At 37.0% G+C, this 72,089-nt stretch overlaps 2 protein-coding genes, 1 long non-coding RNA gene and 1 pseudogene across 3 annotated transcripts in view; 3 read left to right on the top strand and 1 right to left on the bottom strand.

Annotated features, from left to right (window-relative positions):
• Positions 1-3,203, top strand: part of LOC128025333 (2-oxoglutarate and iron-dependent oxygenase domain-containing protein 3) — a gene marked incomplete at its 5' end in the record, with an annotated part of 16,421 nt that extends 13,218 nt beyond the window's left edge. The window contains 1 exon segment of the mRNA XM_052611582.1: positions 1,005-3,203. Coding sequence (XP_052467542.1) covers positions 1,005-1,141 — 137 coding nt within the window.
• A 3,892-nt stretch (positions 3,204-7,095) lies between these two features.
• On the bottom strand, positions 7,096-8,364 carry LOC128025779 (urotensin-2 receptor-like). The gene has a single exon (XM_052612306.1). It carries the CDS (start codon positions 8,239-8,241, stop codon positions 7,159-7,161), a length of 1,083 nt encoding a protein of 360 aa, XP_052468266.1. The 5' UTR covers positions 8,242-8,364; the 3' UTR covers positions 7,096-7,158.
• Positions 8,365-23,740: 15,376 nt separating this feature from the next.
• Positions 23,741-32,338, top strand: LOC128025332 (uncharacterized). Its single transcript, XR_008186133.1, has 2 exons — positions 23,741-24,383; positions 24,760-32,338. It is a non-coding gene; the product is annotated as an uncharacterized LOC128025332 (long non-coding RNA).
• Positions 32,339-70,977: 38,639 nt separating this feature from the next.
• Positions 70,978-71,728, top strand: LOC128024900 (uncharacterized; annotated as a pseudogene).
• The last annotated feature ends 361 nt before the right edge of the window (positions 71,729-72,089 follow it).

Genomic DNA, 72,089 nt, shown 5'->3' with positions numbered 1-72,089 from the left:
CATTATTAATAATTTTCTCCTCCATAACCAACCACTAACATGTTCTTCCATGTTTCCTGTTCAAATTGGGATTTTGGGATGTTGCAAACAGTGTTAAAATGTGAGATGTAAATTATTATCTTAATAGGAGGAGCTTTGTAAACCATACTTTATAGTTTCCCCATAATGTTTTTATAAACAACACGTTGAGAAAACTTATTTGCTCTTCTGTGGCACTGCTGTGTTAAATAGTGCATTACAAAGTCAAACACTTAAATTACAGAGCATGTTTTTAGTAGCCATTTTCTCTGCTTTAACATGTGTGGCGTTATCACTTCCATCTTTTTACTTACACCGTTCCACTTGCATTGCCTAACACTTTTGATTTTCACAAGCTGTCATTCAGCTTGAAGGATATATGTTGCATTATTGATATTCCACCAGCAGTGCAGTCCAACATACAGCATTTATTTCTAGAATTTTACACATACATTTCCACTTCTAAAAGTCAACTTTTCAAAGAAACATGAACATTTAATGAGATTCAATACAACTTCCGTGATCAAGAATGGTCTAAAAAGGTCAGTACTGGGCAGACATAATGGTGGTAATTTACATAAATATCAAATTTAGCAAAACCCTTGCTGCTTAAAATGAAATCAACAGTTCAACAAAGTAAAAAAATAGGACATTTAAGCAATTATCCCAGCACCAACTTGTATTTAGAGATGCCTTGGAACCACTTTCCATCAGCCCTCAGATTTACCGCGTTCTGGTCATCATTAAATATGACAACTGTAAACACAAACTTTTAACTTAAGATACAGCTTAAAACTATTTTATACTGCCAGTCGTGGAAAAAAAATAAAAATACATTTAAAGTATTCGTACAGTCTGCATGTTGTTGATTGACATTAGGCTGACGTTAGCATACTCATACTTCATATGCTTGTTTTTCAGCATATCACATGTCACCTTTCTTCTGTTTCTCTCTGTCATTGTTCATCTTCTTTCATCTCCTGCAGGTCGGGTGTCTTTCTTCTCATCCGGTTCTGAGAACCTCCATCGTGTGGAGAAGGTCACTTGGGGTACTCGATATGCCATTACAGTGTCCTTCACATGTGACCCCGATTATGCCATTGATAACCCCTCCCTGCCGTAGGGTCCACCCGGCTCAAAGGGACTGATCAGTGACAGGAACCCTATGGAAAACACACAGGAAAATTTTGAAACAACTGTTGTGTTCATGGCATAAAAAACTCTTATTTTCCCATTATAAAAATGTTTGGGATTTTCTGTGCTCAAATGGGGTTTGTCTCCTTTGTTTAATTTAAGATGTGTTATGTATTTTCAGGAGAATTACTTGAAGACACACGCATCTTGCGGTTTGTCTTGCATTCCGAAGGTGCTTCTTTACAATTGAATTCTGTCTTTCCTGGCTGTGCTTCATTCTTTAAAATCTTTTATGTTATTATAGTTAAATCGCTGTCTAGACCGGAGGTGCAAGTAGGATGAGAAAACAGGTCTATCTAATGAAAACCAAAAACTGGAAAACCGGTTGTCAAATATCTCTATTTATGTCACAACCTGAAAAATACTCTTTATAGGATTGCTTTCAAAAACTACTTAAACTGCTAGTGAAACATCAGTGTACCAGATGCCAAACCTTGTTTTTAGATGTTACAGCTAATTGGCTTCTCTGCTTACAGACCCACAACCCAAAACTAAGTGCTGTTGTGTGTGTTGAAGTGATATTCAGAACAGAAGGATGTTACTTCTCTCACCTAATGCATGGGTAACCATCAACATCATCTCAGTAGTTTGTTTTTAAACCTTAGGCTATATATTTGTCAAAACCTGTGTTGACATTTAGGAAACACTAACCTTGAATTTGTTTGCCTTTTTAGACACATTCTGAATCTGCTTATACATGCAATGCTTGTTATTCAAATGCATGCATCAGCTTTATTATAATAGGTCAAAAAGTTTGTTTTCTCTCTACCCGTATGTGATGATTCATGAATTTTGGCTGATGCCTAATTTGCTGCTCCTGTTGCATCACCAGTAGCTTAATTGGAAATCTCTCTTGGTCTGTAATGTTCCTTTCTTTAGCTGCTAATCCCTTCATGTTTCAGGAAATCTAAATGTATCGTTTCAGGTTTATGCAAATCAAGTCGGTTTTGCCAACAGCAATCAGAGTCTTGTGTCTCAGGGTAGACCACCTCAGTGACACGTTGATTTACTACCACTGTATACAATAGACTGAAATACAATGCGTCCATATTTTGTGGAATTGCTTATTTATCTGTGAGGAGCTGCATTTGCTTGAGATGATGGGGTTGGATATTGTTGCTCATGCGTCATGTGCGTAAGTGTACGTGTTTGTTTTGAAAAATGAGAAGGATGTTCGCTCCCTTTCAAAAGTATGGAGTCAGTAAGATTTTGTTTTTTGAAAGTATCTCTTATGCTTAAGGCTGTATTTATTTAAAATACTGTAAAAACAGTCATATTTTGAAATATTATTACAACATAAAATGACAGTTTTTCTTTTTTAATTAAATGTCATTTATTATATGATGCCAAAGCAAAATTTTCAGCAGCCTTTATTCTAGTCTTCAGTGTCACAGGATCCTTCCAAAATCTGATTTAGTATGCTGATTTTTGTGCTCAGGAAACATTCATTGTTATTATGATGAAAACAGCTGTGCTCCTGAATACTTCCGTGGAAACCTTGAATAAGAAAGTGCAAAGTAACAGTACTTTTTTTTTTTTTTTTTTTTTACAATTAATATTTCTACAATTTTCACTTTTGATCAATTTCATGCATCCTTGCTGAATAAAATTATTATTTCCTTAAAAAAATATATCTAAAGTCATACTGACACCACATTTTTGAATGGTATAAGTAAACATTTTGGCTATATACTGTACATTTACATAAGAGAAGGAGTGTTGAAGTATGCGCTAGTTTGATGTGCATTAGTCTTATGATATTGTTATCTGTTTAAAGCCTTACCAGATCTTTCTTAATCTCATTACATTCTTATTATCTAGTCCTAAAGATTACAATTTGCCTGATTGTTGGCAGCTGCTTCAATGTTAAGACCGCTTTTAAACTGGAATGAAAGTCCACAGCTGATATGTACGGCTTTTGGCAGAGGTTTTTCCAATGAGTGCTGTTTTGAAGAACAGATGTTGTCAATTAAATGATACTACAAAACAAATGATGGACACATTCGCTGTTCTAGATTGACCACGACCAATTTGCTAGAAATTCTGGATTGATGGCTACAGTGACACAAGATTCCCTCTGGCGATACGGTTTACTCTTACGTCATGCAATTTCCTATGACTACTCATTTGCAGAGCCCAACAATAACATGCATGACCTGTATTGATATTTATTTAATTTCTTGAAGAGACTGAAAAATAAGAAAGGACTGTTTGACTGGCGCCTTCAATCTGCAGTTGTGCAATTAGTTATTAAAGGGGCTTTGTTTAATATGAGTGCTTTCTCTACAGTGTCATTAAGTAAAGTGATACACTCTCTCTTGACATCAGACTCAACTATTTCATTTTTTAGCTAATCTTTCCATGATAAATGATGCTTTGGTGTTTTGCCAGCATGAGCCTGGGCACTTAAATCTACTTTAGAAATCACATATCACTTTTGACCCTGGGCTAAGCAGCAACAACCTTCCCTTGAGTTTGATGACTGGATGAAGATGTCAGAGCACAGTTGTATGGCTTCTGCACTTTTGTCTCTAGAGAAATGGAGACCGTAAGATGGAGTGAGTGAATCTGTTTTTTCCCCTCACTTTACACACCTGAGAGACCGTTGATTCCTTTCTGACATTGAGAACCAAAATAGAACACCGCAGGGATTTGTTCTCTTAGCCTTCCTAATGTATTATCTAAGCAACTGGTTTATTGTATATTCCATCTTGATATTACTGATCTGTGATGCCATTATGGATTTCCTTTTTATCAATTTAAAAACAAAAACAAACATGAAGACCACAGACAGTCATACCACCCTATTGGTAATTTCTCTAATTTTTCTGGCAAGTTTGCACAATTTCTATTTTGTGCAAAGGATACTGAGCGTAAAGCATCACTTTAGCCACCTGCGACTCTTTTCTGTATCAGTGTTTCCTAGAAATATGTGTTTGAGGAACAGAGTTCAAATGCATGAATATGCATAGGCCAGTTTAGCAGTTAATTGTGTGATGCGAACGATGAGTGTCTGGTGATGCATGTCAAGGTTTATTTCTTGGCTCTGGTCAGCAAACAGCTGAATGGACTAGGTATGACTGAGCACAGCATTAGGGCACTAATGTCTCAGATTAGTAGACCATTTGTTGTTCTCTTTTGTAGGTGTGGAATCTCACAGTGAGCTGACACCATTGTAAACTAATTTTTCAGTGTGTATTATTACCAGTGTTGGGCTAGTTACTCAAAGAATGTAATTTATTACTAATTATTAGTTACCTCTTCAAAAGTAACATTGTTAGTTTACTTACTATTATCTTGCAACAGTAATAAGTTACTCTACTAGTTACATTAGTTTTTCTTCACGCCCCACAGAAGCTATAACTGTATATCTTCACAAAGAATTCTTCTATAATGTTATTAACAACCTATTTTTGCCTCATCATTAGACCAAAATCCACACTGGATCACAGCCAGAAGTTATTACAAACACTCAATAGTGATTGATAGTGGCAAGATGTGTTGTATTAATCTCATTAATTGTCATTAAGATTGTTTCATTATGTATTTAACCAAATCACTTTAGTTTTTAAAAAACGGTTTAATTTTCCAAAAATATTTTTTGTAACGCTTTGATAACATTCAGTTGTAAGGCATTTATAAGTCACAAGTTAATGATGAGCTAATCATTTACAAAACATAACTCTCTTTATAAGTGATGAATAAATGATATCTCTGTTTTGTAGATTGAGTAATAAAATTTACAAGTTTACAAAAATGTACAAGTGATTAGATGATTTACTAATCATTTACAAAACATGACTAAACATTCACAAATGATTAAGTAATATGCTAAAAATGTACCAATCTGTCATAAGTTATCTTAAGAAATAGCATATCATAAAATAATAAAACATATCCTTAGTAGATGATTAATAAGTTACTAGTTAATATATTATTAATCACTTATAAATCATTGAAATGTTAACATGATTTTGAATACTTTGTAGTGTGTACTGCAATGTAAGGTCTGACTGGTGAGGAGGTGTAGACTGATGTCTTTTCTGATACATGGATTATTTATAATGCTGTGAGATAATAGTACAATGTTAACATTCCAATGATTTATAAGTGATTAATATTGTATAAACTAGTAAGTATACTGAAAACAATGATTTATTGAATTTACAATTTTTTTTTAAATAAGTGGTTGCAATCATTTTATTTTAGCTACATTTAAATAAAATGAGTTGACTACATTGTTTTATTGACTACATTGTATTTAAATGTAGCTAAAATATATAGACCTTTCTTCAGTGTATTTACAAAGGATCTGTCTGATTATTTCATGATGCTATTTTTTTAAGATTATTTGTAAATCGTTAGCATATTACTTAATAATAATTTATGAATGCAGTCATTTTTTTGTAAATTATTAGTTAATAATTAACTAATAATTTGTAATTGAATGAATTAACAAAACAAATTAATTGCTTATGAATGTTTTGTAAATGATTAGTTCATCATTAACTAGTCACTTATAAATGACTTACAACTGAATGTTATTATAAAGTGTTATCAGATTATTAATTATAGTAATATAATGTACCACATGCTGTTTAGAGGGATGTGGGTGGAATGTAACTCCAGTGTAAAGTAAAGAAACAACTTACACAACAGTGTTCAGGTCGTCTTTTTTTTTCCCCTGACAAAATCAATATAATGCAATTTTTCTATATGCTGAATGTACTGTACATATAATGCAGTTTTTCTTTATGCTGAATGTACTGTAAGCTTTTTCATATTCCAAGCTTGCTAAGTCTGTGGAAAATAACATTTCTGTGATAAGACAGCATCATGACTTGCTAGACATAGAAATATGTGGGGAAAGTTACTCTTGGCACAAAATATATTAATAGTTCTGATTACATAGTGAATGCAGCAAAAAAAAAAAAAAAAAAAAAAATGATAATAATGTGTGATTTATGCCAGTGAAGTAGTGGGCTGGATGTATCATTGGTAGGCTACAGTATTCATTATGTTTTTTTTACATATCAAAGGATCTAACTTTCCACTTAATTACTGCAGTTGTAATTACAAATGTGTGGCATTCAAGTATAAGAAGTTCTGCATATTATTTATGAAAATGTCTGGGTTTATCAGTTAATCTCAACAGAGGTATCAAGGCCTTGATATACTGAGAATCCTTGCATTTCAACTTTTATGAAAATGTTTCCTTCTACACTGAAAAATAGCTGTAGATCAATTTTCACTAAGAAATTTCAGACAATTTTAAGAAGACTTAAAAAGTATATATTTTTTTATTTTTTTGTAAAATGCACTCCAATAATCGGTTTCATCTACACTTTTTTTTTTTTTAATCATTCAAAGTCAACTGAAGGACATGACATTAGGTGCATTGTTTAAATTGGGTTCCAGCTAGTCTGGAAAATATAAAAAGAGTGAGTTGTTTGAAAATGGAGGCAAGTGTGTTTGTGAGCAATTCTTGCAATGGGATATTTAAACTTAAAGAAAAAATATATACTTAGTTTGCTCTGTTACAGCATTTATCTCATGTTTTGGAATAATGGTTAGCCTATGTCATGACCTGGATCAGCCCTCAAATAGATATTAATATAATGCGTGGTGAAGTTTAATATTATGTGTGATGGTAAAGAGTTTTGGTAAAAAAGTTTGATAATCTTAAATTTTTACTATAGTTAGCAAATATTTAATGCTTAAAAATAAAGAAATTGATGGATTAAATTGATAACTGTCATTATTGAGGACAGTGATTTGCGAAATATAGATTTTTTTTTTTTTTGTAATTAAAAAGACATAAAAAAGTCTTAATCTATTTAATGCTAGAATGGCTGTTTGTGAAAGTCGCCGCTGGGCACGGTAAAGTCCCACTAACTGAAGAGCCGTGCTTACCTTTACACGAACGGGTTAAGCGTTCCAATCTCTTCACTGCATCACCTTTAACTGCGCCATGACGAGCGTCTCAGAGTTGAACTCAAACTGATTACTGGATGACGCAGATTTCCCCCAAGAGTACAAGCTTGGTGGACGCCTTTTAAACGATGAAGTGTAGCGGTAAAAACTCTTGTGGCGGTTTTTAAGATACTCCCGATAATTCTTTGTCAGGAGCGTGTACAAAAACGGGTTAATGCAGCTGTTGCTGTAGGTCAGACTCGCCACGAGGTAATTGATGCTCGTGTGCGTGTGTGAGGCGAGACTGAAGGGCTTGTGGTACAAGGGCACAAGTTGCCATATCCAAAAAGGCAGAAAGCAAGCCCAGAACACGAGCACAATGGTGAAAATCATTATCAAAACTTTCTGTTTTGGCGAGCGTTTGCTGCCTTGATTAATAGCTGACGTTTTTTGAGACTCTAGGTACGTCCTGGCTAGTTTTGTGTACAAGTAGCCAATGACAAGCCCTGGCGCCATTATACTCGTGCAGAACAGGACAGTCAGGTACAGTTTATACGCCTGGGGTGCCCAGGTGGGCGCGCACATCCTTTTCACCCCTCCATCTGCTGTTGTTTTAGTAGTCTGGTTTACCATGACCATCATGGGGACAGTAAGTACGAGGGACAAAATCCAAACTCCCCACGCCAAAGCTTTTCGGTAGCTCTTGGAGCGTTTCACGGTATCCAGCGGTTTAGTCACTGCCAGGTAGCGCTCCATGCACATCACTGTCAGAGTAAAGATACTCGCGTGCATGGTTAACAGGTCCAGACTCAACAGTATCCTGCAGCCCACGTCCCCGAAGTACCAGTCCTTCAGAAAGTACGTGCACACCACGAAAGGAATCGTGGAGAGGTAAAGAAGATCCGCGAGCGCCAGGTTGATGATGGAGATGTACATAGAAGTGGCGAGGCGTATGGAATGACACATGACTACCAGCGTGTAGACGTTTCCCGAAACTCCAACGATGTAAACCACCGACAGCAGCGTGCCGAAAGTCGATGTTATCACAAGCTCGTCCACCGATCCGGAGTTGCTTCGGGACGGACCGCTGACACCGCCAGACTTGTTGTAATTCATTGCGCTAGTGGTGAATGTGGAGCTCTGCACGGGAACTTTAAACCAGGTGCGCCATGCCCCATATAGGCTACTGTTTGGGTGTTTGACTGATGTGTCTGAGCGCACTCGCCGGGGTCCTCAGCTCCTGACGTCAAACCGATGCTCCGCATTTGCCTTTTCGCAACTAAATGTGTTTGGAGAAAGTTTAGAGAGAAAACACTTGCATTCTATTTACAGTTTTACTATTAGCTACATATTTAAGGGAACAAACATCTGGTAAAAACGAATGCGTAATGCAGAAATGTCACAAAATAAAAACACAAAAGCCACATCTGTCTATTCACTAAATTAAGGTTATGAATTCGCATTTTACTTTTTTACGCACAGAAACGTTTTGAAACAAGTATTATTATTATTAATGGTACCTACTTTATATTGATATTCTTGTTTGAAATATAGGCTACATTTATGAATATTTTTCGCCTCTGCATTTGCGTGTGGCCAATGACGTTAAACGCATCACCACAGTGCGCTTGACCTTGGGTTATTCCCACAGATCTGCAACGTTCTCATAAACCTCTCCTGTGAAATGCGGGTCTTCAAAATAAATATGACTAGAAAGGCATTGTTTGCTTAAAATATCTAAGAGACAAATTGCTGCTTCACTCCAAACCCCAAACAGATCGTAAGTGCACAGTCTATACCTTTTTAGTCACTGATGAGACATTTTAGTTTAGACTAATGACATACTTTACATAGCGTATATAAACTAAGACGTTTTTTTCTAGTTGTATATAGCAACAGTAAATGTGCTCCAATTGAACACTGTCACTATATTAATCTCGTGAGTCTCTGTGCTATTTAAAGAGGTTATGAATGTGAAATCAAAATTCCCCTGATCTTTTGCCATATGAGAGGTCATTGTGCTATAAAAAACATCTTGTAAGTTTCAGAAACAAAACTTTCTCGTTGTTTATGTTGAAGCCAATCCACGGAAATTAAAGGTTGTGGAATGTGCTACATTATAAAGTAGCTAATAGTGTGGCTAAACACTGCCTCTGCAGAAGATCAACAGGGAAAAAAATTAAGAAGGTAAAAAATAATAACTACAGAGGATTTCAAACATTTTTATTTCAATAAATTTTAAGGCTTCAATGTAACGCTTAAGTTCAATTCCAAAAAGGTTTGCATTTAGGTAATGATGTGGTTCTTCATTTTTTTTTTTTTTTTTTTTTTGTGAATTAAAATAAGTACATTTATATTAATCTTTAATTTTCATACCATTAATACTTCACTGATTAGTATATAAAGGTATAGGCTTATAACCACAATAGGCTTATAATAATTTAGGAATTCACAGTAATTATAGAGATGTCCATTATTCTTGAATAACTGCAAGATTACACCATTTTTGTGCCAGTTTCTGTCAAATAAGGACATATATTTAAATGTAGGCCTAGTATATGTGTTGTGCCACATACTGTATGTTTGTTATGTGGAGAAAAGTTATGTTTAAAAATGAGCATCCATATTAAACAAACCTGTTTATGAAAAGAAGAAAGCTTTGTCAGAACCTTGTTAGCATAAAAATTACACACACAAAAAAATAAAATAATAAAAATAATATTTTTTATTTAAATAAAATTCTAAACCCCCAACATATCAAAAATGAACTCAGGGATGATATTCAAAATGTTCCCTTTATATGTCAGGTGTTTTTTGATCCATTTGTTCTAAAATACAGTAAGAACTTGGTCCTTTGTTCATTTAATTAATTCTCTGATTCTTTTACAAACAAGGCACAATTCGACAGGATTTTCAGAAAGATTTAAACTAAAAGGCAATGCTGTGCCAACTGACATTATATTAGATCCAACAGTAATGTCACACCACAAAAGTGTGAGGGACTTTTTATTATGTGGTCACTATTTCTGTGTTTGTTATTACAGATCGTTTGATATTTAGCCTACTTAGTATTTATGTGTTTTTAACCTAAATCAAATCAACGTCCATATATGAAGGATGTAGACTGTCAAACATACACAACTGTTAGCCAATCAAATCAGTGGGCATTTACTTCAGAGTCTACAATCAGCTACGCCTACTCAAACAGAGCATTCCAATGAGGAGGGGGTCAAAACAGGACAGAAAATAGCCTATTACTTCTAAATTATGATGTTGACAGTAAAAGTCTTGATAACGTTATAAGTGGACCTCAGAGAGCAAAATAATAAAAAAGGCAGTTCATGACCCCTTTAAAAGTCTGTATTGAATATTTCTGTAGGCCATCCACCTTAGAGTCCTAAAGTTGATAAAAGTAATTTGTTTCTAATCGGACATCACAGCTTTGTTTGTTGCGCGTACTAGGGTTTCAGTTATGTGCTATTGTACAAATTAATCAGGATTAAAGCATGTTTGTAACTCAAAATTACAAATTAATTTATAAATTTGCTTAATTGACTTTTTAAACATAGCTAAATTGAATGTAAATAATGTCAGTCATTTGCTTCAAACAAAGGTCAACAAAGGAAATGAACAGTTTTTGACCACACGGCTGGTCAGAATTCCTAGAATTAACCTGGTTGAATTTTAAGGTCTTGATGGAATTGTTGTAATCTACCTAATATGAAATTGATTTTGTTTCTTGATTTGCATATAAAACAAGAAGCAACCTCCCTCCCCTTAACTACCAAGATAAAATTTTAATTTCAGTTTATGAAATGCTCAAAAGACTGTGTGATGCACTACAGTTATTTCCCTAGTGGTTTGGAGGCGTTCTTGTTTCTTCGTATTTTGATTTATGTTTTGGTGGTCCCCATGCATTAAATGTCATTTTGATATTGCAGTGTAGAACTTTGGTCAACACCTGTTGTTTTTGATACGGCATATGAATTAATTTCGCTTATACTATATATAAAGAAATCAAATATTGGAAGATATCTCAAGAGGCTATGAAGTAGATTTCAAAGGTTAGTGATTTATATTAGAGCATTCCACCACATTTCTGCAATATAACCATGTTTTATGTTGGTGAACAGAGTCGTCATTGATCCAAGTAGATCCTTGCAGAAGGATGAAAGACAGCACCACATGAAGTAGAGAATGTTTTTATATACTGTACAGTAAGTAAAACACTGTGTGCATGAAATTGAAAGCTCTTTGGGTAATTGAGACACGATTGTCAGGGCAGATCTGTAGCATAACATGAATACTGATGATGCTTTATGAAAGCTGCTGAAGAGGAACTCGCAGACAAGTGGGCCAATTCAAGTACACAAGGCACAGGGAGTTGTTTGTGTGTAAGCAATAACACTGTAACAATTATTGATGTTTTGATTAGTTGCATGAGACTTGTCTTCTCCTGTTGGGAAAAACATTCTTCTCAGGTGTGTTAATATGGAGCTGTCCATGGTCCTGTAGGGAACAGATTTGTAAAGAGCTTGAAGTTACAAGGCAGACTGAAAGATGGATTTAGCTTTTATTGCATTATCACTCTTCACAAATACAGAAAGCATTAGAAATCTTTGTTTAGTGTCTGTCTCATCTGTCAAGTTCAGGTGAGATCATTTTTAATGATTATTTAGACTCTTAAAGGAACAGTTCACCTAAAAATGAAAATGTGCTGAAAATTCACCCAATGTGTAGATGAATTTGTTTCTTCATCAGAACAGATTTTGAGAAAATTAGCATTACTTCACTTGCAGACCAATGGATTCTCTGCAGTGAATGGGTGCCAGAATAAGACTGCAAACAGGCAATAAGAACATCACAATAATGCACAAGTAAATCACACAACTCCTGTCCATCAATTACTGTCTTGTGAAGTAAAAAGATGTGTTTCTAAGAAAGAGATCAGTCATTAAGGAATTTTAACTTTAAACTTTAAACAGTTGCTTCTGGACAAAATATGTGTCCATCATTACTCCTCTTCCAGTGACGCTTCCAAAGACTATCCACTGTTGTCCTCTCACATATTTGTTTAGAACTGTTTTCGTTAGTAAACGTTGCTTGATCTCAGAGTCCGAATCCGCTTTAATTGCCAAGTGTGTGCAAACACACAAAGCAATTTGTTGTGTTTTTTTTTAGGAGTTCTTGGTACAAACATTTATACATACATACATACATACATAGTCAAAATTATTCAGACACCTTCAACATTTCCACATTATCACAGTTTATTTGCTATAGTTTAGAAAATGGTAATAAAACAAAAAACGTTGTAAGAACAAATTCATTTTGATAATGTTACTTAACACTTAAGCAAAACATGCTCAGGTCAAAGTGTCTGAATAATTTTTGGTCCCAAAATTTTAGCAATTTTACTGGTAGTCCACTGTATAATTAATTTTTGGGTGTAATTTGTAACCATTTACTTTATTTTGATATTTATTTAAATTTATCCTCACTTAAATGAACTATAGTGTCCTGCACCCACTAGTTATATATATATATATATATATATATATATATATATATATATATATATATATATATATATATATAAACATTTTGTGTGTGGTTTGACTTTATATGATATTGAGAAAAGAAAGAACATTTAAATAAGTAAAACTAAATCAAATAAATGTGGTATGCTTCTGGAACTGAAGATTTATGTACAGATTTGTGCATTATTTACTGTATATACAGCTTTATAAATAAAAATATGTATATGTGTTTAGGCCACATACTTAAGAGAGAGGCAATAATTAGTTATTAAGAAATGAATTACAGAAGACAAGTCATTTCTGTGTTAGCTGTTTAAGCTGGAGATGGCATGGTGGAAAAACTGTTTTTATGCAGAGATCTGTAACGTCTCCCTGTGGGGAGAAGTGCAAACAGGTTGTGGCCTGGGTGACAGGGGTCTGTGATGATGTTACTTGCTCATTTCTTGTACAGTACAAGTCCTGAAGGTTGGGCAAGTGCAGAAGAATCATCCTTTCGGCTGTCCTAACTTTCCAATGCAGTCTTCTTATATCTGATTTGTTGGCTGACCCAAACCAGGCTTATAGGTTATAGAAGTGCACAGAAATAAAACTGTGTCATCTGCACCGGTGACAGGTTGAAATTTTTCTCTGCTAGGCCTTTTTCTCTATGGAGTCAATGTGATTTTCCCACTTTAGGTCCTGTGAGAGGGTAGAGTCCAGGATTCTGAATGACTCCACTACTGCCACAGTGCTGTTCATGACGGTGAGAGGGGGGAATGCAGGGGGTTTCTCCTTAAACCCACAATCATCGCCATAGTTTTGAGTGTGTTCAGCTCTAGGTTTTTGTGACTGCACCAGGCAGCCAGCTGCTCAACCTCTTGTCTGTAATCAGATGCGTAGCCATCCTGGATGAGACCAATGATGTGGTGTCACTTGTAAACTTCAGGAGTTTGTCAGAGAGGTCTTTAGAGGTCAGTCATTTGTGTAGAGGAAGAAGAGCTGTGGAGAGAGCACGCACCTTTGAGGAGCTTCAGTGCTGATGGTGCAGGAGTTGGATGTGAGTTTTTCCTGCCTCACTAGCTGCTGTCTGTCTGACAGGAAGCTGATAATCCACTCACAGATGGAGGTGGGTACAGAGAGCTGCGTCAAATTAATCAGGAGGGTATCTGGAATGATGGTGTTAAAAGCAGCGCTCAAGTCCACAAACAGGATCCTTGCATAAGTCCCTGGTTTGTCCAGATGTTGGAAGATGTAGTGCCGTCCCATGCTGACTGCATCTTCCACAGACCAGTTTGTAAGCAAACTGCAGGGGTCCAGCAAGGGACACGTAGTGTTCTTCAAGTAGGCCAACACCAGTCTCTCAAATGACTTCATGACCACAGACGTTGAAGCAACAGGTCTGTAGTCATTTAGTCCTGTGATTTTTGGTTTCTTGGGTACATGGATGATGATGGAGCGTTTGAAGCATGAGGGGACTTCATACAGCTCCAGTGATCTTATGAAGAGCAGTGTGAAGATGGATGACAGCTGGACAGTGCCGAATGAAGAGACTGTCTGGACTTTTGGTTTTCGTGATCTTCTGGAAAAGACATTTTGTACATCATCTTCACAGATCTTAATTGCAGGCTGAGAAGCAGTAGGGGGAAGGGTATTGATGGCTGTGTTGTGAGAAGGTCAGAGTGGGTGTGGGATGTGAGACCAGGCTTTTCAAACCTGCAGTAAAATTCATTCAAACCCTCGGCTAAAAGTTGATTCTTCACAGTGCTGGGGAATGGGGTCTTGTAGTTGGTGATGGCTTTTAGGCCCTTCCACAATAATGTTGGGTCGTTGCTTGAAAAACTTTTTTTTCTTTTTTTCAGGTTTTCAGAGTAGCTTCTCTTAGCTACACATATCTCACTATTCTTTGTGTATTTGGCCTGTTTGTACAGGCTTTGGGTGAGATTAGCTTTATTAAAATCACAGAGAATGAAATAATGAAAGACTCTGTGTCTGTGATCTGATCAGCCAGCAGTCCTCACATGCGCATCAGGAGGAATGTATGCACTCACCAGAATAAATGAGGAAAACTCCCATGGTGAATAAAAAGACTCACAGTTAATTAAGAAAGCTTTCATATTTGGGCAGCACATCTTCTTAAAAACTGTCACATCTGTGCACCAGACTCCAGTGATATAAAAATATAATCCACCGCCTCTCGTTTTACCTGACAACTCTGAACACCTGGAGGCCCGTTAGATGAAGCGCGCTGTTCGGGATGGCTCCATTCAACCAGGTTTCTGTGAAGCAAAGCACAGCAGAGTGTAAAAGGTCCTTGTTTGTGCATTCGAGGAGTAGTAGTCAGTTTTATTTGCTAGGTGGTAGAGTAACAATTTCTCAAAATCTGCTCTGATGAAGAAATAAACTCATCTACTGCTCATTTTGGATGGCATGTGTTAATTTTCAGCAAATTCTCTTTTTCAGGTCAACTTTCCCTTTAACAAAACTTGTCACTATACCGCATGTACCGTTAGGATTTAATGTAAGTGTGCATTGTGATGTCAAAGTAACGGACACTCAAGGCATAGTGAAATTGAACGAGGAAAAAAAGCTGCAAGGAACTGTTTCTTCTCTTCATGCTGTGTAGCCAGCAATGATCAAATCAAGCAGCTACAACCAGTGTACAACCATCTACTTACCCTCTCTCTTCACACAAATGGACACTTGCTGTAGGGCTAGAAACACTTCATCAGTGCAAAGATCTCCTTATCACCATTCAAACTGTGGAATGATTGTTTTGAACAGTCAAAGCCAAGAAAAACACTGTTTACAGCTGCTTGTGGTCTTATCTTTTCAGCATGTAGTGCTAGACTATACATACTTTTTTATGAGTTCCACAATGTAAAATCTGATTTTTTTGTCTACTGTTTTCATCTATGTTTATCATTTTTACTTTGTGTGTGTTTATTTTATATCTTATTTTATGCTTTGCATTATTGCATCTTTTTTAATAAAAACGTGAATATATTAAAAAAATTGATAAGGTAAAAATGTTCTTATGTTTTTGTTCTCTGTAGAGTTCAAAAAGGCTTGTGACCTCATTAAATATACATTCACTGTCAACACGGTGCGATTGTACAAAACAAGAGTCTTTGACTCTTAGAGAGAATCCGTGCTGCTTTTTGATTAGGTGTTAGCAGTTGACCTTGTGAATGCATCAGTTGATCAATCTATGGCTGCCTGTATAGAAAACATAAGATTTTAATCTATATTAATGACTATGTCAAGCTCATTACCATGTGTTAATGTGTGAACAGGGAGACTAGACTGATTTATAGTAGCATTATAGATACAAAAAAAAAAAAACTCACTATGTCGTTTAAGATAGATCGTCACATCAATTATAATTGGGCATTAATCATGAGAAAAGTATGATGTCGTAACAAGGTCTCCACAGAAATCCTTAAAACTTACAAAATTATTCCATTTTAAGGTTTCTCCTTGGTTTTCAGTTCTGCATGAACACTGAACCTAATAATGTGTCCAAGGAGAAACTAAGGTCAGAATTCATCATTTATGTATTTGCATATACAATTGAGCTCTTTGCAGCCGATATCTCCTGGACTTCTGTGGAATTTTCCACTGTTTCGTACAGTCAAATAATTTCCATGTATCCTCAGGTGCCTTTTGTGTAGCGCTGTCTTGGTGCTGGAGTGTTCTCATCTTCTCAAGGAGTCATTTCAGACCTTGCTTTTTGATGTGACTGCCCTGTAATCCTGCTTTGTAATAGATGTTATGATTGAGTCCTGGGGGTGTAAGGGGGATAAGAAATGCAGCTGAGGTCTCAGGGATTGCACAGACACTCAAGGATTTCTCTAGATGGACACCAAGAATCACCTTTTAAAATTAAACATAAAAAAAATAAAATAATAATAATACCTGGGAGCTAAGTTATTAATCATGTGTGTGCGTTTGTGTGTGGTATAAATATATTATATATATATTAAATATTTATGTACATTTATACATATTTATACATGCAGTGTGGAATGATTCAAATATTTATTTTACATATACTTGTCATTTTACTGTCATCATTTATTTGGCTTATAATTAAATAAATCAAAAAATTAATTTGATTTGCACCTCTAATTCGTAAATGAAATAAAACAAATCCAAATATTAGCCATCCTAATGTTTCTAGTGTTACATCACAGCTCATTGAGACAGTTTCTCCAGTGTCTATGTTCCATAAAGATATTCCATAAATTGATGTTTGAGCTTAAAAAAAAAAAAAAAAAAAGTATATTCTATACTGTGAACTTTTTTCTTTTTTTTTCTAGTACCGCCCCTAACAGAATACACCTCAGCTAACATTGATCCTATGGCAGTCCCTGTGCTTAAAATGACTTATTACTAGTATAACAAATAACTGTAGTAAAACTAGGTGATAAAGTCATCAGATTTTCTAGTTCTAGGAGGATTCTGACATTACATTGCCCCAATGTAATACCGCTATTTGGCAGCTTAATTACAGATGTAGTGCAAATTGCAAGTCTGAAATGTGTTTAGCAATCCTGCTTCTGGGAGGAAGCAGAATGACTTCATTATGGCATTTTGTGTGTAACTCCCTCTCCGTATGAGTCAGTGTGTTAATATAATCCTATATTTAAAAAAATATTTCCAAGAAATAAAATAAAAAAACCTTATCAAAACAGACATTGCTACTACAGGCAATTAAATAAATTGGCTGGAAGTGATTTCAAAGAGGTCATTTAATTTCCGTTCAGTTAATATGCAGAGCAGTGTAATCACAAGTTTTCAAAAACTGATGCTATGTCTAGAATGCCTATGTCTAGAATCTAGAATGCTCTTTATCATGTAATTTATTCTCTGAAAAAAAAAACCCTTTTTCCTGTCCTCTGCTTTGATTGGACAAGTTCCTTTCAGAAGTGCTAATAATGATTACTTTTCTCTGTTTGTCTGTTCACAACTATCAGACAGTCTTTGTGTTGCTCAACGACACGAGTGCTTTGGCATTTTCAGAACACATGGTGTTAAAATAAAGTTAAAAGCAGCACCCTGGTCAAATAACAAACAGATGTCTTTAAACAAATGACCTTCATGCTGTTCATAATTAGATAAGCAAACTGTGCACTTCAGCCTTCTGTCAAGATTGCAGGGTTTCATACTGTGGTAATAACTCAAAAGAGCACTCAGAGCCAGTTTGATGAATGCAAGGGGTTAGAAATGCTATTCCAGTCTCCCATGATGCATCTGCATGCTCTAATCAATGGTGAAATTATTTACACATTGTATGTCTGTTAAATTTGATTTTAAAATTATGGCTCTATAATGAATGATTAATTTTGTGTTTGAGCTGTGGAAGAAATTGCTGTTCATTAAAAGAACCAGAGGACAGTTGTACACACACACACACAAACACACAAATATATATATACACCAATGTGCAAAAGTTTTGCTGTAGTGTGTCAGTAGTAAATATCAGTTTACAATTCTTAACCATATTTTTTGCCATTAAATGTAATAATCCAGTGAGATTTTTTGTTTACACAAGGAGTCTGACAGCAGCCAGTGCTTCACACAGAGATCTGATCTCACCATCGTCCAGTCTTTCTGGAATAACATGAAGAAACTGAACAAACTGAGACAGATTAAATCCATAAGAACTGTGGCAATGTCTCCAAAACGCTTCAAGAAACCTGCAAAGCTACAATACTGTGCAAAGTTTTAGGCAGTTGTGTAAAAAATGTAAAAGTGAGGATGCTGTCAAAATAATCCCGTAAATAGATTTTATTAATTAACTTTTATTAAATTAACTAAATTAAATCAACATTTGGTGTGAGCACACTATGCGTTAAAAAAAGCTTTTATCCTAGGAGCACTACCTGTTTATCAGGTAGTTTTGCAGGTAGGTTTCTTGAATCAGAGAACATTTCTTCAGATATTCCTAAGTTTATATGGGTGATTTTAATAACTGTAACGCTAAGAAGAGTTTGTGCACATAGTATTATCAATATATTGACTGACATTGCATATGTGCAATGGAACTGTCAAAATGCTTATATTTTGTCAGTTCTCCTGCAATTGGGGGTGTCTGAACACAGTGTGGTCTATCTCCGCCCTGAGGCTATACTTGAAAGGGAGAAGCCTGAGGAAAAGTCTAGTTAAGTATGAGACAATGACACTAAAATGGCTTCGCAGGAGTGTTTTGAATGTACCCAGTGGGTGGTCTTTAGTAGAGTTGACATTAATGAACAGGTTGAAACAGTTACCTATACATTTCTGAATGGATACTGTCATTTCTACTAAGACTTTTAAGTTCTACCTAATGACAAACCCTGAGTGTCTAAAGAATTAAAGACCCTCAAGAGAAGGGCATACAGAAATCAGGATGAGGTAGCTGTTAGCCACACACGGAGGCAGATTAAAAGACAAATACAAATAGATAAACACACATACAAACAAAAAATAGAGGCTTCTCTGACACATGGTAAATGTCTATATGCCTGGCAGGAGATTAAGAATATTACAAATATACCTGATAAGGGAAGAGACAAACCATCTCCAGTGCTACAATTTGCATATCAATTCTGCAAAGGGGGTTGAGGATGCAATTTTAACTGTATTGTATCTGTTGTTTTCACATTTAGAGAAACCAAAAAACCAAAAACCCAATTGAAAAATTGTATTTGTAGATTTCTCATCAGCCTTTAACTGTATTTCCCCCATTACATTAGCCTGTTACCCTGGCAAAATCATTTTCATTAGACAGCAGGACACGTATCTGGGTAACTAATTTTCTTAGTTTTAGAATCCAGCAGATTAAAGTAGGAGGGTCTATATCGGATAAAATGATTACTTCAATCAGAGCACCCCAGCGATGTATTTTATCTCTGTTAACATTTATTTTATATACTAATTATTTTGTGAGTTCTTTTAAAAAACAGACATATCATAAACTATGTAGATGATACTGCTTTAGTGAGCCTTTTACATGATGGGGAGGAAGAACATGGGCCTGTTTTAGACCTCTTTTTAAAATTGAAAATTCAAATCCCCTCTTAAATATCTCCAAAACTAAGGAGATGGTTATTGATTTAAGAGAGAGAAAGCAAAATGTAACCCATCCTACATTAATTACTAGGGAACAAATATAATTAGTAGAAAATTTGAAATACCTCTGTACAGTGCTGTACAATAAACTTAGGTGGGATGCATGGACTGATTATGTAAGCAAGAAGCTCCAACAGAGAATGTGTTTCTTAAAGAAATTGCTTTCTTTTAATGTCCCTAGCGAAAAATGCTTTTGATGTTTTATGGGGCTTTTATTGAAAGCATTATGACATTTAGTGTGATTTGTTGGTGTTGTAATGCTTCCGAGGCTCAGAGGAGGTCACTGGGGAAGGTGGTAACAATAGCAGGTAAATTATTAGGGACACTGATTTCTGCTGTGATTTGTAGTTTTCTGATTGCTTGTTTTTGTTCTCTACCTATATATGTTTAGGCCTATGTTGGTGTTTATTTTTTTTTTCTTTTTGTAAAGGGTTGTTCATTGATTGTCTGCAAATGTGATTGCCTGACATGTTGCCTGTGCAGTTAAATGAGACACCATAGAGTACATGCAAACTCTTGTTATTGCTAAAAATAGAAACCCTCTAAAAGCATGATTATATTCAATGTTCCCAAGGTCTGAGTGTTATGTGTATTTTAAGAGATGTTTAAAATAAGCCAACAATAATCAGCTGATTGGCCAATGCAGTTTCTGTTGGAACAATATCTTCATGGACTGTATAACACCACAAACTGAAGGTGCTATATGGATATTCACACCGAGTTTGTTTTTATATCCCATGTGTTAAAGTATGTGCCCTACAGGCAGGACGTGCATAATAAACCGATAACATCAGCTGTGACGTGTTTGCCTTTATCCCTACATTGCCACAATTATGCCATCATTGTCATTTTCCGTAGGCCGTTTTTTGAGTGATGTCAAATGTGGGTTTTAATCACATCCTGTATCAGCCGCACAAAACATTCACCCTTGACTTTTTCTCACACAACAACTAACAAGTGTTACTCATTGTTCTACCACATCTATCAACAGGGTTCCAGAAGAAAGAAAAATTGCAACAATAGTCTTAGTAATCCAGTCGGGAAACACCCCGGTTTGTGTCCACATTCGGTTTGTCATTAGTTCATTATATAGTTAGAGTGCAAGTGAAATGTATTTAAATAGAACAACTAGAAAACACTCTAGATTATTTAACTTAGACTCAAACACATTAGATTATTTGTTAATGAGATTGAATCAAAAGGTTTAGGGTTTAAGGTTTAGTTTATATTAATAGTTTATATAATAGGGGCTTAGTCCAGATTTGTTCTTATGCCATGCTTTATTGGACTATTATTGGACTATTAGCTATATACCAGTAGAGATTAAATGTAAAAGTTCTGGATATTTGTCCCTTTTGGCTTACTGTAGTCCGATGTCCAGGTAGTGCAGTATTTCATTTTTGACAGGAATGAAAATGGCTGAGAGAGACAAAAGTGCATTCAATGCACTCCATAAAACAGTTTTTCAAGTGATGAGTTGTACAAATTACATGCTCTAAGACCTTTATACAGTGTGTTAAATTTTAAAGACTGTACAGTAAGTCTATTCATCATAGCCTCATTTTTATTCATGTTAAATTCAATATGGTGTCTAACCTGAGTAAGGTTTATAAGGGGATGGTAGTGACTCATAAGTATTATAACTTTTGCTGATAAGGCAGCAGACTGTCTAGCTGACTGTTACTGAGAATAAATGGTTCCTAGAATAATTGTTTATATTTTGATATGTGTGTGAAATATTTGATGCTCAAACATGGATGGAGCATGTCTGACCTAAAAGTCAGGGTTTTGTGCAAATTTAAAGGCTCCACGATCATAAATGAGCACTTTTTGCCATGAAATAAAATATGGTTTGCAGCTAATTTGATGCCTTATAAGCATATTAACATTAAGAGCAGAATGTTGCTTTTAATAATTTGAATTGTGACAAAATTACCAGACATGGAAACTTGAGAAATAAAAGAAAAGAAAAGGAAAAAAATCCCCCTTCATATAATCTGTAACATTATTGGATTTATGAAATGCACATAGAAATTCTTGAATGGCATGGTTGATTTTATATATAAATAATGTAACTTGGATTGGAAGGATTTAGAGGGCTACTCTGTGAAATTGATTTGTGTTTCTGGCGTTTATGACTGAAAGTGTGTGAAAATAGCTCTGGTGGGTGATTCATTTCATGGTCTCTTCCAGTCCACATCAAATATTCATTTCAACTTTTCACATTTGAGAGTACCTTTGATCTTTGTGATTCTTGCACATAAAATCGGGAGAAAATTGTACTGGTCACAAATGAGACAATTATACAGTACTTCTCAAAGGACTTCTCGGCTCACTTCAGATAATAATGCAAGGTGAGAATACAAATGCCATGAAACAGCATTTCAAATATTAGAATATCACAACCAATTCCACAGTGTTTGGGCATTTTTAAAGAGGTAAAACAGAATATTGTGTTTATCATCACAAAATGCTGGTCTTGTCACATATCACCTGTTATGTCCTGTAAATGTCCATCCACCCACATACTGTATGCACATATATTTCTCCATGAATGATTTTCTAAAGGCACATTTTTCTACATCCATTTGCATCTTTTCCCCATGTGCAGCTCTGAATTATATAAATAATTCTAGACCAAAGCTCGCCTGACACAGTAATTAGCGATGTGGGCAATGTCTCACCTTTTAAACTTCTATTCATTCAGCTTCATGCTTCTGCCAAGAGTACTTTTCCAGCAAATAAACGTATGAGAATCTGTACTTTATAAGACTGGAAAACTCATTTGTTATTAAGACCAAGGGGAATATCCTTGTAAATGTCTGTGAGTCATCTTTGGAAAAACAAAAACCTCCTACTAAATGACATCTTTCTATGACTGTAATAATAATTTCAGCTCTAATCCAGTTATGACATGATGATGCAAACTGAACAGACATTTCAAAATAATCGCATATAAAAAGGTATGTTACCTGATGTTCCAGTAAACAATATTCACATTTGTACAACTTTGTATTTCTCTTTATTTATCCCATCCCTTTCTATCTTGTACTTATTTGAACAATGCCTAAAACTTGATGTTACAAGCACTTCCTGTGTCTGTTTACCTCTTTAAAAAGAATCGCTTTATGTATTGCCCAATTGTCAGTTGCTTTGTGACATGCATGGATTTTAAACAGAATGGAGGAGTCGAGACACTGCAGTGTGCTGCGCACCCCCACAGCAAGAAGCCTCACTCCAAACTTTAAATTACTTCCAAAATGGCCAGTCAATTCAAGCCCATGTTTGATAGTTGTTCACCACTTGATTTTTTAGAGTCTTTCACTGGCTCATAGAAAAACTGTGATATTGCAGTACAGATGCTCAACACTCAACTCTGCAATGCACCTTTTGTGAGAGACAATCCTCCGCTGACAGACCTTATTTATGGGGCCTTTTGATCATAGAGAGGTTGGTTTTGTGACAGTCATTAGTTTGTAGTGCTGACTGCTGGGACCAAGCTGTGTCTGCCATGTTGCGCTCCCCCTTTATCAAAAAGAATGAGTGGTTGGAGGGAGTAAAGGATTCGCTTAGAAGCTACAGCAGCTCTGAGATGTGGTCAAATAATGATGCCCCCAAAGAGAGTCAAACGGCAGAAGAAAAAACAAATGTGATGTTTCATTAAAACACTGCAATAGATGATTTGAATGTTGCATAAACATTGAACATTTAATCCCAGTTGCTAGGAACTGCATGATGTAAATTAAGGTTAAGATATTTTAATTAGCCTCTTAATTGTGTTGACAATGACCTCAGTTTAGGTATCAAGTCTAATTTACTTACAGTCTATTAATATGAGCAGCCTAATGTTTCTAAATTGGATTTTTGTGTCTCGCAAGGTTGCCCATTAAACCAAATTTCAAGGCTTTCAGGAAAATTCCCTCAAGGTTAATATTTTTCCAATTAAACTATCAAAATAATGCTGGTGTTTGAATGAAACTGATGTAACCCAAATTCTGACTTCTGTCATGTGTGCATTTGCTACGTGCTTAAAAGTACAGGACAGTCTGTTCCGAAGGCCTCAGCTGAACTTTAGACTTTAGAAGACTTCTGTATTAATATAGAAATAGAAAAACAAAAAGATGTAGATTTCCATCTAGTCTCACAGAACGTTTATGTTTTGCGCTTATGACGCTGTTTGTCTGAGTTTTGGCTTCACACGTCTGTATTTTGAGTTATTTTTGATCCTTGTGGGTTTTTGATAAGGGAGACAATACAGCCTGAGGTCTATACAATACAATATCTCCTGAGGTCTTTGCAACCCTGCATTTAGCTGAGCAACACCCAAAGGCAACAACTATCTGTTGATCTTCTAAAATGTGGAAGTTAAACTGGACTGCAAGGCTCATCTGGTATCTTTATATGGACCAGAGGCATATGACCAATGTCTTTCTATCTATTTGAGACATGACTTCATTTCTGGATCACGAGACTCTTTGCTTGAAGAGACTACATAAGGAGGTGCAAACCCCTCCTCTCGCTCTCTCAGACTGAGTTCAGCATAGACCCTTCTAGCTGGACTTAGTCTTTTCTCACCTTCTTTATCTTTGATTCCGGGCTCACTTGAATACTTTGAACTTCTCTCAGGTTTTATTCATCTCAGATATGATTATTATTATATTATTTGTTATTATATGAATACTATTATAACTTTTGACTTTTGATATACAGGGTATTGTTGTATACTTTGTATTATTATTTTTAACATCTTGATTACTTTTGAATATTGTAATGCATTTTGTATTACTTTTAATTGGGCAACATCCATCATACATGGATTGCTTTTAAAACTATATTAATTTTGGGATTCGTATTTTCTATATTTGAAGCTGATTTTAATACTTACTAATCTGTCTGCAAGTAATGAGTTGTATTCTCATTTCCTATATTCTTTGAATAAATTTGCATACTAAAATACCACCCCACCGTCTGACCAGAATTGAAGTCTCATTTTTTGCATCAGTTTTGGAGGCACCCGCTGGAGATCGTTGAAGTTTTCATTTCATTAAGTTTTGATGCAACGCAAGACAAAATAAAGAGAGGTGAGTAGCTCATCTTTTTCTCTTTATGGGCTTCTGTGGTGTTGCCTGCCGGGTCTAGGAGATATATCTGTGGACCCACCTCGTTCACTAATCTTGACTGCAGCAAGAGAACGAGTTTGGGTCATAGCCGGTGGTATAACCGTAGACGGTGGTTTAACCGTATTTGAAAAATCAGCGCGCGCTGGGGGACGAGACGGCGATCCGCGGCATTAAATGTGTTGTTCACTATTGAGGGTTACTGGTAGTGTGGATAAATATCTGCGCTTTACATCCTGCGGGGTTACCGGGGGTGTATTGCGAGCACTTTTGGGTTAAACCGAAAATGCAACAGTATTTTGAGACACGCGCTGTGAGGGTTTACTTACAGCGTGCTGGTCGGGTCTGAATGCCGTCTCTTGTTTTTGGATATAGTCTCTGGGATTAGACTTGGCAGTTTACGACACAAACAGAACCCCACCTTGCGACTAAATTTAGATCAATAAATTGTCAGACGGTGCATTAAGTAAAAATAAGTAGAAATTAAGTAAAAATGGGTGGAAATTAAGTAGAATGAGTAAAGGAATTAAGTAAAATAAGTAAAGATAAGTAAAAATAAGTTAAGATAAATAATTAATTTTAATTAAGTGTATCTGAATTGAATAAACCTTTTCCTTGTTGGATTTGTCAGCACATGAGATAATGGCACCTGTTCAAATAAAAGAAACTCCAAATGAATATGTGATGTAGAAGAAATAAGACAGAAAATGGTTAAAGATGGATTTAGAGAGATTTCGGTTCCACGCAGACAGAGTGAATGGGTGTTGACCCCTTAACGGTCACTCACGTTTTTGAAGATAGACTTGAATTTGCATAATACAAACCTAAAATTTTACAATTCATGACCAAAAATATTTTGTAACATGATTTTGATGTGCCATTTACATGGTAATGTAATTGTCTGATTTTAAAATGGGATTTAAGGGATGAATTTTGAGATTTTATGTTTTCAAGTGATATATCACTTCTGATGATTTATGAAATGTGATAGAGAAAAAGGCAACGAGGAAGTCTTCTTTTGTAATGTAGATTTCTGAGTGTGTACTCTTGTCATAAATGAATTTTATTACTTTTCCTACATAGTCTTTTAACAAGAATATTGGTAAAATATATATTTGAGAGTCTTGGACTTTTCCAATGGTATATAGTTTGTCAGGATTGGATTTGATTTGATTGTGGTGTGGTGTAGTCGGCGCAGGCGTCCCGTATTCGGGACGGGGTGACAGTTAACAGGTTGAAGGAAATTACTGATCACAAAGAACAGAAGAAATAGGCACGTGTTTTATGTTGTTTATGGATAAGGAAAGTCAAAGGGCTTTTGACAGACAGAAATGGTAGAATTGTACAGGTTTATAATTTAGCGCAAGCAGCTAGAGAGGCTATAAGATATGTGGGATTTATTAAAAATCTTGTAACAAAGGAGCCGAGAGCCGAAAGCCGATGTAGGCAAAGCTCCTAAGATTGATGACATTTATAACTGGCAGAAATGTAACAGATTTCTGAGAATTGTGAATATAGTTTGTTGTTTCTCCTGGCAATTTGGAAGAGCTGAGGCTGAGTGGGGCAAATATGTGAAATTATATTCCAGGTTACCATGCTATAAGCAGGTGGCCAAGTGGGGGTCTATCGAACTATTGGTGTGCGTGATTTACCTAGCATTGTAAACACGCTGCCATTATGAAATCTAACTGTACTAATTATAACCGCAAATGATTTTGCTACTTAATTCAACGAACTGCGTATTGAAGTACAGCATGTGATTGGATCAGGAATCCAAATTTTTAGTAATGTAACATTGATCAGACAGGGCACTAACAAGCCCTTTGTTGAATATACTGAGCATTTCACACGAGCTTTGAAAGAGTTTGTTGCTACAAAAGAAGCTGTTGATTTGAAAACTCATATACTGTTACACACTGCACACGTGGGGAACCAGAGCTCAAGATATTGTTGACCAAACGAAAAGAGCAGATGATGCGATTGGATCGCCCTCTGTCTCTGTAATTACCTGTTATAATTGTCAGGAAACAGGCCACTACGTAAATAGGTGCCCTGAGCGAGATGGAGAGCGAGGGTTTTAAAAATGTTTAAAAAGGTTCCTCTTTTCAGCAACAGCGAAGGCTACCAAAGTAGCCCCCCCCCCCCCTCCTTCGGCCTCACTCTCAAAATAGAGGTGATGCAGAGAAAAGGAAGTCGACATGCAGGCACAGCTTAAGCTGCTGATGCCACAGGCTGACCAAAGCACTTGAGATCAGGATAGCTACATATTTATTTAGCTACTCTAATTTACATTTTACAAATAAACACATGACTCTTCGAGGATTATCTGATGACAGTCTTTTCACACAGTCTCAATTAATTCCCTTAATAATTTATTCACTTAAGCAAACCCTTTCGGGTGCAATTCTGGGTTGGAGAAAGTCAAGTTGGCACTGTAGTGGGAATGATTATATTGGAGAAATTGGAAGCAGATATTTTATTAACCAAATCAAATAGTTAGTCAAATTTTGCCAGGTCCCATTCCAGTCGTCAGAAAAATTGAACTCCTAAATTTAACATTGGAGCTGTTACAGCAAATGAGAAAGAGTCTACTGACTCTCCAATGATACAATTTTTTTTTTTTCTGAGAAATTTTCAGATTTGTGGTCAACTTCTAAACCTGATGTTGGTCTTTGCAGAATTAAACCTCTAAATGTTTCAGGTCCTGCACCTCCTCCAGTATTCCAGTATCCTCTTCGGAGAGAAAGAGAGAGCGGCACAGGCAAATTGTGACCCAGCTCGAGAAAGGGATTGTGGTAAGATGTGCCTCTCAATGTGATTCACATGTGGCCTGTAAGAAAGCCAGACGATAACTATAGGCTTACTATAGACTATACCGCATTGAATGCTGTGACCACCAAAGCAACCCCATTGTTGCCAATCATTCAACCATTTTAAAAGAATCGTGCGTGCCGTCTGTTATAATTCAATATTGTGATGAAATTTTTCTTACATCTAGAAAAAAGGTGCAGCATCTGAGTGTACTCACTCTCTTGTTGAGAGCACTTCAAGAGGCTGGCTTCCTCCTGAACAAACGGGAAGTACAGCTGTTTCAACCATTATTACATTTTTAGGTCAGAGTGTTGGTCGTGAGGGAGAAAGACCTCTTCCAGATCGGGTCATAACAATTACTAAATTAAAGAAGCCAACCACAGTCACTGGTTTAAGATCATTAATGGGGCTATTTAATTTTAATCGGGTTTATATTCCTGATTTTTCTGATTTGGCAGAACCTCTAACCGAGGCTCTTAAGGGAGGCCTTCCGGGTGCTTCCCCTCTAGAGTGGACAGCAGACATGGCTGAGCCTTTCACTCTTCTCAAATCCGCACTAGCCTCTCTCCTGTTAAATGACCAAAACCGCTCCACATTTGGACACATGTAGGCCAGAATGCTTACAACTGCGTGCTGGGACAGCATAAAGGTGACAAAAGTTTTGGAACTGTTGGATATTATTCAATTGTGATTCCTTCTTCTATGAAAGGACAGATGCCATGCTTGATGGCGATGGACTGTGCCTGTGCAGAGTGGACACTGAAGTTCACCGAGCACATCGTCGGCTACAACCAGACTATTTAACATACCCCACATCGCTTTTTACATTTGCTACCTGAAACAAAGGTGAAATCGATCTCAAATCAGCGACCTGCTAAGTGGGAAACTGCTCTAATGAGTCCTCAGCTTACTGTTGTTACAGATAACCGGACGAACCCTGCCTCCCTGATGGAGAACGAAGGGAGTGCACATGACTGTGCTGTGGTGGTTATTTGTGACAGAGGACATTTCGTCAGAAATTAGACATTTGCAAATGTCATGGACATGTTCGTGGATGGCAGCAGCTTTTATAAGGGGGAAACACGCTACACAGGTTGGGCGGTAGTAGAGGGGAGGATGGGCGAAGTCTGTGCTGAAGGGTCGCTACGGGGAGGAAGTGCTCAGATCGCTGAACTGCATGCTTTGAAAGCTGCTTTAAATTTTACACTTAAATTAACTGCAAGCGAAAATAGCTCCATTTATGTGAATATTTTTACTGACAGTGCCTACAGTTATCATGTAGTGCGGAGTTATGGCCCTGTCTGGAAACGTTGCGGCTATCTGACCACCGCCGGTACGCCAATAAGTCATCAAACCATTATTAAAGAAATTCTTGAAACTTGCAAGAACATTTCACCTAACTGTGTTGCGGTTTGCAAGGTTACAGGTCACAGTAGTTTCAATGATTGGTGGGCAAAAGGAAACTCGCTAGCTGATAAGGCTGTGAGAGAGGCGGCCAGGGGTGCATCACTTGGAGAGGTAACTGCAATTTTCCCTGTTCATCCAAATTGTGCAGGATCAGAAACCCTATCTAAATTGTACACAAATGAAGATAATGAAATATGTCAAAAAGGTTAGGAGCTATTTTAACTGAAGAAGGAATTAATGCTCTAAATGAAAAGGGTGTTCCGCCTAGCAGATATTAATTGATCTATACCACAGGATTGCACACCAAGGGGTTCATAAAACTAATACTTTGTTACAACAAACATGGTTCTGACCAGAGATGTTACAAACTGTGAGGGACAGACTGTCCAGATATATCCATCATTTACAAACAAAGCCACGATTATGAAGAGGTATGATATCAATAAGCCACAGTCCTCGCCCGCGAGGACCTTTTACACATTGACAGGTAGATTTTATTTTTGTACCCTCTGATCATGGGTACACATTATGCGCATTTAAGGATGCCCGTTCAGTGCCCTAAGCGTCCAAATTGCGGGAGACTTAAAGACTGCTGCATTTAATTTAACGGCTAAATTCCTGTACAAGTGGGGGACAAAGTAATGGTTCAGAAATAGGGAATTTAGGTCCAATGTCTTCCAGGTATGAAGGTCCTTACTCAGTGTTGCTGACTACTCCAACTTTTCTCTCTACTCATTGAAATCGAGCCAGGCTTGACTCGATGGAAGCATCTTGCACAAGTGAAGCCCCTGTTACAGCTTGCTTATACTAACAATATCTCTCAATGCACAATAGATTTTCTTTTTATAGACTAAGGGTACCCTTTCTAAAATTAAGGTTGTAATCAATGTTTGTTTTCAACCTCTGTGAGGTGATTGAGGGTCTGACTTTTGTCAGGAGTGTAAGAATTGATTGATTCAATTATCGATTATTTATTTAGTGATTGTTCACTTGCTTCCAGAGAATCAAAATTAACCAAAATTCACAATATCTGTTCCTTAGGTTGTTAATGATACCGTCTTCACTGTGAATTTGTCCAACAGGTGTAAGCTCTATCAGACGAATTGCTACTAAGGACGAACAATGATTAATGATTAATTGTTTACTTCTCTCCAGGTTTCCAATGCTGAGTTCCCCTGGATCTAATGTATTTATTTGTTTATAAAATGATGAAATGAAACTGAAAACCATAATGTTTACATGTAACAATTGTGATTAATATTGTTTTATCTGTCTTGTTGTGTCCTTGTTCGTGTGTGTGTGTAAATGTTATATGTAATGTTTGTGGCTTCGCTTTGGCATTATGTGTGTGTGTGTGTGTGTTTGTGTTTGTGTTCTTTTTGTTTCCACATATTTCTGTTCCTACTACTCTAAAACTTAACAGGTATGAGTGCATGCTGATACGGACCTATCCTGCGTACATTTACCACACGACTGGTTCTAAGGGTGACCCCTTTGGTGTGACTTCTGCAACAGTGCAACTCATTGACGATTCGGGAGTGGTTGCTGTGCTCGTAGCTGGACATCAGTGTTTGATCCCAAGAACTGGACGCATCGTCATCACATCGCACGCTAACTCTACATCATCTGAGAGACTTGTGCTTTAATATACCAGCTGATATATAGATTTACAAATCCCTACATCGAGATGCCTCACAAGATTATTGATCAAAAAGATTCTTTTACTCCTATTGCTATCAGCAATGATGAAGAAATGTATGAATTAGAGGTGAAGGGTGAGGAAAGATACGAGATGTTGAAAAAGATCAACGAAAGTTTGGAAATTTGCGACATGATACCCCAATCTGATAAGGATAAATATCTTAAGAAGCTACCCATTAAGAAGAGAAAGTATGATGATAAGTTTAGAGATGGAAAGAAGGGTATGCTGTAGTAAGTCCTCGACCCAGCAAAAGTCCAGGTGAGGTCAGGGGTCGGATGCTTTTAGTGCTCCTCGTCTGATCAGCTTGGTGAAGAATTCCTGTCAACTTTAACGCGGCTGGGGTTAAAGAGGTATCTACAGTCTACCTGAAAAGATTCATTCACTTTTATATTTCCTTTATGCTTACACGATTAAGTGCTTATCTGAAATGTTTTACTTACTTATTTTTCTGCATATGTATTTGTTACCTTTGACTATTATATATCTTATTTTCAAGGGAAAGGATTTTGGGTGCGAGTCTTTTTGTCAAGACTCGAGTGGGGGACTGATGTAACCCAAATTCTGACTTCTGTCATGTGTGCATTTGCTACGTGCTTAAAAGTACAGGACAGTCTGTTCCGAAGGCCTCAGCTGAACTTTAGACTTTAGAAGACTTCTGTATTAATATAGAAATAGAAAAACAAAAAGATGTAGATTTCCATCTAGTCTCACAGAACGTTTATGTTTTGCGCTTATGACGCTGTTTGTCTGAGTTTTGGCTTCACACGTCTGTATTTTGAGTTATTTTTGATCCTTGTGGGTTTTTGATAAGGGAGACAATACAGCCTGAGGTCTATACAATACAATATCTCCTGAGGTCTTTGCAACCCTGCATTTAGCTGAGCAACACCCAAAGGCAACAACTATCTGTTGATCTTCTAAAATGTGGAAGTTAAACTGGACTGCAAGGCTCATCTGGTATCTTTATATGGACCAGAGGCATATGACCAATGTCTTTCTATCTATTTGAGACATGACTTCATTTCTGGATCACGAGACTCTTTGCTTGAAGAGACTACATAAGGAGGTGCAAACCCCTCCTCTCGCTCTCTCAGACTGAGTTCAGCATAGACCCTTCTAGCTGGACTTAGTCTTTTCTCACCTTCTTTATCTTTGATTCCGGGCTCACTTGAATACTTTGAACTTCTCTCAGGTTTTATTCATCTCAGATATGATTATTATTATATTATTTGTTATTATATGAATACTATTATAACTTTTGACTTTTGATATACAGGGTATTGTTGTATACTTTGTATTATTATTTTTAACATCTTGATTACTTTTGAATATTGTAATGCATTTTGTATTACTTTTAATTGGGCAACATCCATCATACATGGATTGCTTTTAAAACTATATTAATTTTGGGATTCGTATTTTCTATATTTGAAGCTGATTTTAATACTTACTAATCTGTCTGCAAGTAATGAGTTGTATTCTCATTTCCTATATTCTTTGAATAAATTTGCATACTAAAATACCACCCCACCGTCTGACCAGAATTGAAGTCTCATTTTTTGCATCAGAAACACAATAATGTCATCACCTTAAATTAAAAGAGGTGTCACTTGAAAATGATATTTCCCTCGTCTTGCTGGTTATAAAATAGCATAATGCTGGTAATATAAGTTTTTATCAGTGTACATAAGGTCTCTTCTGAAAGCAAGAACAATCTATTGCAATGCTTGAAAATGGCTTGAAATCATTTCAATTGATCGTTGTGTTGAAAAGCTACAAGAGGTGAACAAGTTTCAGTAAAAAAGTTTTCTGTAGTTGTTTTGGCCATAGAATTTAGTTCTATATACTTTAACACCTGACAGCACAAGTGAGGTTTCTTTATTTATATCAAGGTGGAATATTGCGAAGACCACATGTATATCAATAACAGGACATGAAATCTTTTCACAATACAGTGTGATGATGGACAAGCATGTTTACTGATTTGAAATGCTTGTGAAGTCCTTCATGATTGGCATTTTTCTATTGCCCTCAGTTTTAGAGTTGGATTGTAGGAGGTTGTGGGAGGTGATGAGTGCTGTCAGCTGCTTCTGTGGGAGGAATGAAGCCTCAGAGTTTTTTTGCGTTACTTTTGAGAATCAAGTACTAGAGGAAGACTAGGCTTTTTAAATAATTGATGGTTTCTGATGTTAAATGAAGAAGACGATATTTGGATGGGAGGAACAGAGTACAAGAAAAATGCGACTACACATATTTAAGCCAATTTTTTTTGTACTTTATGCTTTTTTGCATTTGTTCTTTTTGTCGTAAAGTATATTCACTGTGTTAGGCCAGCTTTGGAATTTGTGTTTTTAAACTGCTGCTTTTTCATGTTTTGATAGCAAAGGAGGTACAGTATGTCCCCGAAAGTCGACTCTGACTTATCTATTATTTATGCTGATGAAATATATTGTAACATCTGCAAAACGAGCCAGCACCATTTCAGAAATTATAAGGAGGATTCTTAAAGTCTGGAACACAATCAGAAAATATTCATCATGATTCATTCTCTTCTCCCACACCTCCACCCTTATGAAACAAAAATATATTGCATATATATTTACATTTTTCCAAAATATTGCAATATATCAAAAGCGGCAACCATTTGTATATTTTGCAATATATTATATAATATATGTATCATCAATATATTATTAAATGTATTCAAATATATTAAATATTAGAAAATAAAAAGGGAAAATAATATATTACAATATATCACAATATATTTTAAGAAATATATTGGTAAATATATTTTTCTTTCGTAAGGGCAGAAATGTGCTGTATTGCAAACTAAGCCTTAGTCTGATCAGTAAAGATTCTGCAATTGCGTTGTTTTCATGGCTTTTTAAGACTTCCCATTTTGTTTTCCTTCTGTACTCAAATCCTTTCTATTTTTATTTCTAGATGCCCATGAATCCATTATATCAAAATCGTCCACAATCCAAAGACTTCCTTTATTGTGAACAAATCCCTTCTTTCCACACAAATCAGAATCAAAAGCCAGCTCAGAATATATGCTCATCTCAGCACAGATGAAGAGCAGAATTTATTGTTTAAATATGTATGTGCTTGACTTGTTAAGATCCACACTGGATATTTATTCTCATTTTAGTCTTATTATGGACACAATTGAAAGCTTAATGACTGTTCATTCAGCATCCATACACGGAACTCATCTGACATGAGCAGTCTGGTAGGAAGTCACTGCTCATTTGTCTCCTAATCCTGTTATCTGAATATAATTGCTTGGGTTTAATTGTGACAGCATAATTGCAAGTACTTGATTATGGTGCAAGCATTTGTCAAATGTGGTGGTGTGACCTAAAATTAGTCAGCAACTGATTAATAAAATGCTTTGTTGAGTAAAGGGCAGTGAAAAGAGTGATAAAGAACAAGACATTTGCATAAAACTTGCCAAGAGTGTAGAAACTGGGGAAGGGGGATTTTGGATTAAACGCTTTTAATTCTCAGAGAGTCAATGAACAAGAAAATCTTTCACATTAAACATCGAGTAGGACTTGAGTCACACAATAAATGTTTTTTTTTCTGTATTCTTGTCCGTTATATTGAGGATCTGCTCACCATTATATTCTTCCAGTGACTCTTTGCACTCAGGTGTAAATAGCAACCGGGCACAATAAAATGTAGATTTTAAGTCAAAGACATGATAGTGTTGTATTTTCCATAGTGGTGCTTTGAGTACATACAGCAAAACAGTATTAAACAAATTGTGATGGCAAAGTTGAATTTTCAGCAGTCTCCAGTGTTACATTATCCTTCAGAAATCATTCTAATATACTGATTTGGTGTTCATGAAACATTTATTCATAGTCGTATGTATGTCAGAAAGAAAATTATTTTGTTGTAATACAAAAAAAACAATACTTTCATCCATTAAGGATGCATTCAATTGAAGTAAAGACTGTCAGGGATCTGCAAGAAATGGGACCCAAATGCAGAATGAGCAGACAAGGGTATTTTATTAAAAAATAGACTGGAACAGCTGGGGGAATTTGCAGTGAAACAGTTCAAACAGATGGGCAGGGCAGACAACAATACGGGCAGGAGGGATGGTCACTGAGACAGTCCAAGATGACCATGGGCCCAAGGACAGAGTAGGCAGCTCCAGAGGAAGGGCCAGGTAGACACAGGAAACCCGTAGCTTTAAGTGAAACTCAAATGTCACCAGTCTAATCGCCAGGTAGAGACTCACAAGACCAGAGACTTGACACGTGAGAGAGGTGAGCTGCTTTCAGGCAGTGGGGTTCAGTGGCCAGGAAATCTGAGTGGGGGCAAGACAGGACAACACACAAAAACAAGACTAGACTCAAGATGACAGTCAATTGAAAACAAAGAGTGAACAAAAGGCAAAATTAGAACAAAGCAAAGCAAAAGAAAACCAAAGCTATAATCCAAGATTAAGAACAAAAAACTAAATCCAAAACTGGAATCACTTTAAGCAAGAATAAATGTAAATCTACAAAACTAGATTAGAATACACAAAAATATTTCCCTTTCTTTTAAACTAGACCAAGCTAAAGACCAAAAAGGATATAAACAACTAGATGATAGATCAAAATAATTATCAAGGTCAAAGGGATAAATTCTGGGCCAAGAGACAGGGAAACACCAAAAACTAACCAGCAGAGACACAAGGAAAGAAACCACAATATATAGGACAATACACATGAGGATCAGGTGAAAACAATCAAGCAGACAAGGGCTAAACAAGGGGGCGTGACCAGGGGTAACAAGGAGGTGGGACAAGGGGAGCACGTGGCAGACACGAACAAAGACAGAACCATGTGCTTAAAAACATGGAACAGAGACAAGATGGACAGGGCTGTCAGGGCAGGATCCTGACAAAAGACATTATAAAAACAAAGACACTTGTAGACGTGTGCAATGTTACAAAAGATCCTGAAAAAAATATCCCAGATTAATTATAATATTAATATTGAAATAGTAAGCACCACACTTTTTTTTTCAATGCTGATAATAATAAGATCCATTATTAATAATTGAGCATTTGTGAAATATCATGTGTCAAGGAAAACTGAAGTAATGGCTACTGATCAGCTTTGCCATCATCACAGGATGAAATTACACTTTGGTATTATAATAATATTTTACAGTGACACTGATTTTTGATCAAATAAAATTGAGCCTTGGTTGAAGCATTTAAAAAAACTTAATTATTTCAAACTTTTGAATGGTTTTAACTTAACTTACAGCATATTATAGAAGCCAAACAAGTGTGTGAGTCCTTGAATCAACCTTGAAATGATTTGTTCAAAATACTAATAACATCTGTACTCATTGCTTTGTCTTATCTAACCTCTGGTGATTTGGGTGTTACTACAACAGCTTGATTCATTATTTTTCTCTTTTGTTTTCTGAGTGAGTATCCTTTTTAACACACACACACACACACAACTGCGGCCCCTTTGTAGCTGCTTTTGGATTCATTTTCCGGTTTGCCCCCATTCTGAATATATGCACAATGTTTTAGATGGTGCTAAGAATTCTTATGCCAAGCACACGTAATAGTTATCAGTGACACCTGCATGAACTGATTTCCATTTTCCTTAACAATGATATAAGAACATTTGTATGCAAAGTCTATGTGCTGTGTTTGAATGGAAACGCAAAATGTCACAAGCTTGTTTTGTCAAAATGTACAATGTTCTTTTGAAAACCGAGACACTGCAAATGTATATTTAAAGGCTGTTTTATGCTAGAATGCCTGGACTAATTTCCCCAGACGTAGGAAGAAAAATACACTGAACAGCAATCTTTGACTAGTTTTTCAATAGTTTTTTAAAGTTTTAAATAAAGAAATATAGAACCATGTGTGTATGAGAGAGAGAGAGCAACCACACAGGGCTGTTGACAAAACTATTTTTCCTTTCAGCCACATTTTCACTCTGCTTGAATTGTCAAGACTCATCTAGATTATCTGTACTGTATTACACTGTTACACTGTTCTTAAACAGCCCGCTTCTGTATTTCAAGTGGCACCCTACCATTTTTAGTTCCTTGAAATCATTAAGATAGACCTGCCACTAATGACTTCCTCTTGACTTACGCTGATATTTTGCCTGGATGAACGGGAGGAAAGAAATCAACTCACAGCCTAGTTTCTTGATCCAGCTATAGCTGATGGCTTTTCTTCTCTTCCCTACACTAACTGCTTAGGACACATATCTGGACTTGGACACAAACAGAAAACTTCTCCTAGAAGAAGTCTATCTTGTAATCCAGCCAAAAGCCTCACAGTCATTTCCCCCATAGAAGGCACACTAACTGTCACCAAACATTGGGCTGTTTTGAACACTTATGCAACATATACTGTGTTGGATGATGTTTCAGAAGGCTTAGATGACTGAAAATATTACTCCAGTAAAAGTAAAAGTACGCTTTTTTCAGTTGTACTCAAGTGAAAGAACAAAAGTACTCAATTTTTTTAAAGTAAAAAGGTACAGAAAGATAGATTTTGCAATTTTATATAGACTACTTAATTTAATTGTATATTAGCACATATTTTTATAATCCTACTGCTCAAAATACCTGGGATCTTTTTCCAAAATAACCACTATATGGAGCCAAGATATATTTTTGTTGTTGACATGGACTACATTGACTAGAGTGATGTAGTAATTTTCCCTGTGAAGTACATTCCGATGTAACTTAGAGTTGACCATCTGATTTTCACCAGTAAGAAAAAAGTATTTGAAAATTTGTTTGTTTTTTTCCAGAACATCACAGTTAAATACAGTACAGACCAAAAGTTTGGACACACCTTCTAATTCAAAGAGTTTTCTTTATTTTCATGACTATGAAAATTGTAGATTCACACTGAAGGCATCGAAACTAAGAATTAACACATGTGGAATTATATATGGAATTATATACATAACAAAACAAGTGTGAAACAACTGAAAATATGTCATATTTTAGGTTCTTCAAAGTAGCCACCTTTTGCTTTGATTACTGCTTTGCACACTCTTGGCATTCTCTTGATGAGCTTCAAGAGGATGTCACCTGAAATGGTCTTCCAACAGTCTTGAAGGAGTTCCCCGGGAGATGCTTAGCACTTGTTGACCCTTTTGCCTTCTTTATGCAGTACAGCTCACCCTTAAACCATCTCGATTGGGTTCAGGTCCGGTGACTGTGGAGGCCAGGTCATCTGGCGCAGCACCCCATCACTCTCCTTCTTGGTCAAATAGCCCTTGATGCCTTCAGTGTGACTCTACAATTTTCATAGTCATGAAAATAAAGAAAACTCTTTGAATGAGAAGGTGTGTCCAAACGTTTGGTCTGTACTGTATATGACATGAGAATAAGGCCTGAAGTTAGGAAGAACATTTTAAGGAAAATATAATTATATTTTCATAATGATTTTTTCCTTCTCAAACCTTGTCTGTGGTGTAAAAACACCCCAGGCCAAATGCCCGCAGGAATAATGTTATATGACTAGGTGAAGATCTGACGTTACAGAATTCTTCAAGGATAACACCCCTTTTCTGCCAAATGAGGTAGGTTTAGACATTGTATTGGCTTGTTTACACACGCACACACACACACACAAGATAAGTTAATTCTGTAACGTTACTGGCACGCTGTCTGTGAATTCACACATAACATGCACGCGGAGAGAATGCACAATAGCTCAATATTCACCATCTACCAAACACTTTTCACATTAACTTAAACTAAATTGATAGCAGGGAATAAAATGAAATATTTTTTTGCAATGTCTTTTTTGTTTTTCTACAGTTTTTGCTTGCACATGTTAAACATATCTAATCAATTTAGGTAATACATTTTCATTTTGCAACTTATAAAGTGTTAAAATGTTTTTAATTTGCATATTAAAACTAGTGTAGAAAATGGCAAATGTAATTCATATAACTGAATTTTCATTTAGCAAAAATTTTTGTCACCAAACATTGGGCTGTTTTGAACACTTATGCAACATATACTATGTTGGATGATGTTTCAGAAGGCTTAGATGACTGAATTCGTGGCATAATGGCAGCTCCAAAAAATTATTTTGACTATACTGAGATTTCAGTAAGGCACTTATAATGGATGTAATTTAGGCACATTTCAAGGTAATTTAAAGGTGGAAATGTGAAGCACTTGCTATAATTCTTTTGTTAAAACTTGTGTATTATTTTAGCTATAAATTTGGTCTTATCAATTAATAATAAAAAAAAGGTAATAAACTCTTTCCCCACCACGGAGGGAATTTTCCTACATTTATGAGACAATGCTTCCCTGCTTTTGATGGAGTTTTCCATCTTTTCCTGTATGAACTGTTATACATCTTTTGAAAAGAGTATAGAATCTTTTGACCAAAACATGTGGTATCCTGAATAATTGTCATAATTATAATTATTTTCAGTTTATTCTTGTGTATATTTCATGTGGCAATATCCATTTTCCTTGATTTATATTTTATTTATATAATTTCTATCATATTATAAATGCTGTGTTAATCAAAATACATGTTGCAACTATTTCGGGATTTTTCATAAGAGTTATCGTTCCGATTTAATATGCATATTATCAGCTGGAGATGGATGTGTGTGATTGGTTGAATGAAAAGGTGCGCGCCACTGCGTGCGGGAGTTCTCGCGATATGCTTCATTCATGATAAAGCATCGGTGAAGAAACATCGCTTGAACGCTCATTCATTTAATATCATCCTTTACAGGAGTATTACAATCTTGGAGGCACCGCTGGGATTGATGTTCGATGGAGTGACTCCCTGACCGGTAGAGCCCATTTAGCAACATCATCCCCTTTTTAGTGACCCAGATGAACTGCAGTGTGAGGCATTCAGGACGAGTGGTGAAAAGAAAAAAGTCTATTGAGCAGTGCATGCGCTGGGGGTTCAGTTTGTGACCAGTGGCATCCAGGTCAAGTCAGTAAGGTAAACACTACTCTGAACAGCCTGTCTACACAGTAACAAAAATGGAGGATCTTAAACATCTTCAGGATGAAATTGGGGAGAAATTATGCACACTATCACTTGAAAAGCTGGCAAAACTCAGTGTCTTCCTTCACCTGACACGAGAGGATGAGACAAATGTAACTCGTTTGTATCTGTTGCGACTCCTTAGTAACTATCTACTGAGAGCTGAGCTAGAAGAGCTAGAAGATGGCGGCATGGCTGAACTTTTAACAATTAATGATAAACTGAGCCAGCTAATGGGAATAACAATTAATGCTTCAGAACAGGCTACAGAGAGAGTGGAGAATAAACCTGGAGATGTTAACACAGTCCAGAGGGCAATGCAAGGAAGTGGAGAAAGTGCAACTGAATTGTTTTCTGCAATGCACATTAGTCCTACAGCACCACAAAATGCAGTAAACAGACATACATATGAAGACCATGGCCAAGTTTATTCTCAACCCACATTTCAGAGACAAGTTACCTCAACATGGCAGAAAGATTTCAAGATTTCTGGTCTCATAGGAGATCTAGGGCAGAAAGACCGGCTCTCATTTTCTAGTCTGGCACGGCAGATAGAAGGTGGACTCAACAAGGGCTATGTAGAACAGGAAATAGTAGATTCTGTCATCAGAGCTATCACACCAGGGCTTCAGCTGCGGAGCTATCTAGAAGGAAAGGCAGGATTAACACTCCCAACACTGAGACGGATACTCCGTTCTCATTTTCAGGAAAAAAATGCTACTGAACTATATAAGCAGCTCACCACAGAAGCTCAGCGCTCTAGAGAAACGCCACAAAGCTTCCTAATAAGAGCTCTTGATCTGAGACAGAAAATTTTGTTTGCTTCTCAGGAGGATGACTCAGGGTTAAAATATGATCCTGCCCTAGTTCAGAATATGTTTTTGCACACAGTCTTGACTGGATTGCAAAACGACCGCATCCAAAGTGAACTTCAACCATACCTATCAGACCCCACCATTCCAGATGAAGTGTTGCTGGAGAAACTCAATGTGGCTTGTTCCAATGAGTCTGAAAGGCAAAGCAGACGAAAATATGAGAAAAATGTTACCGTTCATGCTGTGCAGCCAAACGAGCCTGCCCCTGAACAAAAATCTCAGTCCAAACAGTCTAAGTTTGATTTAATGTCACAACTGAAAAGCCTGAGTGATGATATCATGCAGATTAAAGAGACAATCCAACAGCCCTTAACTGTTCCTCAGCAGTGTTTTGCAGTCTACAACAAAGAACCAGCAGCAGCAGTGTCCTCACAGCATCAGATCTCATCTCAGGGTTCCCAACAGACATCAGGATGGACCCAAATTCAAGAGCATCAGACCTGGAAGCCAGATACGGCTATATATCAACGACAGGCAGGTCCATACATGTCTCCACACCAGTTCTCACAAAGCCCACAACAGGTGAGGGAACAGAAAATACCTCTTCCACCTGCAAACCCAGTTCAGTTGTCTGCTGCTTCACAAGAACATTCTCTCCAGCCTCATCAGCATTATTCAGTGCCAGAAACTCACCATGGGCAGCCGTTTGTTTATCCTTCTCCTCAGCAGCATCCCATGTCCTTCAATTATGCAACTCAGCCATCAAGTTTTGCAGCACCACAGCATTATTCCCAGCAGTATATGGTGCCACCACAACAGTACCCTCGTCAGTTCCGCCAGCCCCGTTCCTCACTAGCCAGACAATGTTTCCATTGCCAGCAGCGGAAAGCAGAAGAACCTTGCACCCATTGTTACCACTGTGGCAGCAGCGAACACTTCTCAGCTGGCTGTAGGAGTAAAGGTGCCAGGCCTCAGATAGGAGCTCCGTTAAACAAGAGCGGGTTGCCCCCGAGGGACAGGGTGTGACCCGAGCAGTAGGGAAGTCCCCAAAATACGAGAAATGTAGCATGGGCCATGAGAGACAGCTTGAGTTTCAGTCGCTTGATAATATTTTAGCTGCCCCTTGTCAAGTTAACCAGCATTCTGCCATCACGTCCTTAGTAGGCAAACAATGCCTTGTGACCTGTTATCTACAGAAGAAAAAGACAGAAGCATTATGGGACACAGGCTCTCAAGTATGCATTATAGATGAGCAGTGGAAAGCCAAATACGCACCTACAGTGACATTGAGAAACATTTCTGAGGCAACTGAAGCACCAGACAGTCTGCGGTTGGTGGCAGCCAATGGAACAAACATGCCATACAGCGGATGGGTGGAATTGAATTTCAAGCTGGCATCCCCTGTAACCGATGAGAAAGAGTTAAAAATTCCTGTGCTTGTCTTGAAGGACCATGAATTATCCAGACCCATCATTGGGTATAATGTGATAGAACAAATAATGAGACAGAATGAAACAAATGGATCTCATGATGTGACTAATGTGTGTTTGTACAGGACTGTTAGAAATGCTTTCCCCAGCATAAAGAAGAAAAGTGTACATACCCTCATCAGTTTGGTGACTACAGATGTTTCCAGCGAGTACATAGTAAGAACCATGAAAGAGCCTGTAAACATACTGAAGCACACCGTTATGCAGATTCAGTGTCTGGTAAAAGTGCCTTACGTGAAACAAGAAAGTGTACTGCTGTTTGAACCACCTGTTAACCCACTGTACCCTGATGGCCTTGAACTTTTTGATACCCTCCACATTCTGAAAAGGGGAGCCCGCCCAGTGATTACTGTCATTGTGCAGAATGGAACAGACCATGACATCATGCTCAGTGGTAAAACCGAGATAGGAACTTTGCAGCCAGTCAAGTCCGTCTTACCAATAGCAAGTCCACAGTCTGCAGCCACAACCTCTGTCACTCAGGTTCTACCGGAAACAATGGAAGGAGACGGTAACGGAGATTCATGGGACCCTCCAGTAGATTTGAGCCATTTAACTCTGCCTCAACAACAACAAGTGAAGCAGATGTTGCGGGAAGAATGTCATGCCTTCTCGCAGTCAGATGATGTTATTGGCTGTGTTCCAGGGTTGCAACTGAGTATTTCATTAAATGATAACACCCCTGTTGCCCGCACGTATACATCAGTCCCTAAACCATTATACCAGGAAATGAAGGACTACTTACACGACCTGATTGCTCAAGGATGGGTGGCTAAGTCTCATTCCCCTTATTCGTCCCCAATTGTCTGCGTCCGTAAAAAGGATGGCAGCCTCAGGCTGTGTATTGACTATAGGGACCTGAACAGCAAAACAATCCCTGATCGCCAGCCAATACCCAGGGTGCAGGATATCCTAGATGGCCTTGGGGGCAATGCGTGGTTCTCTCTGCTTGACCAGGGAAAGGCGTACCATCAAGGCTTCATGTCCCCAGAGAGTAGGTACCTTACTGCATTCACAACACCGTGGGGTCTCTATGAATGGATCCGTATCCCTTTCGGCCTCATGAATGCACCTGCAGCATTCCAACGGTTTATGGAGGAAAGTCTGGAAGGTTTGAGAGACAAAATATGCATACCATATTTAGATGACATCCTGGTCTTTACTGAGACTTTTGACGGACAGGTGGAAGCAGTAAGGAGAGTGCTGCAAAGGCTGCAGTCCCATGGAGTGAAGTTAAAACCCAGAAAATGTGAGCTCTTTAAGAAGGAGGTGCGTTATCTGGGCAGAATTGTCTCAGCTGAAGGCAGTCGTATTGATCCAGCAGACACAGTTGCTGTAACGGCACTAAAGGAACGGAAACCAAGCACTGTGGGAAAGCTGCGCAAGATTCTAGGCCTGCTCAGCTACTATCGTCAATACATTAAAGACTTCTCCCGGATCGCCAGTCCCCTCTATGATCTGCTAAAATGTAAGGCTGATGGTAATGAGCCACAGAGAAAAGGAAGACACAAAGAAAAAAATAACAAACGGAATCATGTGGTGTCATCAAGTAAACCAATTGAGTGGACAGAACACCATCAAGAGATCCTTGAAAAGTTGATTAACTGCTTGATCGAGCCTCCAGTCTTAGGATTTCCAGACTACTCCCAGCCGTTCATCCTCCATACAGACGCATCCAATCAAGGGTTAGGTGCCGTTCTATACCAGAACCAGCATGGCAAGCTGAGAGTTATTGCCTATGGCTCCCGGACCTTGACAGCGGCAGAGAAAAATTATCATCTGCACAGTGGGAAGCTGGAGTTCTTAGCTCTAAAATGGGCTATCACTGAGAAATTCAGAGACTACCTGTATTATGCACCAACCTTTACAGTGTTTAGTGACAATAACCCATTGACCTATGTGCTGACCTCTGCAAAGTTGAACGCCACCGGGTGTAGATGGGTGTCAGAGCTCGCAGACTTCCACTTTACCATCCGCTACCGTCCAGGTAAAGAAAATATAGATGCGGACTCACTCTCCAGGATGCCAACGGATCTGGAAACGACAATGAGAGAATGCACGGAAGAGTTCTCCTCTGAATGTGTGGGAGTTGTGATTCAAGCGGTGGAGCTCCAGAATAATCCAGATGTCTCCCTTGCTGTAGCCTGTCAGAATGTATTAATCTGTGGGGAGGAAAATGAGGGACTCCTCAAACCCCTGTCAAAAGAAGAAATTAGACAAGCACAAAAGGATGACAAGGACATTAGAGGAATCATTGAACACTTGCAAACTGGATCTAGGCCTCCTCAGCAGTGGCGTTCGGCCAACTCGTCATCCAAAGTTCTTCTGAGAGAATGGGATAAGCTGAAGCTGGATGAACATGGCATTCTCTTCCGCCACACATCTCAAAGGACACAGCTGGTATTACCAACTCAATTCAAAAAAACTGTTCTAAGGGAAATGCATGATGAGATGGGTCATCAGGGCCTCGACCGCACCACAAGCCTCATTAGGGATCGGTTCTTCTGGCCCTACATGCAGAAAGACATTGAGAATTATGTCCTGAGAACCTGCTTCTGCATCAAACAAAAAAAACCATGCCGTGAGACAAGAGCACCCCTTAAAAGTATCAAAACAACCCACCCTTTTGAATTGGTGTCAATTGACTTTCTACATTTGGACAAATGCAAGGGGGGCTATGAGTATATCTTAGTAATTGTCGACCACTTCACCCGATTTGCTCAGGCTTATGCCACAACCTCAAAGTCAGCAAAAACAGTGGCTGAACGATTATTCAATGATTTTGCCCTCAAGTTTGGGTTTCCGTCCAGGATTCACCACGACCAAGGGGGAGAATTCGAAAATCAGCTACTCACCCAACTCAGGAAGTACAGTGGCGTCGCTGGCTCAAGGACCACCCCTTACCACCCACAGGGAAATGGGCAGGTGGAAAGATTTAACAGGACGTTACTGCAGATGCTGAAAACCCTGACTGAAAAACAAAAATCGAATTGGAAGGATGCACTCAACAAATTAATCTTTGCCTATAACTGTACTAGATGTGATGTGACTGGCTTCTCACCATTCCATCTGCTGTTCGGTCGTACACCAAGGCTGCCCATCGATGCTCTTTTTGGTCTCAACTCAGACAACAACTCTCAAAGTTATAATGAGTACATGGAGCAATGGACGAAAGGGATGCAGGAAGCTTGTGAGATAGCAAGAGAACAGGCAAACAAGTATGCTGACAGAAACAAAAGAAATTACGATCGAAAAGTGAGGTGTACTGATCTGTTCCCAGGAAGCAGGGTCCTTGTGAAAAACTTGAGTCCAAGAGGTGGAACCGGGAAACTGAGGAATTACTGGGAAGATGAAGTTCACATTGTCACACGCCAGGTTGCGAGTGATGCACCAATTTACGAAGTAAAACCTGAACAGGGTAAGGGTAGATCAAGAGTTTTGCATCGCAATCTTCTTCTTCCATGTGACCATCTACCTCTTAAAATCACACCAACTCAAGGTGCCAAACCAAAGGAACCGAAGAGCAGCAGAACTCAGCCCCCCAAGGAAAGAGAAATTGAACCAGAGTGTGATAATGAAAGCGAAGAGGATGAGTACTTCTTCCTAGTGGAGCCTTATCAGATAAGACCACGAGAAAGCGGTGATTCCCCAGAAAAACTGGATAAGCTACCACCACAGCCAGTATCTTCTGAACCTCGATCTAGCTCTCCAGTATGGGAACCAAGGCCACAGTCACCCCAAGCCGAACTAGAGATAGGTCTTCCAGAACCTGCATCTGCACCTGAAAAAAGACAAGAACTTGATGAAAACGAATCAACTGTTGACACAATGCAACGAGGCTTACCTGTTAATGAAACAACTGAAGTGCCTGTGTCCAAGGACAGGACCTCAGAGGAGGAAAATGGGTACCAGTTCACCAGGAGAAAGCGACAGCCACCAAAAAAGTTTACATATGACAATCTTGGGACCCCATCGTGCTACAATGTGCAGATAGTAGGCAATAACCACTACCCACACTTTGCATCTAGGGCAATGACAGCTGTGGCACCCTGGTTAACAACACCACTTTGTTACCCCCAGCCCTCATACAGTATGTGCTATTAACTGAATTGCTACCACATGAACTTATCTCCCATAATTAGTTACTGTATGGACTGTGTTGAAGGTATGAAATGCCACTGTATAGCACATTAACCAGAGACTGTGTATTGCGCATAGTAAGAAACTATGGCAAAACAAAAACCATGGACTGTTATCAGATATTAAGAAAGTGGACTGTTGTGCAGTTTTGAAATTGTGGACACTTTGAGACTATCGTTTTGACAATTTTTGAATCTTTTTCCCTTTGCGAGGAACTTTTTGCCATTTTTGCTGGAGCAGATGAATGGACTGTTTTTTTTCTTTAAAGAGACTTGTTGGTAGTTAAAAAAAAAAAAAAAAAAAAAAAAAAAAAAAAAAAAAAATTTGCACTACCTTATGGGACTATTTACAAACATGTGCCTCTAGTCTATTGACTATTAAGAACTCTTGTCTTGAAAATGGGCAATATCACCATTGTAAATGTTTGCTTGTTAAAAAAAAAAAAAAAAAAAAAGCTGTGAAAAAAATGCACAAGGAAATTGTTGATAACAGTAGGCTACTGTTATATCTGATATCAGAGATAACTGCTGGTTAAAGCTAAAAGTTTAAATACTGTGAATTGAGCATTACTGTGACTAATTAAGCAATTTGATGTCGGGACGACATCTTTTCTTTGAGGGGGAGAGTGTGGTATCCTGAATAATTGTCATAATTATAATTATTTTCAGTTTATTCTTGTGTATATTTCATGTGGCAATATCCATTTTCCTTGATTTATATTTTATTTATATAATTTCTATCATATTATAAATGCTGTGTTAATCAAAATACATGTTGCAACTATTTCGGGATTTTTCATAAGAGTTATCGTTCCGATTTAATATGCATATTATCAGCTGGAGATGGATGTGTGTGATTGGTTGAATGAAAAGGTGCGCGCCACTGCGTGCGGGAGTTCTCGCGATATGCTTCATTCATGATAAAGCATCGGTGAAGAAACATCGCTTGAACGCTCATTCATTTAATATCATCCTTTACAGGAGTATTACAAACACAGGTAAAGAAGAAGCAAAATATTTAAACATGATCATCAAACATTAAACAGCATATAAATAAAAAACGGCTAACATTAGAAATGTCAGTGGAGGAAGTGGTAGGACTGTGCAAGCTTTGGGGATGTTTTTTGTGTGTGTGTGTGTGTGTGTGTTGATTAAAAAAAATAATATATAAATACATGTCCAAATATTCATGCAACAAAATATTCTGGAGGCCAAAAATGTTGGCTATTGGCTGGCAACTTAAAACAACAACAACAACAAAAACATACTTGCAGGGAAGAGAACTTATTTTAAAACACATTCCACTGTCAGAAATAAAGTGACAATCTTACAATTAGGGTGCATTTAAGTAACTTTAGTTCTTTCTTAGTTTTTGTCTTGTGGCTATACTACTGAAACTGTGAGTATTTGAATGTGTACATTATTGTTTTCATTCAGCTCTATTTTCAGTGCTTCATTGCAAGCCATGTTTTTTTTTTTTTTTTTTTTTTATGAGAGCTATAAGTATAAATCTTTTTTTTTTTTTGTAGTAGTAATCATCATTAAGCCTACAAGTGCTTTCAACTGAGTCTAACCTCTCTTAATGCATCTTTTGCTATTTTTATCACACACAAAACAAAAAATAAACAGTTAATCTAACACTTAACATTTCAAGGCCAAGCAACATTTCTGTGAACATTTCTACAGGATAATAGCTGTCTCTCATGACTCTGTAGGGTCACGAATAATCAAAGACTTCTACTTTCCTATCCCAAACATATCTTGGAAACTAAAGTGCCATTTGGAATTCCTGAAGGAACAGGGGTGCTGATATCGATCAAGGCCTTTAGGCCAATATGTGTATACCATAGACTGTATAAAAGCATGGACATATAAAGCATACGTCCGTGACGTCACCTGTAGTTTCCTGAAGAGCGCTTTTGTACCTCAAAGCAGGCAGAGCAAGCCATCGCCATATTGGTAGCGGGTCACTCCAGATAATCAAAAATGGGCAAAGAGGCGGTATCTGGGTGCTGAAGCCATGCCCACCTAGCTCAACGGTGGGGACAGCAGTGACAATCCACCTGTCACTCAAGTGGCTACGCCCTTAATTATGCCGAATTTTAAGTCTTAATATAATTTAAACAGATAATTTAAAAAAATTCACCCCCCTCACAGTTTTCATGGAGGGCAAAATTAGCTATATAGACCAAAACCTCTTTTTGTCCTGGCTGTAAACATGTTTTTTTTCTGCTGTACATTTGGGATACCTTTTCCCCTTTGGGGCAAGCCTCTAGTGGTCAGTCGATGAATTGTAGTTTTAGTCACTTCCGTGTAGGCTTCACAAGAGAGACTGGAAGGTTGCCGCTCAGTATATACATCCGGGTTCTGCTAATTGTCACACCTTTTGCACAGTGGGAGATGCTGTAATCGGCTGATTGGTCAGTTTGAATGTCTCACATTTGGTTTTTAGTCACATGGTCAAGGAAGGGATAAAAGAAGACTGTAGCTGTTGATCTGTCTCTTTCTTTTTGCTGCCTCTTTTCTTTGCTGGCGCTCTCTTCTCGGGGCTCTGCCCTCTCTCCTTACTTTTTCTCCCCTCTCTCTTTCTCTCTCAGGTAATATTTTACATACATTCTGTGTACAACTAACTGTTTAACATTAATATTGAAGTTATACCTATTGCAATACAATATAGACATTTAATAGCAACACCCTTCCACATATTTACTTATTCTAACTGCACTTATTTCCATTGTTGGTGTAACTGGCACTGGGTGGTAATAGACTAGAAATGTACAGTTTTATACCATCGTGCTGACAATGTTTCTTTAGTCATTCTGCAATCCTACAGCCCGAACCACTTTAGGGAAACCACCCTTATAACTCATCACAATGTTTATACATATTTCCACCGATGATTCACATCCAAGAAGACAGCATCTCTTAGTCACAAACAATTTGAACGGATTGATGGGGAACTTACACAGCTGTGCTTTTGACAGACTTCCAACTTGATAAGTGTTGATAGACCTGCTATGCAGTGATTGATTAAAGCAGAGGCAAATGAGAGGAGTTGGGAAAAGGAGACGAACGTCATCTCACCTGACAGCATCGAACGCAGATGGCAGAAGCTCAACAGTTCAAAGCTAAAATCTAAAATCTAATATCATTTTGATTACAGAGACGGTTGCAAATGTTTCTTCTTCCAATGTGCAAATGTGGCTTTTTTCAGATACTGGTTATAAAGGCTGGAATACACTACTTTTACTTATTTTTGCAGTCTGTAAGTTTTGCCAAAAGTCAGAGCCATTCTCTAGATTTTGGCCTGTTAGAGTTGGCAGATTTCGTAAAAAATAAATAAATAAAAAAATGCACAGTGTATGACAGGCACAGACTGCAATTTTTTTTAGCTTCAGACTTTGATTTCATCCAGTCAGAGGATATCAGACATGTTTGATATTTTGAGTCAATTTTAGAAGACATATTGTTTTATTTCGTCGTGCCTCCCCTAGTGCAAGATTGTTGTTTTCAGAATAACTTGAAAGTCTGTTAGTGTGTGATTCTCTTTCATTTAGTGTATGAAGCCCAGTTTTTCTCTGTATCGATTTACAAAGTTGGTAAGTATATTTTCGCCTTAATGCTAGCTAGTAAACAGCTGGACATTCTTTATGTTTATCTCAGGTTGGTGTTGGTGTTCATTCAGTATGTGTGTTTTGCCTGTTACGGTCCTGTTTAAATTGTTTGTTTAAAGCTTTTATAAAAGTGTTTTATTGGGTGTGCAGTCCCTAGTGTCAACATGTCTTGACTAACACATGTACACTTTGGTATTTCATAGTTCTGCACACTATCTGTCTGCTGCAAAATCGTCTTGTACATGTACTTATTTCTTCCAATATGGCAAAATAACAAGGCTGACATTGGTTTTGAACTGCTACTTCAATATATACAAATTTCAGATGTTGAATCTGGCTCCATCAGGCAAAGAAACAATTGTCTTCACCGTAAGACAGGAAGGCGTAAATGATATGAAAGTGGCCCAGAAATATGCTGTTAAATGGAAATATTTAGCAATTAGTCACATTGATGTCTTTCATCTTTTGACCTCACTGCAACGTAATTGGAAACTACCCAGTGTCTGTTCAGTGATCTAAGCAGAGCTCTGCTAGGCTAATGTGATGTTTTTATGGACACACTGTTTCCAGACAGTAAAAGTCAACAGTACAGCATTTAATGGTTGGAATTGTAAGCCTCTCTCTCTCTCTCTCTCTCTCTCTCTCTCTCTCTCTCTCTCTCTCTCTCTCTCTCTCTCTCTCTCTCCCCGACTCTCTTTCTCTCTTTCTCTCTCTCTCTCTCTCTCTGTGATTTATGAGCAGTGCTTGACTAAGGACACAAAAAAAGTACTTGAGTAAAAGTACAGATACATATAGTAAAATATTACTCCAGTAAAAGTAAAAGTATGATTTTTTCAGTTGTACTCAAGTGAAGGAACAAAAGTACTTACTTAATTTTTTTATGTACTTAAGTAAAAAGGTACAGAAAGATAGTTTTAGCAATTTTATATAGACTACTTAATTTAATTGTATATTAGCACATATTTTTATAATCCTACTGCTCAAAATACCTGGGATTTTTTTCCAAAAATAACCACTATATGGAGCCAAGATATATTTTTGTTGTTGATATGGACTACATTGATGAGAGCGATGTAGTAATGTTCCCTGCGAAGCTTACAGTCCGATGTAACTTAGAGTTGACCATCTGATTTTCACCAGTAAGAAAAAAGTATTTGTTTGTTTTTTCCAGAACATCACAGTTATATAAAGTACACAAGTTTGGACCCACCTTCTCATTCAAAGAGTTTTCTTTATTTTCATGACTATGGAAATTTTAGATTCACACAGAAGGCATTAAAACTATGAATTAACACGTGGAATTATATATGTAATTATATACATAACAAAAAAGTGTGAAACAACTGAAAATATGTCATATTTTAGGTTCTTCAAAGTAGCCACCTTTTGCTTTGTTTACTGCTTTGCACACTCTTGGCGTTCTCTTGATGAGCTTCAAGAGGTAGTCACCTGAAATGGTCTTCCAACAGTCTTGAAGGAGTTCCCCGAGAGATGCTTAGCACTTGTTGACCCTTTTGCCTTCTTTCTGCGGTACAGCTCACCCTTAAACCATCTGGATTGGGTTCAGGTCCGGTGACTGTGGAGGCCAGGTCATCTGGCGCGGCACCCCATCTCTCTCCTTCTTGGTCAAATAGCCCTTGATGCCTTCAGTGTGACTCTACAATTTTCATAGTCATGAAAATAAAGAAAACTCTTTGAATGAGAAGGTGTGTCCAAACTTTTGGTCTGTACTGTATATGACATGAGAATAAGGCCTGAAGTTAGGAAGAACATTTTAAGGAAAATATAATTATATTGTCATAATGATTTTTTTCCTTCTCAAACCTTGTCTGTGGTGTAAAAACACCCCAGGCCAAATGCCCCCAGGAATAATGTTATATGACTAGATGAAGATCTGACGTTGCAGAATTCTTCAAGGATAACACCTTTTCTGCCAAATGAGTTAGGTTCAGACATTGTATTGGCTTGTTTACACACGCACACACACACACACATGATAAGCTGATTCTGTTACGTTACTGGCACGCTGTCTGTGAATGCACACATAACATGCACGCGGAGAGAATGCACAATAGCTCAATATTCACCATCTACCAAACACTTTTTTTTTTCAAAATTTGCATTTTGCTACCCATATACTTCCATATTTATCCTATATTCCTTACATATTTATCCCATATTCCTGTCTTTATCATTGCAGTGGATGGTGTGGACGGTGAAGGGCAGGCTGCCCAGTGTCTGAGTTTGCGGAGCAGGGTAAATGAGTTTGTCCACCCACTTCCCATTTCTGACAGAACAATTACATATTTATGCATCTTACTAAAACCATCCATCATGGGTTCTCAACAGAGAAGATGTGAAGAAGAAATAGTGCACTGACGGATTGCTTACATGCATTCCCTAAGTGGGACAATTTCTCAAACACAAATTGAACCCAATTATTGATGTAATTGCAGTGTCAATAGTCATTTTCTTTTGAAGGTTTTTTTTTTTTTTTTTAAGGGGACACTGCTTCTAGGACAAACTGACTTTGCTGTTAGTTAACCTTTTAACACCTGATTATACACTAATCAGCAAATAAGCTACTTCAACAAAATAAGACATTTGGAAATGTCAAAATGATGTAAAATAGGATCTATTAGCACACTCATGTATAAGCAAGATCCTTCTTTTTTCTTAATTCCTTATTCATTTATGAAGTCCAGCCTTGTTTGTCCTGCACATGGTGTTCTTTCACTGTTTACTCTTCTAACATATTAGTGTTGCCATGTGAGGATGGTCACTGAGTGTTCCTGGGAGCTGAATTAATGTTAAAAGATTTAATTAGATTCTGTTTTATTGTTTTCCACACAAATGATAAGAGCATATAAAGTTAATATGGGTGAGCAGTGTATTAGTCATGATTTTTTGGTAACTGTTTTTTTTTTTTCAGTTGAGCCAAGTTCTTCGCAAAAATTAACTTTTTTTCTAAGTGATCTAAACCCTGAACACTGAGAATATCTGATGATTAAAGCCATGTAAAGGAAAAAAAAAATTAAAAAAGCAATACATTTTTTTTTATGAAAAAGTGTTAATTAAAGCTTAATCATCAAAGTGTAATCACTAATATCAGTTAAGGTCATCTGTACAATATTTACCTTTTATTGCTTAATAAAACTTAATTTTTGTACCAACATTAATTTAAACGCTCCGAACCAGTGATGCATATAAAAGAAAAATCACAATAGTTTCAGAGTTTCATGAAAATCTACTTTGATTAAATACCAAATGAAATCAGTTGGTTTGATGTTAAGTGAGGCTACTTATTTAAAAGCTACTATTTGCTTAATAGTAGCTTGACTGTAATCCAACTACATTAAATGATGTGCCACTTGTAGTTTCAAAATAGCTTTCCCAGTACTGCAGTGTTTGATAAGGAATATTTTTCTATTTTTGTTAAGTGGTAAAGGACACAAGAGATCATGTTCAGGCAGGTTATGTATGTGCAGACCTATGGTCACACTTACAGTGGTTATTCTTGAGGGAAGAGATCTTTCTGAAAATGGCACTTACATGTGGGTCATCAGCCATCATGAAAAACTTTAGTTAAACAATATTATGCATATATAAACAAGATAAAAGTAGAGCCAAACCTTTAATTTTGAAACTTGATGAAACATTTTCCTTTGTGTGTGTATGTCTGTGTGTGTGCTTTTAATCATTATGTACAACACATTTCTTGGACTTGTTTCAGTGTGAATGTCCTGCCCAATTGAAGATAACAGCCCTCTTCAGTGAACTGTGAAACTGCCATAAATAATGTTCTGTCCATAGTCTTGTGTTGATTCTCTTTATATTTTCAATCCTAATCCTATGAATTTTTAATGTGTGTGGTATTGTTTTTTTTCTGGCTTTTGTCAAAAACCTTGTAACAATTTATATGGAAAATTCAGCTACAACTGGAATTTCTGCTATAGTATCTGTAAACAGCTTGGGAATGAATGACCCACTATGATGAAAAAAGTAATCTAAATCTCAGTGTTTAATTACTGTATTCCCTCTGTATCTTATCCGTACCTTCAATAGAGTAAACAGTGAATTACTTAGAGGTGGTTGCATCATTTAGAGGATCCATCACTAAAAGGTAGTTCCATAGCTCTAGATCCATAGGTGTTTGTCGTACTGAGTTGGCTAGCTGGCTGTCACTCTCGCTGGGACTGCTGTCTCCAATTTAGAGCTGGCTCTCAATCTTCTATGAAGAAGCACCCCTGCCATTTTGCACCTTTGTGCCATACTCACATTATATTGATGGCTTTATTTAGACCCCCAGACCAAAGAAATCTTTAGAAACATAGGCCTGTCTTCTTGACCAAACCATTTCACAGATTGCATGTATACATTAGAATATAATATGCAGTTTAAATATTTGGGGTCAGTTAGATTATTTTTTTCCCTATCAATCATATATTGCATTAAAGTAAATAAGCAGCGTCATTTTGGAAGAATGGAGAAAGAGGCAGAATAAGGTTATAGTGTAAAAAGAAAAGCCCCTTCATGTTATGTACTACCAACAAATAGCAGAAGTGGGATTTCAGATATCCTAGGATTGTTTAGAAATTGCTGGACTGAAGGGAACATAGAGGCCCTAATCATGACAGGACAAGAACAAACACTCAGCACCAGATCACTAGAGACAAGGGTTTACAACATCAAAAAAGACCTGAGGTGCTGACTACAAAGAAGCCCCTGAGGGGACCTACAACATAAGATGCAGACAGGAACAGCACAACAGGACACCCAAATCTATAGGACTGTGTATGAGCTGAGGTGGAAACTCCCAAGACCTACCTATCTATCTATCTATCTATCTATCTATCTATCTATCTATCTATCTATCTATCTATCTATCTATCTATCTATCTATCTATCTATCTATCTATCTATCTGTCTATCTGTCTATCTGTCTGTCTGTCTGTATGTCTATCTGTCCGTCTGTCCGTTCGTCAACAGATAAAGAGCAGACAACACAAGTGGGTGATATATATAGCACTCCAAATGTGTTTTACTGTATTACATTTTCAAGTACTCTGGGTAAATAATTTCAATTGATAATAATATTGTATATAATAAAAATAGGATTCCTTGTGAAATTATTATAAATTGAACTTAGTTATAGCTGCTTAGTAATAAATATAAAACTGTATATTTTACCATGTGTCTAGTTTTTGTTATCGTTGATACTGACACTTAATGGTGTGGTTGCTTGAAATTTGTTCGTTAACTGTAACTGTAAAGTATTTATGTATTTGTTTTTTTGTCCTTGTCCCACATTTTCACTGGTTATTATTGTTTCCTACTGCATTGCACCAGTCTTCCTTGAGCTCCTTTCTGCCTCAGCTTGTGGTGTAGTGTACATGTAGGATGGAGGGTTTTGTAGGATGGATGCTTCTACTTTCATGTGTTGACTCTTGCAGTTTGAAGAATCATTTAGTGTGATTTAGGAACCAGTTCAACAGCTTCACTTGAAAGATTCAACTCATTCACAAAATCTCTTGGGTCTCAGAGACCGTGGTGATTTTTTTCAGCTTGAAATAATGAGAAATAACCTAGTGGAGTGAAACGTATGATGTTGTGTTTTGGAAGGTAGTGAAGTAAAACTGAAAGTTTCCCAAAATAAAAATACTCAGATAAAATACAGATTCTTAAAATACTTAATTACTGTTACAGTTTTTCTCAATCGCTTTGGTGCATTTCTTAGATCAAAAGTGCAATTCTTGATACTACTTGTACAAATTCCAAATCATCTAGTCACTTGTGCACATCATTAAAGCAATTTCTTATTCCTTTGAACAAATTGCAATTGCTTTTGTACATATTGCAATTGATAATGTACAAGTGTCAGCTTTTTTCCACATTTTCAATTGCTCATGTCATGTTGATCAAAATGTAGTAAATGGTTCTCTGTTGAATAGTCTTACCCCTCAAAATATCTAGGCATTAGTTCTTTGCATAAGCCATTACATGCAAAATTGTTGAACTATTTGTCATAAACTGTCAGGCATAGTTTTACACATTTTTTTTATTAGACTTTTTGTACAAAGATGTGAATTGATGAATCGTGCAGGTGAAATTGACCCTCACTCAAGGAATGTAAAGTGTTAGTTCAACCAACAATCAACCAGTTGTCTAAATTGCTCAAAGGTGCATCTCCTGAACAATCAATTGGGAAGCATATATAGACAGACCACAACACAGAGTTGCAACTTTCCAACAATGGATGGACCAGGAAACGAACAGGGTCAACAGCCAGGAGGAAGAAGAGGAGCAAGGATGCGTGGTGGAAGGCAAAACAGAGGACGAGGCAGAAGAGGACATAGGCGCATATCTGATGACATAAGGGCCACTATTGTAGACCATGTTGTCAATCATGGCCTTACTATGGCTGAGGCGGGTCGAAGGGTGCAGCCGAACATTGGGAGATCAACCGTGTCCTCAATAGTTCAAACGTTTCGAAGAGAGAACCGGTATGTCCACCAATGTACAGTGCACTGTTACTGTATATAAGCAGTATACTGTATACTTCCTATAATGCTTCCTATTACAGTAGTCCACTTGTATTTCACAGCATACATAAATATACTCTATACAGATAGATACTGCACTTTACATCCACCCAACTGTATGTTTTACAGTAAAATGTGTTTGCATAATTTTTGTCTATGTGAAAGTGTGCAATGCATCACTGCATTTGTCCCCACATAGGACAGCAAAATTACCACAAACCGGTGGCAGAGGACGCCTTTTCACACCTCAACAGGAAGAGGCTATATGCACCATGGTCCGAGCAAACAATGCTATGAGACTCAGGGAAATACAAAGGACCATTATAGAAGACAACGATGTCTTTGAAAACATCCGTACTGTTAGCATCTCAACCATTGACAGGGTGCTGCATAGAAACCAGATGAGTATGAAACAGCTGTACCGTGTACCATTTCAAAGGAATGAGGACCGAGTTAAGGAGATACGGTACCAGTATGTACAGGTAAAACATATATCTATGTAACTATTTTACAGAATAATTTTATTGTGATACATAGTACAGTAAGCATAAACTGCACACACTTCCATCGCTGTGGAAGGAACATACAATATATGCACATTTTATGTCACTCTTCCTTACCAAAACTAATTCAACTGTGTCCTGGGATATAGCGTATAATGGAGTTGGAATCAAGTGAACCCTCTCACAACTTTGTATACATGGATGAGGCTGGCTTCAACCTGACCAAATGCAGAAGGCGGGGTAGGAATGTCATCGGTCAGAGAGCTACTGTGGATTTGCCAGGCCAAAGGGGAGGAAATATCACCATGTGTGCTGCTATTTCAGAGCATGGCGTCCTAACCCATATCCCCCTTATAGGACCATACAACACCCAGCATCTACTCAACTTTTTAGAGACTCTCTACAGGGCTCTCATCCCTGATGATGAGAGGGGTCTGTTTAGAGAGGATTTGCCAAAGTATGTTGTCATTTGTGATAATGTGAGTTTCCATCGATCAAACATCATAAGGCAATGGTTTGTGACCCACCCGAGGATGCTCATAGAATTCCTTCCACCTTATTCTCCATTCCTTAACCAAATTGAGGAGTTCTTTTCAGCATGGAGGTGGAAGGTGTATGATCATCAGCCACATACACAGATGACTCTGCTGGCTGCAATGGATGCAGCATGTGAGGACATCACAGTAGATGCCTGCAGAGGATGGATAAGGCATTCCAAAAGATTCTTTCCACGTTGCATTGGAAGGGAAAATATCCGGTGTGATGTGGATGAGAATATGTGGGCCGACAGACAGGAACGTCTGGATGTGTAGAGACAGCACTAGAAACAGTGCTGCAGGCAAAGTTGTGCCTTAGGGGTGTTTCCTGTGTTTTAGTTTTTATTTTACTTTGTGCCCCTTGTCTTTTTCTTACTGTAAATTATTTTGTTGTTTTCTTTCATAAAGTAGCACTAGTAAAGCTGTGAAAAACAAAATCAATTTTGTCTCTTTCAATCAATAACCCACATAGAGTAATATGTATATAGTACTGTTGAAATTGATTTATGCCATAGAAGTGCAGCCTTGTGCATTTTCAGTACAGTAACCGTCATCCAAACTGTAGCCTAAGTTTACATCTGGTAATACTGTCAAAGTACACACAGTTACATTGACAACATGCCTAAACATTTTTGACGAGCTTGTTCGTGAACAATGACTCAATGACTTATCATTCTGATGGCACTGACATGATCGTTGGCATGAATATTTACTTTTGAGAGATGTACTAAGGATTTTTAGTGACTGACTAGCTTTAGAAACATATCTATTGTATATTGCAATTTGTACAAATTGTTCTGAGGAATGCACTTATTATTTTGCACATGTTAGGGATGATGTGAAAAACGCACCAAAGCGACTGAGAAAAACTGTAAACACTGGAGAGTTTATGGATAATTATAATGAATCCGTTGGGCTAAACCATGAATTAATGTTGCTAGCTAGAAAATCAAATTATTTTCTCCCCACAGTGTCTGTGTGCAACAACGCTCTGTTGAATATCTTTAGTGATTCCTTTTTTCCTCAGTGGAGATGACTCACCACATGCATACACACATTCACACACACTTCACATTTCCTTTAGAGTGCTCTTCATTAGCCACAAATTAAGCCAAATTAATTGAGATAGATTTCTCATGCATTACCTCAGTGTCTCTGATGTCTGCCAGGTTTTAAAATTTGACCATCTTTTGATTGGTGCTGGATGTGACTGTGCGGCAAAATCTGTTGAATAATTGCTCATTTTGAACTGCTCATTGATGTGTGATTTCTATATTTACCATGTTTGACTGAATAGGGAAAATGCTGGATCGCTTTAATTATTGTGCAGATATCTGTGCATTATTGAGCTGTCATGCTGGAAGTGATGCATGACTTTATCAGTCAGTGTCTGCTTTCAAGTTTCTGACTTGGCTGACTGTCTCAGTTTTCTACTGTAACCAGAAAAACATTGCAGGGGTTCAAAACAGAGGTAGAGAATACATCAAAGGCATCAGGCACAGTAGTGTATAAAGTACCCGAAAGTCATACTACATAAAAGTTCAGATATCTCACTAGAAAATTACTTTGGTAGAAGTTGAAACCACTGTTTGGAATATTACTTGAGTAAAATTATGTGATATTTATTGTAATTAAGTACAAAAAAGTATATTTTAAATCGTAAACGTACTTAAGCATTGAAAGTATAGCATAGACACAGGTGCTTCTCAATAAATTTGAATGTCGAGGAAAACTCAAATTGTGAAACTCATGTATTAAATAAATTCATTGCACACAGACTGAAGTAGTCTAAGTCTTTATTTCTTTTAATTGTGATGATGTTTTGGCTCACATTTAAGAAAATCCCACCACTTCACGATCTCAACAAATTAGAATATGATGGCATGCCAATCAGCTGAGAGCAAGGTTTATAATTCATTTGGAAACCAAGGTCCTATGTCTGGAGGGAGGGTGGAGAAGCTCATAGCCCAAGTTGCTTGAAGTCCAGTGCTAAGTTTCCACAATCTGTATTGATTTAGGCAATCAATGTCAGTGCAATGTCATCTGCTGGTGTTTAGGTCCATTGTGTTTTTTTAAAAACCTAAGTCACTGCACCCCTTTACCAAGAAGTTTTGGAGCACTTCATGTTTCCTTCTACTGGCCAGCTTTTTGAGGATGCTGATTTCCTTTTCCAGCGGGGTTTGGCACCTGCCCACACTGCCAAAAGCACCAAAAATTAGTTAAATGACCATAGTGTTGGGAAACTCACTAGACCTGAACCCCATATAGAGTCTATGGGGTATTGTTCAGAGGAAGAGGGGACACAAGAGACCAGACAATGCAGATGAGCTGAAGGCCACTGTCAAAGAAACCTGGGCTTCCAGACCACCTCAGCAGTGCCACAAACTGATCATCTCCATGGCATGCCGAATTGAGGCAGTAAATAAATCAAAAGTTGCCCCTACCAACTATTGAGTACATGTACAGTAAATGAACATACTTTCCAGAAGGCCAACAATTCACTAAAAATGATTCTTAAGTATTCTAATTGGTTGAGATAGTGAATTGGTGGGGTTTTGTTAAATGTGATGAAAAAATTATCACAATTAAAATACCATTAATTGTTGTCACAGTGTAATTTTCCCGCTTCTCAAGTGGGATTATTTGTTTGTCAAGTAAAAGTAATGCAAATGTATTTTCCTGTTTTAAGTTTGACACTTGGATTTTTTTTTCCCAGATAATAATTTTTTTTAACATGATTTTGACAATACTGATTTTGCCTTAGTATTGGTCTACAGTGATTTTTACTGAAAACAAAAACAACAACCTTTCCGATGTTCAGAGATTGTCCTCATAGTTTTTTATTTATTTTCCAGGATATAAAGGGAAATGAGAAGTAAGAACTGCATTCATCATTCAAGTGCTCCCCGGATAGAATATGCTGGAGGATATGACTTAATATTTTTTCAACTATATTACAACATAATCCAATGTTCAATATTGAGGGGAAATGCTTTATGTTTATCTATTTTAATGAATTTAAAAGGATACTTTACCCAAATATTTAGTCACCATTTAGTCGCATACCCATGTTGTTCAAAATCTGCATGATTTTCTTTACTTTAAAAATGTTCATTCTCATTTAAATATCTTTGTTTGTGTTTTATGAAAGAAAGAAAGTCCTGCCACATAGGAATGACAACAGAGTGAGAAGATATGACTTTTCACTTTTAATATCACTTTTAAACCTGATTCACTCTGACAACATCACACATTGGAAACTCTGGTCGAAAAAAAAAAAAAAGAAATCACTCTCCAACTACAGTCAATATACACCTCTAATCTGGCAACAGGGTAATTGTCTCCCCTGAATTTTTTTAAGGATCTTTCCCACTGTCAATAAAATGCTTTAGTGCTTATCCAAAAAGAACATGTTTTTGTACAAGGAACCAGAATGCAATGGGCAAATGTGTCCACCCTTTTATAGATATCTGTGGTAATCCTGCAGGTATGGAGATAGAAGGGAGTTATCAGCTCACTGCACAGATCCCAGATGTGTCAAACACTGACATGCAGGAAAAAGCTGATAACTGACTGCCACCATGAAACTATTCCCTGGTGAAACTATTGCTGGAATAGCAATGATAAGTTTTCAGCTATTTCGCAGCATAAAATAAAGCAGGAATTGAATTTTAATTGTTAGAAAAGTGCACATAACAGTTCAATTTGAACAATAATTAAAGGTATAATTCACCCATAATTTGAAAATATGCTGGAAATGTTCTCACCCTCAGGAGTTTAGATGAGGTAGTTTAGATGAGTTTTAGATGCTTTTTTATCAGAACAGATTTAAAAAATGAATGTAGCACTGCATCACTTGCTCACAATTGGATTCTCTGCAGTCAATGGGTGAGTTAAAACTGCTGATAAAAACATCAAAATAATCCACAAGTAATACAACTGACTCTAGTCCATCATGTATAAACCATAAATCCTCTATCCATAATAGTGCTTTCTCTAGTAAAAATGCTGTCTGCTAATCAAAAATGTTGAAATATGCACAGATCAAGCACATCCAAAATCATTCTAAAGAAATATGTTGGTGATGTGAGAGGACAACAGGGAATGGACTTTTCACTGGAGAAAGTGTTATTATGAATTATGAACTAAATTTAAATAGATTTGTTTTGCCTTTACTTAATGAGGCATTAAATGATGGACTGGAGTCATTTAAATAACTTGTGGATTATTTTGTTTTTATCAGCTGTTTGGACTCTTATTCTGATGGCACACATTGACTGCAGTGGATCCACTAAGTTTCACTAAGCCTGTTTCAATAAAGAAACAAACTAATCTACATCTTGGATGGTCTGAATGGAAGTAAATGTTCAGCAGTTTTTCATTTTTGGGCGAAGTACTGTATTATAACTAATTTATTTGTAAGGTCTCTTTGTTCCGGATTGATTGATAGATGCCCTCCAGTGTTGACTAACCTCACATGCTTTAAAAACTTTCAAACACCTTGGGAATAACATGAACAAACTGCTTTCTTTTCCATGAATGTTCGATTCCAATCATAATTTATTGCAATAATTCTAATCATGTCCCAAGCTTTCATCTACAATCTACATCTACAAATAATATTAGCATAAATTAGCCTACAGGAAAGCAGTTGTCTTAAAATCCAACTGGCCAGGAACCACACAGAAGAGGGCCTTTCTCTCAGAGAAATTTTAATTCTTAATTCTCATTACAGATAATTAATTCATGTATTTTTACCCCATGCATAATAATTTATTACCATTTGAATGAATAAAATATCTCCAGTACTCAAGTGTCTGATATTAGCAGTGATTACACAGGGCAGTGAAATATGAAAAATAAGACCCGCTGAATGGAAATTGATGTGCCCTTGAAATGTATAATTGCTCATTAATTTAACTTTTCAGGTATGACAAGTACTGTTGATGGACACATAATTTTAATATTTATTCAAATAATGAAATTTATCTCTAAATTAAAATTATTTGTTCCAAAACGAATTTGACAGATGGCCATTGTCCTTTTATCTACATTTCATTTTGTCCATCCTCAAATATGAATATTTCAGCAAAATATTTCTCTTCGATAGGCACAGAGAGAGAATAAGCAATAGAGCATAACAGCTTGATGTCAGACCTCGTCAGCTACATACTGACTTGCAACAATATGCAACATTAAGTCCATTCATGTTGACTCAAATCCAGTGCTTCAGGAATTGAGGTGATTTGCTTTTTATATTAGGCACTTTGTCCCTTTTCTTTTCTTTTCTTTTCTTTTTTTCTCATTCTACCTTTGTCCAGCTCATTTGGTAGCCTATTCTCAGTTGATTCACTTACATACTGCTTAGCATCATACGTTAAAACTAATTAACCAGTGATTCTGAACTGTACACTGAACTATGTGCTATTTCAACAAATACGTTTGCTAATTGGGTGGCATAATAAAGATTACTGCAATGCTAAAATGACTCCAGGAGGCACCTCAGGTTGCCTTTGAATGTCTATCATGTGGTTTACATGAATCCCAATCACATTTCTTCACAGAAACAGTACATAATTAAACCTGATCTATGGCTTGTATCTCACATTATATCGTGCCTGAGAAACCAACTCTTTGTTGATCTTTTACAAACAGCATTCATCATTTTACAAGAATGCCATTTATTGTGGTGCTCAGTAAATCAATAGTCATTTTCTTCAAGCTAAAAAGACAAGGCCAGCTTCACCCTGAACTATATTCAAGGATACAGAACAAAGATGAACCACTGTACAATAAATAAATATGCTGAAGAACATAAATGCAGTGAAATCCTCTTTTTCTTTCCTTTATGTTCTACAGTGTTTCAGTGTTTCTTTAATGTATTAGGTATCTTGAATTAACAATGAACAGCAATTTACAGCATTTATCAATTTATGATAATTTATACATATACTGTGCATGATACATTTAAGTATTTTACCCTGAACCACAGTCATAACCATAACCTTAATAAGTACATCAATCAATACACTCAGTACTATAAACTTATAATTAAACTGTTACACAGACAACTTAAATTAAAGTGTAACTGTATATTGTAATACATTTAAATACAGCTGATGTTAATTTTTTCAACTGAAAATAGTAAAATAGTGAATTTACATGAAATTGTTAATGAATTGCACCTCTCATAATCAAAGAGTATGTATGATGTAGATTTTACATAAAGTATAACACTTATAAATGTGTTGGTTTAGTTGCATATTTGTCTATTTATTCTTGGTTATTTGACTTGATATTCCAACTTTTTAAGCTTTATAAGTAGCTGATCCACTTTACTTCCTTTCTTCCTTCCTGCAATCTGTGTGACCTTTATGCATGAGCTCAAATGCTCTAAGGTTTTATCAAGCAACGGACGATCCTTTCCGTCTCCGATAAGGGGTGGATTACCACTGAGCAATTTCCTGGCTTTTCTTGAGTCTCAGACCGAACGAACCCAGTTCTCTCCAAAATCCCTTAAGCAGAGGTTTTCTCGTCGACCCCACTACCTCAATGAATAATCAAAGGATAGCATTCAGCACAAATTTCTACTATATGAAACAAGATCATTTATGAATTTTCTATCAGCCTGAAATCTTGCTATATTGTCTGTGTATGATGGGAAGGAATTGGGTATATATAATGTGTGTGAGTCCTTAAAAATTCATAACGAGATTAAGGTTTCACACTTCCGATAGGCCGAACGAATCAAAGAGAATTCTCAGAATGGGCTCTGCTGCTTATCTACCCCATTATCGAGATTTTTGTTGGCTTGAAGAAGTATAGAATAGGCTACCAATAGAAGAACACTGAATGTACATTCAATTTCATTTGCAATCCAGAAATAATTAAAGTTGATCTGTGCAGCTGGAGTAAAGGGCAGGAGAGTAAAGAGGAAATAAATCTCTTATTAGACCCTATGTGATTTGTCCTCTGTACTGTATATCAGAATCAGAAAAAATTTAAAACATTAACTTCCCCTTTCCTTTTCTTACCATAAAAATTTCTGCAGATAATTTCAAAAAAAAAAAAAACTTGAATTGCTGTAGTTATAAAAGCTTCACCTGCCAAGAGTGTCAAAAAAAAAAAAAAAAAAAACATCTTACTAGAATGGACCTGAATGAAAATTATTTAATTTTTTCTTGTTAAAATGGTTATATTATATTGTCAGTGACAGCTTTTCATTTAGAAGAATATATAACATGTCAGTTATCTTTTGCTGCTAAAGGGCATTTCAAGCACACCAAGTCGTGGAGCCCTTCATAAGGACAATGTAAATGCAATTCTTATAGCCCCATTCTAAATAAATAAATACTTACATATATAAAATCTGTGAACTGATTCATTTGAGACTTATAAATAAATTAAATGGCTATGAATTTAATTTTAATGTGACCTTTCGATGTTATAGAAAGGTGTTATTGGAAAGTTGCATCTAATAACCTTACCTGCATCTCAGCAACATTATGATCAAAACATAATGATTGGACTTTATCTTTTCATTTTGAGTTTAAAGTTCCACCACAGTGCTCCGTATTTCTTTGTAACCAAGGGCCCTGTTTAGATATTGTACAGAGATGTGGCTTTGTAGTTTTTAGATTTTTTGATGGGGTCAGTTCAGTCAGAATGACACAAATCAAATGTAATACAAAAATAATGCATTTCAAAATGAAAAATCAGCTTCAGAGTTTGAATCCTAGCTTGGCACTCAACCAAACCACCCAGTTTGTTAGCCTCAGAGATGATGGGGAAGGGATTGAACAAAAGACTCATAGCAGATGTTTTATGAGAAAAGGATTATAAACCCCAGTTTCCCAGTACCATGCCAGGCAGAGATGCTTCTCCTGGTTTGACCCAGCAAATTCCTGAACTTCTCATTTATATGACAACAGAGAACTTCAAAAACAAACAAAAACATTTAATAGGTAAACAATTACAGCATTTCTTGTGAATGATCATATGACTGTCCTTAGTCTATTCTGTTTTCCCATAAAGGGCAGATTTGAGCCTCTGTGATGAGCAAGCCATTGGCATGAGAAAGGTAAATTGTAGTTCTCATTAAATGTAATGACAGGTCGAGCAAGACTGGACAAATGAATCACTGAATTCAAAAGGCCTTGCATAATTTGCTTTTCATAGCCCTTAATTTTTTTTTTCTTCTCCAACATTATCATTTTTATTCTCAAATGTCCAAATATAGTAGGTTTTTACATATCACACTTATAATTAACCAGAACAGAAGGTTATAAAACAGCACACTGTGCACTGTATGGACAAAAGTACTGGAATACTTGACACTAGTTAACATTTCAATTTAATAATTTAGATGTGTTCCAATACTTATATTTTGTAAAGTTTATGTTTATAAGCATGTACTGTACCATATATACCACTTATGTAGTTAATTATCTCTTTGTTATACAAAATCATAGTAAAATAATAAAATTTACTTTTTAAGTGTATTTCCTACTGACAAATGTAGTGACAAAATCATCACTGGCACAAGACAATCCTTTGAAAGAAAGTTTCTATGTTCATTGCAGGTTTGCAGCACAAATGGTTTACAAATATAAGTAATTGTCTGTGGGTATTTTCTGTGCATGCAGTGGCAGATGTTGATTAATTGGGCTTATGGCTAAAGCTGACAATAAGCCTTAAGGTCCTCTGGGCAAATTTTGTCATTTGCTTTTACTGACAACCAAGGTTGTTGTAAAGCTTGGGGCAATTAATTGATCTTCATCATCATCATCATTATCATGCATATTCTGTACCACATTTCCATTGAAACTGTCTGCCTGTTGTGACTTGTCTGCAAAAATGTAGGCTACAGTGTTGGAAGTTACAAAATCAGACTTTTTTAGTAACATTAATTTTTGATTACTTTTTCATTTACAACTAAACATATTTTCAAATAGGTAACGCAAGTTACTTTGTTTTTCCATTCAATCACTGACACCTCTCATTGTCCCCGTCTTGAGAGACTTTTTATGGAGTAACACAATATTGGAATGCATTACTTTTTAAAGTAACCTCCAGCCAACACTGGTAGACTATGTGTAGACAGTAGCCAACACAGTGATCTCAAAATGCCAAGTAGCAGCAAACTCTCAATCAGTAGCATAATTTAGCACTATGCTCTGTTTGGCTGCATCCCGGCACTAGAACGACATGCAATAACTTTCTTGAAAAATAACCATTTTGCCCTCTTGTGTTTCATTGACATTAAATTTCAGTGCTTCCAGAGGGAGAAATAAACATACTGATGTTTTAGTCAGGAAATGAAGAATTCACAAAACACAGCAACACAGTGGCAGATCCCTGTGCAATTTCCTGAAAGGTTTTATGGAAAATTAGATTCAAACTTGTTTTTTTTCATACTGATACCACAGGAGGTAAATACATCAAGCAGCCACTAATAACCAGAATTTAAACACATGGTCATTTTTTTAAAGTGGTACTGTACACTATGTACTTGGCCAAAGTATGTGGACACCCACTGAAAATTAACAGGTTTGGCTAATTGGTTATTTCAGTGGTAGACATTACTAAAGGGAGCAATACAAATTTAAATAAATAAATGTATAATAATAATAATAATAATAATAATAATAATAATAATCAAGCCATCAGACATATAATTTCCCATATCCAATAATTTATAGACAAATGTGGCATATGTCCACAACACCTCATCAATAATAAGAAATCAGTTTACGGAGTCTTGTGTAACAGAACCAGCCTCACAAAGCTCAGACCTGAACACTACTGAACATGGATGATTCGGAGCACAACTTGGAGCTAAACCTATCACCCAGCATCATTGCGTGATGTCAGGGACCTTGTATCTTACCTGGGGAAAATCCCTGTATCTGTCTTCCAACATCTAGTGGAAAGCCTTCCCAGTAGAGTAGAAGTTGTTATGGCAGGAAAAGAAGAAACCAGCTCATGAAAACCCATGGTTTTCAAAATTAAATGTTCAAGAAGCACATTCAAGGGTCCACATATTATTGTATTGTATGAGGTTTAGCTGTAATGTAAAATTGTATTTTATTCATTCAGGCTGAGATATATATATATATATATATATATATTTACTTTTACATTTATTCATTTAGCAGACGCTTTTATCCAAAGTGACTTACAGATGAAGACAGTGGAAGCAATCAAAAACAACAAAAAGAGCAATGATATAGTGCTATAACAAGTCTCAGTTAGGTTAACACAGTACACGTAGCATGGAATTTTTATAATATATAAATAAAAAGAAAACAGATATAATAAAAAAAAAATTAAAATAAAAGAATAAAGCAAGCTAGTTAGAGGTCTTTACACATACACACACACATACATATACAATTGCATAATAAATTAAAAGAAAATAGAATACAAAAAGAGTAGAAAGGTAGTTAGATTTTTTAAAGAATAGAATTAGAATAGTGAGTGTTAAAGTTAGAGGGTCAAATAAAGATGGAAGAGATGGGTTTTAAGCCAATTCTTGAAGATGGCTAAGGACTCAGCTGCTCGGATTGAGTTGTAGAGTTCATTCCACCAGAAGGGAACATTTAATTTAAAAGTCCGTAAAAGTGACTTTGTGCTTCTTTGGGATGGCATAATCAAGCGATGTTCACTTGCAGAACGCAAGCTTCTAGAGGGCACATAAGTCTGAAGTAACAAATTTAGGTAAATGGGTGCAGAGCCAGTGGTAGTTTTGTAAGCAAACATCAATGCCTTGAATTTTATGCAAGCAGCTATTGGAAGCCAGTGCAAATTGATAAACAGAGGTGTGACGTGTATTATTTCTGGCTCATTAAAAATTAATCTAGCTACCATCGGATCATCAGGATGGAATGAGAGGTAGAGTTGAGTGTCATCAGCATAGCAGTGGTATGAAAAGCTATGTTTCTGAATGACAGAACCTAATGATGCCATGTAGACAGAGAAGAGAAGTGGTCCAAGAACTGAGCCCTGAGGCACCCCAGTAGTTAGATGTTGAGACTTGGACACCTCACCTCTCCAAGATACTTTGAAGGACCTATCTGATAGGTAAGACTCAAACCATTGAAGTGTGGTTCCTGAGATGCCATTTGCCAGTAGGGTTGATAGGAGGATCTGGTGATTAACCGTGTCAAAAGCAGCGGACAGATCAAGCAGGATAAGTACTGAAGATTTGGATTCTGCTCTTGCCAGTCTTAGAGCTTCAACAACTGAGAGCATTAATTTGATAATTTGACAGCCCCAAAAATAAACAGTCTTTTTCCACTCAAAATCTTCTATCAATCCCTTATAGCCCCCTGGGGATCCCCGGAGCCTAGTTTGGAAACCTCTGCTCTAAGCATTCAGCGTTGGACTTACTGTTCATTCCTTCTTCTCACCCAGTCCTTCACAGTGGAACTAATGTTTCATTGAAACTACATAATTGCTTTACATTATAGCCATGAAAGTAGTGCGAGATGTGAGCTCGGTTGGTTGCCATAGTGTTCTTTTCACAGCCAGATGTTTTCCAACAGCATCCTGGAACATGGCTTGAGAGGTTGATTAAGGTGATTAATAGGTGTGAAAAAAAAAGATAATACTAAGCAGTAAATAACTGCAATAAATCATTTACTACTAACTTTCTGTTGTTATTATTAAAGGGTTAGTTCACCCAAGTATTAAAATTATGTTATTAATAACTCACCCTCTTGTTGTTCCAAACCCGTAAGACCTCCGTTCATTCTCGGAACACAGTTTAAGATATTTTAGATTAAGTCCGTGAGCAGTGTCAAACGTCAGCAGTGTCATACGTCAGCAGTGTCACTGCAGTGTTAAAGTCATATTTTTGTTATTACGACTTATTATGGCACTGGGTGTATTATAGGGCCCTATATCTCAAAAGCTTGAGGCCTGGCTGCAATAGAGACATTTGGCCATGTGAGATCATTCTGTGGCAGTTAGTTCATTTCATAATTTTCATTTTCCCTTTTTCTGTAGAGCTACACACTCACACAAACACAAATATATAGTCATGGCCAAAAGTTTTGGCAGTGACATAAATTTTGTGTTCTGCAAAGTTTGCTTCTACAGCATTCGTAGTTTTTTTTTTCACGTTTCTATGGTATACTGAAAAAACAATGATAAGCATATCATATGTTTTAAAGGTTTTAATTATAAAAAAAATTACAATGAATCAATAATTACAGTGTTGACCCTTGTTCTTCAGAACCTCTGCAAGTCGCTCTGGCATGCTAGATATTAGCTTTTGGGCCAAATCCTGACTGATGGCAATCCATTCCTGCCTTATTAGTTCTTGGAGTTGATCATAATTTGTAGGCTTCTGCTTGTCTACTCACCTTTTGAGGACTGACCACAGGTTCTCTATGGGATTGAGATCTGGGGAGTTGCCTAGCCGTGGATCCAAAATTTCAGGGTAATAATCTTTGAGACACTTCTTTATCACTCTTGCTTTGTGACATGGTGCTCCATCATGCTGGAAAATGCACGGATCATCACACATTGCTCATGGATAATTGGAAGAAGTCGCTCCTGCAGGACATTTTGATACCATTCTTTATTCATGGCAGTATATTTGGGCAGAATTATGAGAGAGCCCACTCCCTTGGTTGAAAAGATGTGCGTCTCAGGATGCTTCACTGTTGGCACAACACAGGACTCATGGTACCATTCACCTTTTCTTCAATCAGTTTTCCAGATGTCCCAAACAGTCGTAAGGGAGCTTCATCAGAGAAAACAACTTTGCACAAGTCTTCTGCTGTCCAGTCTGTCCTTGACATTTTTTTCTTGGAGAGAAGTGGTTTCTTTGCTGCCCTTCTTGATACCGGGCTGTTGTCCAAAAGTCTTGGTCTAACTGTGTGTGCAGATGCTCTCACACCACTCTGCTGCCATTCCTGATCAAGCTCTGCACTGGTGGTGACTCGATTCTGTAGCTGACTCCTCAGGTGTCATTGGTCCTTACGTTTGCTGGACACTCTTGGATGTCCTGAATACTTCTTGACTACAGTCAAACCTCTCTGCTTGAAGTTCATGATGATCCGGCAAATGGTTCTTTCAGGTACAGTATTCTTTGTAGTAATTTCCTTGCATGTGAGGCCATTTTGATTTAAGGCAATGATGGCTGCAGGTGTTTTTTTTTTGTTTTTTGTTTTTTTGGAGGTAACTATTGCTAACAAGAACAAAATGATTGGAAGCACTTCTTCCCTCCAGTTTTAGCAAACGGACTGCTCTTACAGTCTATTTAGTTGGTCATTTTATTTCAGGATTAAACAAAACAGTGACACATTTGTGAAGTTATGTGAAGTTAATTATTTTTAAGTTAATTATTTTGGCCAATGAAGCTTTTTACAAATTATTTAAAATGCATCTGATCACTCTACACAATAAACTGAATCACAAAATTGATGTCACTATATAAATCAATTGTAACCTGTAATGAGACTACTTCTCATTCCAGCCAGATGACCCGACGGTAGCTGCTCGTATTTCAGCCTGTCTGAGTGACATTTCTAGCTGGATGAATGACCTTTCAGCTTAACCTTACAAAGACTGAACTACTGGTGATTCCAGCTAACCCATTGATTCATCACAACTTCTCTATACAGCTGGGCTCGTCAACCATAACTCCTTCGAGGACAGCCAGAAACCTAGGAGTTGTGATGGATCAGTTAAGCTTCACTGACCACATTGCTACAACGACACGGTCCTGCAGGTTTGCCTTATACAACATTAGGAAGATTAGACCCTTCCTGTCAGAGCAAGCAACCCAACTTCTTGTCCAAGCTCTTGTTCTCTCCAGACTGGACTATTGTAATCCTCTCCTGGCGGGCCTTCCTGCATGTACTGTCAAGCCTCTGCAAATGATCCAGAATGCAGCAGCGAGGGTTGTCTTCAATGAGCCAAAAAAAGCTCATGTTACTCCTCTCCTCATCAGGTTACACTGGCTACCAGTAGCTGCTCGCATCAAATTCAAGGTACTGATGCTGGCCTACAAGGCGACCACTGACACGGCACCAACTTACCTAAACTCACTGGTTAAATCGTATGTGCCCTCCAGAAGTTTGCGCTCTGCAAGTGAACGACGCCTTGTGGTGCCATCCCAAAGAAGTTCAAAATCACTCTCACGGACCTTTTGCTGGACTGTGCCCAGCTGGTGGAATGACCTCCCAATATTAATTCGTACAGCTGAGTCTTTACTCATTTTCAAGAAACATCTAAAGACTCATCTTTTTCGCCTGCACTTAACCAACTAACACCAGCACTTTTCCTTTTCTTGTCTTTTTCATTTAATAAAAAAAAAAAAAAATATATATATATATATATATATATATATATATATATATATATATATATATATACCTGGCTATGCGTTCTATACTAGACTGACTGAGACTTGTCATGGCACTTGTATACTGTTGTTGTTCTCTTGTTGACCTGACTGCTTATATTGTTCTCATTTGTAAGTCGCTTTGGATAAAAGCGTCTGCTAAATGATTAAATGTAAATGTAAATGTAAATGTAACCTGAGACCCCAAAATTTATGTCATTATATCAGATCAGTAAGCTTCTGTTATCAACGCATTGACAGTTATTTAGATT

Source organism: Carassius gibelio, chromosome A12, assembly GCF_023724105.1.
Source record: "Carassius gibelio isolate Cgi1373 ecotype wild population from Czech Republic chromosome A12, carGib1.2-hapl.c, whole genome shotgun sequence".
Taxonomy (NCBI): Eukaryota; Metazoa; Chordata; class Actinopteri; order Cypriniformes; family Cyprinidae; genus Carassius; species Carassius gibelio.
The sequence above is the reverse complement of the archived record's forward strand: the minus strand, read 5'-3'. Positions and strand labels throughout refer to the sequence as shown.

What these genes read in the sequence shown, in the direction of transcription:
- LOC128025779 (XM_052612306.1), bottom strand. Translation starts at nt 8,241, where the DNA reads ATGAATTACAACAAGTCTGGCGGTGTCAGCGGTCCGTCCCGAAGCAAC.